The following is a 67774-nucleotide window of genomic DNA, read 5'->3' on the forward strand; positions in this document are numbered from 1 at the left end:
TGTACCACATGGGAGACCAGGAAGAAGCTCTTGGTTCCTGGCTTTGGATAGGCACAGCTCCAGCCATTGCAGCCAGTTGGGGAGTAAACCAGTGGATGGAAGACCTCTCTCTCTCTCTCTCTCTCTCTCTCTCTCTCTCTGCCTCTCCTGTTCTCTCTGTGTAACTCTGACTTTCAAGTAAAATAAATAAATCTTTAAAAAAAAAAAAGGCATGGGCCATCCATCCTGGCTCCAGAGCACATGGCGGGGGTTCAGCTGACTCAAACCACACAGGGCCACCTCTACTGCTGGTCTTTCGCTGCTTGGGGACCACATTCTGCTAGTGACTGGGGACGTCTGTGACACTTGTTTCTCGGCCCTGTGATCTGGGCCTCTGTGGCCAACTCTTGTTTTCTGTCTCCAGCCTGTGTCTGAGGTTGGGTCGGAGGACAGGCTTCATGTAGGAGCAACAGCCATCAGTTCAATGAACACACCCCGGAGCGATCAGTGCACGCCCTGGTCCCCAAGGGGCGCCCTGACACAGCCCCGCGGGGTCTTCTTTCTTCTTTAAGGCTGGCATGTTCCCATGCTCTCTCAGCACCCCTTCTTCATGGGGCCACACTCCCGGCAGCCCGACTCCTTCCTATGCTCCCGCGGTCACCAACCAGAGGGCATGGGGTGACCCTTGGAGCGTCCGTGTCCCCATCCAGAATGTGGGGTGACACGAAGTGCAACTGGAAGTTGGCAAGGTTGTGGGAAGCCACAGGGTGTATGTAGGAGGGGGTGGGGCTTATGAGACTGTTCCAGACCCTAAGGAGCCAGCCTGCCTGTTCCACTGTGCCTGCTTCAAGGCTGCCATGCGCCAGGGGACACTGCAGTGCTGAGGCCCTACTGCCTGGCGGGGGTGGGGTGGCGTGGGGTGGGGGTTAGCCTCCTTACCCTCGGAGTTGGAGCTAAAGGAGAGTGTTGGTGTGAAGGGGTGTGGGGGGTGTGCGTGACTGTGTGTGTGTGTGAGGAACTCTTCGGGGGCTCACGTGTCGGTGGTACGAGAGGATGTGGGCAAGTGCGTGTGTGAGTGAGGCCTCTGTCCACGCTCAAGGGTGCTGGGGCCTTGGCCCTGGCTCTCAGGAATGCCAGATCCCCCAGGGGGCTTTCCCTGGGGGAAGGGCAGGTTGTGGGAGGTCTGACAGGCCCCTAGCCTTGGGCGGGGCACAGCTGCACCTCTGCGAAGAGGCCTTTCGTGAGCGCCCAGCACCCTCTGTGTTTTGCCCGCACGGCTCCTCAGGACACGCCCTTGGCCCCTTCCAGCTGCCTGCGCACCACTCCGTGTTCCTCAGTCATTGCTATGCCTGCAGCACCCAGCTCCGGCCCAGGCCACACGGCACCCTGGGGCTCTCTGTGCCCAAGCGCCTTCTACCTGCCACACACTGCCACCTGCTCCCAGGGGCGACACTCCCCGGGGACTCAACTTGTCACTTCTCTTTGCCCCTTGGCCTGCACCTTGCATGAGGAAAGCCTGGGGCAACACTGGAGTTTCCTTCCACGTCTATGCATCCGCAGGTACAAGCAGGTGTCTGCGCTGGGGTCGGTTGCTGTGTCCTTCTCCACCCGTGTCCATGGCTAGGAGCCCCCAGGAGTCCGTCTCTAGGTGTCCACCTGTGTGCAGTCTGCACACCGGTGTACCTGTGATCACCACCGAGAGACATGCACTTGGAGCCTCTGTTGCAAATGCCAGCTGCCCCGTGGGAAAATGCGCTGGGTTGTGTGTGGCCCTGCAGTGGGCAGCTGGACGCTTCAGCAGACCACCAGCCCTCGGAGGCCACCTGAAGGGCGGTGCATTATAGTGGCAGCCAGCTGGCCCCTCCCACACCCCCCACCTTGCCCCCGCCATGCTCCCCTAGTTTCCAGTGTCCTTGTGGAACAATACCAAGTCAGAAAGGCACCCTCCAGTGTCCTGAGGACAGCAGTGGGCGCACCAGGCACGCGGAATCCTGAGGCCCCTGTGCGGTGCACCATTCCTCCTCCCACCCACCCCCACCGTGCCTGTGACCCCCTCCCTCCCTTTTCTTCTTCTTCGTCTTAGTCTTCTTCTTTTTCATCTTCTTCTTCTTCTTCTTCCTCCTCCTCCTCCTCCTCCTCCTCCTCCTCCAGCTCCCTCCCCTCCCCCTTCCCCTCCCTCCCTCCCTCCCTCCTTCCCTCCCTCCGCGCTCAGAGCTGCGGCTGGAGCTGAGCGCACCGCGTCGCCCGCCGCCGGTGCGGAGCGTGGGGAGCACTCGGCCGCAGCCCTCGCCAGCCGCGGAGGGTCGCGCCCCGCGCCGCCGGCCAGTCCGCCCCGTGTCTGGGCCTTTCCGTCCTTGGAACGGATCGTTGCCCGCCGGGCGCCTGCCCGCAGCGACAGCGCCCGCCGAAGCCAAGGCCGCGGTGGCGGCCGTGCCCATGCCCGGGTAAGTGGTGCCCGGGGCGCACAGGCGCCAACCGGGTGGGCGCGGGCGCGGGCGCGGGCGGGGGCGGGGCGGGAGGGCTGCCCAGCAGGTGGCGCGGCGGCAGGTGGGGGGACACGGGTCCCCGCCCCAGGCACCTGCGCCCCGCGCCCGGCCTGCGTGTCCTTGCGGCACCGCGGCCGCGAGGCACCCCAGGACCCCTGGCCGGCTGGCAGCGCCCCGCACCCCGCACCCTGCGCCCCGCATCTCGCGCGCACGCGCATCTGTGTCTGAAGAACAAGGCTGCTGGGGGCTGCGGGTGGGGGCTCCGCGGGCACAGCTGGGGGCGCCAGGCCAGGGAGCCCGGCCGGTGCGCACGCACCTTCCAGGAGTCTCGCGGCACCCCCTCCCCCTGCACCCTCGCACTGTGTCATCCTCCCCCTCTCACGTTCCCACACTGTCCCCCGCACGCACGCCCACACAGCCGCCCAGGCGACCCTGTGCAGGCCTGGACCGTGCCAACAGCACGCAGCCCCGGCCACACTTGGGTAACTCCCGCATCCCTTCGGGAAAGCTGTCCTCCCCCTCCCCACCTGTGTGACCTTGGCCAGAGGGCTTCTCCTGTCACGGGGGGGAATTTTATCCTATTTTCTCGAGGGTGAAAGCTCCAGCTTTGGGGTCCTGGAATTCAGAGTGGCTGGCACGGCATTTCGCAGAGCCTGGGACTGTCCACTCGTCTGTCCCTCGGATCCCGGCTCCCTCCATCCCTCCGCCCGGTGCAGGGCGCGGTGGCCAGGCCGGCTGAGGAAGGGAGGAAGGCAGGGGAGGGGGGAGCCTGGAGAACGGGAGGGATGGAGGGAATCTTGGAGCGTCCGGGGCTGAGGGCTTGGTGAGGGGTCCCTCCTGGGACTTGGGTGCCAACCTAGCAGGCAGCCCCCTGCACCTATTTCCCATCTGTGCCCACCAGCTGTCACCCTTCACTGGTCTGTAAGCTTTTACGGCAAGAACTGACTTTTAATCTGCACAGGCTGCTCCAGTGCCCAGCACAGGCCTGGCACAAAGTGGGCACTTGCTTTCTGTGTGTCCCATTCATGACCTTGACCTCGCTGAATCTGCAGACTCACCCAACGACAGAGACACGGGCTGGATTTTTTTGTCCCCATTTTTCAGATGGGATCGTTGAGGCCACAAGAAGGGAAGGAACTTGGCATTGCAAGGGTGGAGGCCCCTTCCTCCAAGAGCAGATGACTGTGGACCTGGGGGTGGGGGAAGGGGTGACCTAATAACCAGAGGCCACCGCTCTCTCTGAGTGCCTCCTGTGTCCAGGGTTGGTCCTGGATCCCTCTCCCATCCGAGTCTCACTGCAACTCCACGTATGAGCCATTGTTTTCATTGCCCCTTTTCACAGATGAGGAAACCAAGGCCATGCGCTCCCCAGGAGGGAGCTGGAGGCTGTGCAGCCTCTGCAGGATTCAGATGAGGCCTGGCAGAGGGTCCAAGGGTGAAGCTCCTCCCTGGAGCCTGCCCCTGCAGAGAGAGCGGTTGGAAGGGCCTGGACAATTGTGGTACCCAGGCATCGATTGTGCCTGCCATTGGCCTCGAGGTGGGGGAGGGCCAAGGACACCACGCTGCCAGGTGCCTTGACTGAAGGGGCATACGAGGGGGAATGCAGGCAGATGGAAGTGGGGTGGGAGTGGGAGGGGGCTCTGCACCCAGCGAGAAGGAGAGCCAGCGCCTTGGGAAAGAAGCCCCCCAAGGCAGAGCGTGCTGAAGAGAGAGCGCCACCTACAGGCCGCAGCGGTGCTGCCCGGGGCCCTTGGAGGTCCCGGAAGGGGCACAGGGGCCTTGCGAGAAGGCAGCTGGAGCTCTAGCGATAGGAGCTCCTGGGGCTGGTGCCAGCTCAGTGCCTCATGGTGTTTGTGAGCTTGGCCGAGTCTGGTGCCTGCTCCGGATCCGGCAAGGGGCGGGGTGGGCCGCGGAGGGCTCTCGGCACTGACATTTGAGGGTGCAAGCCGGAGAGGCCAGGGTGTGAGTCGGTGAGTGCTCTGCAGCCCGGAACATCTGCTCCCGGCCCAGAGAGCGTGCTGCGGCCAGCCCCCCAGGCCTCACTCAGCATGGCTTTCGGATGGGGCAAGCGTGGCCAGGCCCCTAGGGCTCCTTGCAGCCCGCAGAGCCAGGTAGGGCCAGCTTGCTGCAGCCATGTGCACCTCCGTCTCCACCTTCGGGAGCAAGTTGTCAGCAGACATGTACTCCCTTCTGGTTGTAGTGTATTTTCTTTCATAGATTTATTTATTGATTTGAAAGAGTGACAGAGAAGAGACAGAGAGAGAGAGAGAGAGAGAATGCTTCCATCCGCTGATTCACTCCACAAATGGCCACAACAGTTGGGGCTGGGGCTGGGGCTGGGCCAGGCTGAAGCCAGGAGCCTGGAACCCCATCCAGGTCTCCCACGAGGGTGGCAGGGGCCCCGGGACTTGGACCATCAGCTGCTGCTTTCCCAGGCACATTAGCAGGAATGCTGGATAGGAAGTGGAGCTGCCGGGACTCGAACCAGGTCCAATACGAAAAGCCTGTGTCTCAAGTGGCTTTAAGTCAGTGCACCATCACACTGGCGCCCCCTTCTGATTTTAAATTTACAGATTATATATTTCACTGATGGCTACTGTCCCCATCAGCGGTTGCTAGCACATCATGTCCGTAATGACAGTATTAACAGCAGTCACCCTGTGCCAGGCACCATCGCGTTGCTCAATTGAAACAGCCAAATGAAGCGAGTGTTGTTATTCGCCCCATTTTGCAGATGGTGTGGCTGAAGCCCAGAGATGTTAGGTAATTTGCCAAAGGTCACACAGGCACGAGATGGTAAAACCAGAACAGGCAGGCCGGCCGTCAGGCTCGCACCCTGTCTCTGTTGTCTCTAGAGCTGTGCGCGGAACTCCGCAGGATGGAGCCTGGACTGTGAGCTGAGGGTGCGGGGCTGAAGCCGAGACCTCCTTGTCCCCTCATCTGCCCACTGACACAAAAGGGGGGAAGGTGCCCGAGCCATGCAGCAGGGGCAGCCTTGGTGTGTGAGAGTGGCTGCCGTGGCCCTGAAGGCAGACACTCTCACCTAAATCCCCAGAAGCCTCCCCAGCGGCCACCACCTCAGAGATGGACCCAGGCCCGGGTGGAGGGGAGGGGGCGCTGGCTGTGACCTGGAGCACACGGATGGCTCCTTGCCGTCCCCTGTCATCTCTCAGCTCCTCGCCGGGCCTCTGCGAAGCTGGCAGAAGCCAGGCCAAGTGGTGCCTGGCTGGAAGCCCTCCCCTGCCTGGGCACCTTCTGTTGGGTGGGCGGTGCTGGCAGCAGGCCCGGGGTTGGCCTAGGCAGAAAGGGCCGAGGGAAGGAGACTCGCAGACCTGGGGGAACTTGGGCACCTTGGACTGCCTGCCCAAGGTTGGGCCAGGGATGAGTCCAAGGTCACACGGCCGAGTAGGTGGCAGAACCTGAAGCAGAGCTACAGGGCGTGGGTGGAAAGGTCTAGGTCGCGGCAGCTTGGGAGTGGTCCAAGAGGTCTCTGCACACGTGCATCCCGGCGGAAGACATGCAGAAGGGGGTCCTGTGCCGGCCCTGCAAAGACCCTCAATTGAACAGGTCCTGACCTTGCTGCGTCGTGGGCCACAGCTGTTTTCAAATGTCTTTTTGCCAGAGGTCTTGGCCTTGAGGTCCTTTCTAGAGCTTCGATGACCCGTGGGGCAGCCCAAGGCAGAGCAGCGATTTAATTAGAATTAAGTCCAATTACAGATTGCGTTCCTCAGGCGCACTGGGAACATTTCAAGTGCTCAGTAGCCATCTGTGGCCAGTGGCCACCGTATCCCGGAATGAAGACCCACTGCCTCCCTTGGAGCCTGAAACCACCCGCACCACTTCTCCCACCCCCCAGCACACAGCCACTGACACTGATGGGCCAGGCTCTGGTCTGAGCACTTGACAGCCTGGGCCAGAAGGTGCGGGCTGGGCTTGGATGGGTTACCTGTCAGAAGGCAGGTCGCCATGGTCAGAATGTGGCCAGCTGTGCCGGGGGCCACATCGTCTTGGGTCTTGGGGATACAGCAGAGTGAACATGTTTTGCTAAGTGTCCATCAGAGGATCTGCAGCCACAGCAGTAGACATACATGCAAAGGGCTGTGAGGCCAGGGAGTATCTAGTGGGCTCAGCCCCCTGCACCTGCCAGCCCCACCCTGCTTGACCCAAACCAGGACTCAGCAGTACCGCCCTGAGTCCTGCCCCTCAGTAGCCGCCCAGGGCAGCTGTCTGCTCCGCCCAACAGTGTGGTAGACACCATCCCTGAGGCTCCAGGGGCCCTGACGCTGTCCCCAAAACCACACCCTGTGGCTCCTTGAAAGGCAGTGGGTGGCACAGATGTGGGCACTTCTGAGAAGAGGCTGGGAGCCTTTGCCATGGAGGGCCAGTGCTTGGGCTGCTAGCTCTCCAAGGGGTGGCCCAGGTCCCCAGGCCAGTGAACCTGACATGCCCAGCAAGGGGTAAAACCCAGATCTGCCCGATGCTTGGTCCTCATCTGGCCTGGCACCCACAGCCCACTGCAGGGCCAGAGGCAGGGTTGGGGGGCAGCAGCAGTAGGGACCCAGGCAGCTCTCCACTGATGGGCATGGCCTAATTGTTTTTTTTTTAATAACATTGATACTTCTTACTATCTAAAAATAATACTTTTCGAATGCATGCTCTTTATAGAAAACTCATAAAACACCAAGAAGTCAAAAACATAGCTTATTTATTTTCATATTACTGTAATTATAGCATGGACTAAATTGTACAATCTATTTTTTACTTTACATAAGCATTTTCTTTATTAATATAATCCCTTCCTAAATGGACATTTTTCCCAAAAAGGATATAGTTTAATTTTTTTAAGATTATGAAGGCAGTAAATGCTTATTGCAAAAATAATGAACTTGAACCGTGCAAATGAACTTGAAACTCCAAATGATTCGCTCACTTGACAGTTATTTATCAAGTTCCCAGGATGTATCAGGGCGGTCCTCAGTAATTACAATTTTTAATGGCTGAATAGTATTCTCTCAAGAGATTGTAATTCGCTTAATTATTTGGCTATTTTTGGAAATGCAGGCGGCCAGATTTGTTTCGCTCTTACGCGTGAGGCTCTGTCCCAAGCAGAGCACCCGACTGAGTCCTAGAATCAAACAACTCACGTTGGGTGTTTGCCTCACTCTCTCTTTTTTTTTCTTTTAAGATTTATTTATTTATTTGAAAGGCAGAGTTACAGAGAGGCAGAGGCAGAGAGAGAGGTCTTCCATCCATTGGTTCACTCCCCAGTTGGCTGCAATGGCTGGAGCTGCGCCGATCCGAAGCCAGGAGCCAGGAGCTTCCTCCGGGTCTCCCATGAGGTTGCAGGGGCCCAAGGACTTGGACCATCCTCCAGTGCTTTCCCAGGCCACAGCAGAGAGCTGGATCGGAAGTGAGACTCAAACTGGTACCCATGTGGGATGCCGGCACTGCAGGTGGCGGCTTCACCCACTACGCCACAGCGCCAGCTCCCATGTGTGTCTCTTTAATTTCTGATAAGGGTCAACATTTTCATATGGGTTTTAGAAACTGTATCTTTTTTTTCTTTAGTGAGTTATCTACTGCTATACTTTATTTCAGATCTTAGCGTTTGTCATTGGGTCGTAATAATCACGATTTAACATATCTGCTGCAAATAATTTAGCTTTTTTTTCATGCAAAAAGTAAACAGTTTTCACCTCACGATTTTTCATGTGATTTTTTTCCCTTTTGCTTCTTGGCTTATGGCCTTCCTTCTGGGCAGTTGAGAACGGTCCAGCACTGGGTGCCCCGTGTGTCTCGGTGTCTCCGTTCGAACGTAGTCCCCTCCTGCCTAAAGCAGTCCGCACACATCCTTTGCAGTGGCACCACGTGTGTGATCATCAAGGTAGTTGTTGCAGGCCGGTTTCTGCTGCCTTGCCGTAGCGTGGCCTCCTTCTGGTCTGTGCAGGGACCACCTGTGTGCCGCTGAGTCAGTGACAAACTTGTCCTTCTTGTACCTGCTATTCTTCAATACCTCGGTCTCTAGAGTGCAAGACAGGACCCCTTCATCCCGCTGGCGCCGGCGCGCCGGCCCCCTGAGAAGCATTCAGGAGCAGGCGCTGGGTGAGACCGTGAGTTTCGGAGCAGCGGCTGCGTCCCCGCGGGTGGGCGGGTGGGCGGCAAGGCTGGATGGTGAGCAGTGGCCCAGGGACAGCAGAGTCTGCTAATTAAGAAGCAGCAAAACAGATCTGGCCGCGAGCAAGAGACGAGAGATGGGGAAGCTGGTGGCCGCCGCTTGACCTTGGCTTTGCCGTTTCGGCCTCTCTCTCAGAAGTCACCTGTCTGGCGTGTCCCAAAGGAAAGTATATGAGAAAGGGCCACCCGATGCCTCGAGGGACTTTGTGAGTCCCTGACCTGTACCGCCACTCTCACTCGCTGGCACTGCATGTCCACCTGCCGCGCCACGCATGGGGACCAACACCCCGCTTCTGAGTTTGCATTTACAGGCCCGGGAGGAGTGGCCACGACCCGGGGGCGGCTGGTCTGGGCTTCCCTGGCCCTGGGGTCTGCAAGCTCCTCCCTGTGCTTGGTGCAGAAGAGGAGAGGGGTGTGCAAGGGCGGGGCTTCACTCTGGGAAAGCTCAGTCCTGGGGAGCGAAGCAAGAGTGCCCTTCCCCCTTGCAATTCATCCATAGGGGTCAAGAATAAGAGTGGGCTACTCTGGGGGTCCCCATCCAGGGTCCTGGCCCTGGCAGTTCCCCAGAGAGGCCCATGGTGGCGAGTGGGCGGTTCCCAGCAGCTCAGGGCTCCCGGGCCCCTGCCCCTCCCTGAACGAGGAAGCAGCGGTAAGGCAGAGCCATGGGAGGTGGGACCAGGGTCCCCTTGTCTGTGGTCAGGGTCAGGGTTGCAGAAATTGGGGTCCGTGGGCAGAAATCCCTTTGGGTCCTGGTCCCCGGCCACCCCTCCCCGGTGATCCCCAGAGCATACAGGGGCAGGAGGGTCGCTAGGGCACGCTGCAGGGGACACGTAGACCTGCACCCCCTGCAGGCAGTGCCGGCCCCCGTGGAAGCTTGGTGGTGCAAAGCTCTGTGCATGTGATCCGGAAGCCGCCAGGCTCTTGGCGACCTTCAGGTTCTGTGGTCGCAGCTGCTCAGGTTTGGAGGAGGCAGGAGCAGTGCCCGGCTGCAGCTTCCCAGGCGTCCTCTCTCGGGCACCGCTGGCCATTGCTTCTTCCTCCAGGGCTGTGCTGGGAGAAAGGGCGCCAGGGCAGATGTGACTGCCCCCTTGAGTCTGAACTCCCCTTTCTGTCCCCTCCAACACCCTTCCTGGGGTCTTTACGAAGGGCTGGGGCAGGTGAGTTCCACACCCACACCCCTGCATGCCTGCAGTCCCCATATAGTGATGGTCCCCATCAGTTCTCGGGGGCTTAGCGCGCCTCCAGCACCCCCTGTCTGGAGCACCACCTTCCTGATCCTTTTTAGGAACCCCTGACCTGGACTCCAGTGAATCCCGCTAAGCCTGTCCTCCCAAGAAACCAGTACCCCCCCCCATGGGGCCACTTCCCGAGGACAACACGTGTGTCCCTGCTCTCTCTTCGCGGAGTCACTGCGCCTCGTGGCAGGTGGAACGAGCCCTCTGGCCCCGGAGCCGCACAGCCTCCAGCTGTCTGTAATTTCCTTGATTACCTGGTTAGGCCCTGGCTGCTTCCGGTCCTTGGAGCCAGCTCTGGGATTGAAGGCTGGCAGGGGTGGACCAGGCAGTGCCAAGCAGGGAGCCTCAGAGCCTCGGATTTCTGCCCCTTTCCCAGCTGGGGTCTTGCACGGAGCTGTGTTGTGAGGCTATGGGGTCCGCCCAAGGCCCTCGTGGAAGGTGGCGGTGCGGGGCTGGCTCGGGCTCCTGCTGCATTGCGGGCTCCGCGCAGCTCCCGTAATTGGATAATTAGCGGCACTACGCCTCCTGCCCGTGGGCTCCTCGCTCCTGCTCGCTGCTTGAGCTTGGAGTCCTCGTGCCCGGGCAGGAGATAAATGCTACTCCTCCCTCCCCCCCCCCCCCACGGCACCTTCGGAGTGAGCCCTCGTAAGTGGGGACACGGTTCTTGGCTAAGTGAGCTTCAGGACAGGCAGAAGTCACACAGGGCCCGAGTGAGGTGACCCAGGAGGGTGGCCAATAGGGACCGCGCCTCAGTGTAGGGGCCAGGGCATGGTTTGCACAGCAGCCTGGATCAGAAGAATAAGGACCATTTCACAGGTTCAAAAGTGAAGGCTTGGAGTTGGCTTGCACAGCCAGGCATCTCTGAGTGAGGTTCTGAGACAGATTTCCTGCCTGGTCGCCTTGCTGAGCTCCTTTTAATGGTTCTAATCACATTTGTTGTTTTTCTGGGGTTTTCTGGGCAGTCACATGAGGAAGGAGCGACAAAGACCCCTATGGATCCAGACCACCTGAGTTCGCATTGGCCTCTGCTCCTGGCTGGCTGTGTGACCTTGAGTGAGCTCCTTAACTCCTCTGTGCTTCATGGTGCAGGGAGCCAGCCCAGGCTGCAGAGACCGGGAGTGCAAGCACAGGTGCAATGGCTTCAGCTGGAACATGCGGGGGGCGGGGGGAGCTGAGGCCTGCCCTCAAGCTGAGTGCATTCTTTTTACACGGATGACTTTAGGAGATACAATGAGCCCACCCCCACGGGGCTCTGCTGCTGCCCCAGGCACATCGGAATGACTCAGGCTGTGGCTTTATCCTTGATTAACAGAGACGCAGCGGTCCCAGCGATAGATAGGGAGGGCTGCTGTGACAGCTCCTTGGTTCCTGGGGTCTCGGCTCCCATGAATGTGCTGCAAATGGATCCCATCTACAAGATGGGTGTGATACAGTGGCTGCAGCTCCTGCCTTCACATCAGCATTCCAGGCAGCAGGAAGAAGGAGAAGGGCAGAGGAGAACTTATCCCTGCCCTTTAAGGACATAACCCTGAAGTTGCCCCTGTCACTTTCGCTGACATCCAATTGGCCAGAACGTCATCATGCGCTCAGAAGCACAGCACCACGTGGAAAGTGGGCTCAGAGCTAGGAAGTCTCTGCCATAACTTTGTGGGGGCTCATTAGCATCTCCTAACATCATCGGGGGGGGCATAGAGTACAAGTGTGTTCCAGCTACGAGGAGAGACACACGAGTGTGGCAATGGCCAGGCAGCCTGGCCCCTCTCAGCTGCTCCGTTCTTGTGCCCCCGTAGAGCACCCACCCAACCTAGGCAGGGCGTGGCAGGTGTTGGATGACATGGAGGCTGGAGGTGGCGATAGGACAGTGGAGAAGGCTCTGCTTAGGTTCCCACTTCCACGAGGGGATTTTCCTAAAAGTGAGAACCCATATGGGCAGAACTGTCGGCTCATTGGGCCAGGCAGCGCCGCTCAGGGGCGCCACGGGTTGCCATTGCACACCCAGCATCCATCACCCTGCGCACAGCACGCCGAGAAGAACAGCTGCTGGGCCTTGCCGGCCTGGGAGCATGGGGACGCAGGCTGGCATCAGTGAACACACATTGCAGGGCGTCCCTCACTCGCCGCCGTCTGTCTCCAGAACACAGTTTTCTCCTCCCAGCTGAAACTCTGCCCGCAGCACCAGCTCGCAGGCCCTGGCCCCGGCTTGCTGCTGTGTGTCTCTGTGAGCGCCACTCCTCTAGGTGGATCCCGACATGACTTGTCCCGCTGTGCCTGCCTAGTCTCACTGAGCAGCCTGTCCTAGAGGGTGACACTTGTCTCTGAGTCCCTGCTTTCTAGTCCAGAGGGAGATTGCCAGCCCCTGAGCTGTGCTCGTTCGCATTCTATAGTGGGGCTTTTAAAAAACATTATCGATTTGTTTATCAGAGAAACAGAGAGCAAGAGAGAGAGACATATCTCACATCTCTCATCTGCCGGTTCATTCTCCAAATGCCTGCAATGGCCGGGGCTAGGCCAGCTGAAGCCAAGAGCCAAGAATTCAATCCGGGTCCCCCATGTGGGTGGCAGGGGCCCAAGCACTTGAGTCATCCCCGACGCCTCCCAGGGTGCATATTAGGAGGAGGCTGGAATCTCTAGCCAGAGGCAGGTAGTGGAACCGGGGCATGGGATGAGGGTGGGAAGCTCTGGACCTAGGACTCTGCATTCCTGCCATTCCCCGGGCACAGAGGGACCCACCCAGGTCTGCGGGCAGCTGCTCTGGGTTAGGCCGGAGCTCCTGGCTATCAGCTCGCCCACCCAAAGGCAGTGTCTTAGGTCCCAGCCGCCCCTAGGAATCTACACTTGGGTTTCTCTGGCTTCCAGGCTCCTCCCTGGCAGGCACCAGCACCGCACCTGCCTTTCTGCCAGACCGGGCACTGGGCGGGCAGGACGCCCTTGGAGTGCTCCCCAGGCCCCCAGGGCAGATCTTGGGGCTGGTGGGTGCTGCGGGACTGGGGAGTGGGGAGGGGCGCAGTGGCTGCGGGTTGGCCGTTGTCTGTTGTTATTGTTCTTGCCCAAAGCTGTTCCACTGAGAGCCACTTGGCGTGCGCACAGATTGTACCAGGAACAGGGGGAGGCAGGAGCGAGCACTGGGGGGCGGGGGGTGGGGGGCGCCTGTCCCTTTAAATCTGTTTTCTCGGGTTTTGTTTCCTTCTCTTTTCCCATCCTCCTCCCTCCACCGGCACAAGTGGTGGAGCTGTGAGGGCCCAGGAGCTGCAGTGACGGCGCCTCTGAAATATTAATGAGGCTGTTCTCGGCCTGGCTCTCTCCCTCCCCCTTCCTGGGCTGCATGCACGCCTCGTCCTTGGAACCCTCCTTTCCCCTCCCCGGTGGTCGCCAAGGTGCGTCAAGCAGGCGGGAGGGAGCAGGGCGGGCAGGAGGGAGCCTCGGGGAGTCGAGGGTTCCAGGGTCTCCCAGGTGGCCACCGTCTCTACCCGCTGGGATGGCCCAGGAGAGGATGGGGGCTACGGCCAGGGTGCCCTCCGCCCACGCCCCCAGCTGCTCCTAAGCACTGCTGGGCTGCAGGTGTGCGGCAGAGCCACCTCCCCCACAGCAGGGGCAAAGCCTGTCTCCCTTCTGTGGGGCCCGGAGCCGAGGTCCTTGGAGGAGGCAGGCCCTCGCCCGCTGTCTCTGCAGGAGGGCTCCTGGCAGAAGGCATGCATGCGGGTAGGCCCTCAGGCCCCCATCTTTTGCCCTCTGACCCTGGATTCTGCTTCTTCCTTGCCTCGGGGCCATGGTGTCCTTGGCTTGCTTCTGGCACGCAGTGGTCAGGAGCCTGGGGGTGGCCATGCAGGGGAATGCTGTGATCACGGGGCCCGGGACTTCCTGGATCCATGGCACCTGCCGCGGGGCTCTTTCCAGAGTGGAGCACGGGCCGAGCTCTAACGTATCTCGGAGCCCCGAGCTGGGGGCTGTGGTGGGAATTCATCCTCCAGTCGTCAGCCCCCTCCGTCAGACAAGGCTGGGCGACTGGGGAAGCTTCCCTGGGGTGTCGTCAGGTGCCCTGATGTGGGTGGCCATGACTCATGAGGGGTCACGTGGAAGTCAGGGCCAAGGGGCCAGGGCAAAAGCAGGGGCCTCATGTCTGGCATTGCTGACCCCTTATGCGGCTCAGTTTGCCCTCTGTGAAATGGGGTGGAGGGGGGTGTTGGTGAGGAGGCTAGCAGGTGCCGCAGGCATTGGCAATGCCGTGTGCACCAGCAGTTCCAAACTTAGCGTTGCGAGCAAAGACCCGAGAGAGAGGGCAGGGGAGAGCCCAGGAAGGCCCTAGCTTCTTGAAGCCTGGCATGCTGCCCAGGGCCAGAGCGGACCAGGGGTGATGGAGTTGGATGCAGGACCCCCGGGGTTTCTGGTCGCTGGAGTGGCCGGTGCTGTTTGGGCCTAGTGCGGAGGCACGGGTGCCTGCGCCCCGCTGGAGGGAAGGGTGCAGAAGGCAGGCAGGTGATGCAGCCTTGACAGCTACGCGTGCAGGGGGAAGTGGGAGGTGGGCCAGCTCCTGCTCTCTCCAGCCCGCAATCCCGGCCAGCTTGGGCCAGGATGGAGCAGGCGCCGGAAGCTCCGAGCGCCCCTCTGTAGAGGTTCTTAATTCAATTAAGCCAATTAAGAGCTGAGAGAGGAAAGAGCGGAGAAATGGTATGCGGCCTGCCCTCTTGGTGTCTACGGGCTGCTCTCGGCAGCCAGCCCAGGGCCGGAAACGCTCTGCTGGGGCCCGCAGACCCCACGGGCCTGGCCGCGGCTGTCCTTGACCATTCGGGTGAGGGCTGCTGTCCTGGTTGAGTCTGTGCCACCTGGTCTCTCAGCAGCCTGCAGTCACTCCAAGTGGGCCCTGCTTGAACTCGCTGCCACCTCCTGCCTGCCCTATGGCCCGTGCAGTTGGTGACTTCAAAGCAGCCCCACCCTACCCTGCCCGCATGCTATTCAGGACAGTGAATCTGCCTCCCGGGGCTCTGAGCTCTTCCCCAGGAGCCAAGCCCGCTCGTCCCCATTCCTGTAGGCCCTGATCTCCACCCAGAACCACCCCCTACCTCAGTAACCGATAACCCCGATAACCGCACGCACTTGTCTTAAGAAGCTAGAGAGCCAACCGGTAGGAGACAGAGACTCAGAGACCACTGCCGTGGGATCAGAGGCTCAGCGACCATCGGTCGGGGCTGGGGACTTGGTCGAGACCTTTGGAGGACACTCCGCTGAGATTGCAACTCGAAGAATTCACAGAAGGCTACCAGGTGGAGATGGGACAGAAGGGTGTGCACGGGGCTCAGAGCTGGCCAGGCTGTGTGGTTGCGGCAGAGTGGGCTGCGGCTGGGGAGCTGGGAGGGCGGGCGGTGTGGGGCACAGCTGGGCGGCCAGAGGCAGGAGGGGAACTGCAAGGTGCTTTGAGGGAACTGGCCTTTTGCTTGGTGGTGTTGGAGCAGGGCTAAAATGGAGGTTCTGGGTGACTATGCCACTGGCACATACACCACCCAAGAGCCCACCCAACAGACCCTCCTCCTGCCCTATCCCCCCAGGAGCCCTCAGGCGCCGTGTGGGAGGAGAGGCCAGAAAGATGAAAGTGTTCCAACGGAACAAAATGCTTCACTTGGCTTCCCACTGCTACTGTGGCCCTAGGTGGCTCCGTGGGGGACATCCAGGTTCCCTGCTGGCTCCTGGGCCCTGGGGCTGCACACACAGGATGATGTCAGCGCCGGGGGCAGTTAACGGGTGCCACTCTACAGGCTGGTAGGGGCAGCAGGGGACCCCGTGGAATGTCAGGCACTCCCCTACACCCACCCCCACACACACACATACATGCACGCACCCATGCACACATCCGCACGCCCCGCTGATTGCACCTCTTGCAGTAGCCCTGCCTGCCCGGGGCCTGGGAAGCCGACTTGCAGAGGGTTTGTGGCGGTGGATGCAGCTCTCAAGACAAAGCAGACTCAGCTGTGCCCTCCAGCTGCCGCTACGCATGGGGACTGCACCGCGCAGCTGGTGCCCAGGGTCAGAGAGAAGAGGGAAGAAGGCACTTCCAGCAGGCAGGGGCCAAGGTCCTGGGGTGTGGCCCACAGGGGGCTTTCTGCAGAGGAAGAGGAGTGCAGGTGGCATCCAAAGCCGCCCTCTGGCCCTGCCACTTCCCTGGCCGAGTTTCCTGTGATGGAGCAAGGGAGAGGGAGTCACACTGCCGCCACCGCCACCGCCACCGCCACCGCCACCGCCACGACCTGGGTGACTGCACTGCATCCATAGGAGGCGCCTGCCCTCAGCTCCGCCCAGTGCTCTGTGGTGGCCCGTGTCACTCAGAGGTCCCCTCCGCCCCACTCTCCCTCTTCTTGTAGCCGGGTCACTCTGCTCATCACCTGTCCCCCAGCTAGACAGAAGGAATGAGCTCTGTTTTGTCACCCCGTGTCCCTGGCGCACAAAGCCACGCCAAGGCACGTAGTAGCTGCTCCGTGAGCATTTGGCAGATGCCCAAGTGGGAGAGCAGGTGGGAGAGTGTGGGCGGCGTGTTCGCGTATCTGCCACTTTCTCCCCACACCCAGAAGCCAAGGCTGCTGTGAGTGGTGTCTAGGGGCTGAGCACCAAGCCGCCCAAACCTTTAGGGTGTGGGTTACTTGCACACACCTGCTCTGAGTGCCTCCTCTGTCCCCCAGACCTCCCAGGCATGGACCACAAACCTCTTCTTGACAGCTAAGGCTGGGGGCCCTCTTGATGGCCAAGGCCTTGCACTTGGCCATCTCCATGTGGGCTTCCAAGGGGCCTCTTTGCCTTTCCTGGGAGGCTCTGGGTCATGGTGCTAGAGGTGGCTCCAGCTTGCAAAGCTGTGTCTGCGGCTAAGCTCTGCTTGTGAGAGACTCCTCCCAAGCTAGGAGCTTCCCCAACACAGGGCTCAGGGCCTGGCTTAGCCACGTTGCCAGGAGGGTTCTCGGCTGAGGTGAAGGCCGGGGCCACGTGCACTGAGACAGCTTCAGTTCCAGGAAGATGCAGGCAGCTTAGTCCTTGGCCTTGGGGGCTGTGCCCAGAAAGGACTGTGGGGAAAGAGAAGCTGGGGAGGACTGTGGTCCAGCCGAGGAGGGGGCCAGCGCCCTGCCAGTGTCACCAGTGACCTGTGGCTGCTCCCGGCTTTCTCCTGTGTGCCCTCTGCTGGGGCCCTGCCCTCTCTGCTCTCCCTCTTTTCCCTCCTTCCCGCTCACCCCCTCCTCTGCCCTCCTTCCCCCCTCTCCTCTCCTCTGCTCTCCTCTGCTCTCCTCTGCTCTCCTCTCCTCTCCTCCCCTCCCCTCCCCTCCCCTCCCCTCCCCTCTCCTCTCCTCTCCTCTCCTCTCCTCTCCTCTCCTCTCCTCTCCTCTCCGCTCTCCTCGCTCTTTCTCGTGCTCCTGCCCTCTGAGCTGCCCCTCTCCTGCCCCTGGCCTCCAGGTACCCTCAGGGCCCGAGAAACAGCCTGCACCCGAGGCCGTGCCCCAGAGCCCAGCGGGCCCTGCCCATGGCTCAGCCTGCCGCTCCCTGGAGTCCTGCGCAGCCCTGGGCCTGAGACCGTGAGCTGCAGCGGCGGCCGCAGCAGAAGATCGCCAGGGACCCGTAGCATGCCAGGCGTGCAGGGCGAGTCCTGATCAGGCAAGAGCAGGGGGAAGCTGCGGGCCGGGCGCGGGCGCGGGCGCGGGCGCGGAGAAATGGTGGCCAGTGGCGGCGGGGCGGGGTGGGGCAGGACCGGGCGGGGTAGGGGGAATGCTTGTCACAGGAGGCCCTGATGCTTCCTCCTCCCCCAGGTGAGCCCTCCCAGCTCTTGGGGCCCACGGTGCTCAGGCCTGGGGGACTATGGGGTGAATTTGGCGCTCAGTGAGCCGTGAGTGGCAGACACCGTTCTGGAAGACTGGACTTCTGCATTGCCTCCTTCTCCCCAGGTGTCCACGCTTAGCCACTGCTCCCTGCACCACCCCTTGCCTGGGCCCTCGGACTGCAGGTGGCTGCCTGTCCCTAGCTGCAGTGACACACACGGAGCCTGCGCCTTCCCGAAGGCTCCACGGGCAGAATGGGCGACATGGCCAACAGCTCCATTGAGTGCCACCCCAAGCCCCAGCCACAGCGGGAGGCCCCGCATGCAGGTGGCTTTGGGTGCACGCTGGCTGAGCTCCGCACCCTCATGGAGCTCCGCGGGGCCGAGGCGCTGCAGAAGATCCAGGAAGCCTACGGGGACGTCAGTGGGCTCTGCAGGAGGTTGAAGACCTCGCCCACCGAGGGTGAGTCCTTCCCGGAGCACCATGGGAGTGCCTGCGGCTCCAGGCCTGCCTTTCCTCCTGTGCAGCGCAGGTGCTGCTGAACTTGGCTGTGCCCTCCTCTGAGCCACAGCCCTTGAGTGGCAGGTGCTTGGGACGGAGAGGACTCTGTATCCAGAAAGGGACGGGGAGGGAGGACACGGCAGCCACAGAAGACCCGTGCAAGCGGAGCGCCCCAAACTGAAACCCCAGAATTCCATGCTTAAAGGGGGCCAGAAGAGGGGGACGAACGGGCTGCAGGGGACTCAGGTTACAGAGCGCCTCTCTCTCTGGAAAGGCAGGGGATAGCCCAAGGTGGCCCAGGAGCCTCTGGGGCTTGTGGAAGGGGTGGTTGAGGCTAGGGCAAGGGGGCCCCGAGTGTAGATCAGAGGTGGCCCTGGCAGCAAGTAGTCCCAAGTAGGGTCGCAGTGTCTGGGCTGCTCTGCCCCAGCCTGCTGCAGCCACAGCTGCGGGGGTCCACTGTGAGGCAGAGACCACCCGGGAGCCAGCCGAGCCCTGGATTCCAGGAGCTGGAGTGCTTTCTGGCCCAGCTGGCACTTGCCTGGCAGGGCTGCCCGGGCTATCCCAGCCTGATGCCAGGCTTGCGCCCTGGCCAGCGCCGATTGATTTAATCAGCTGCTCAGCTCGGCAGCCGCACCTTGGCCCAGCGAGGGCTGCTAGCCCTGGACGTGGCCCTGGGCTCCTCCTGCTCCCTGCCACCACTCCCCCCGGCACCGTCCCATCCATCACCAGGCCCTGCCTGTTCTGATTTCTAAATCTGTCCCTTGCTCGTATTCACCGCTGCCTGTCTCTGCTGCTCCTGCACCCTCTCCGCTCTGCCTTTGGCCCCACCCGAAATTTCAAGGCCTGAACAGGATCCATTGCTCTGGCCTGAAGGCTCCGGCCGCTGGTAGCACACAGGCCCGCCCGGAAGGCGAGGTGCAGGCAGGCAGGGGGAGGAGGAGGCCCAGGCCCGGAGCTGCGAGGTGGAGGTGGTCTCCCTGGCTCTGCGCTCGCTGGCCGGGCCCTCTGCCCTTTGTTCCCCCTCGCCTGCCCCCTGAGGAGCCAGGGCCGGGCCTCGGAGGAGTCTGCAGTGCAGAGCCATGTGGCCTGTCCCGGATCAAAGGAAGCAGATGGGCTTCAGCTGGCAGCACTTCCCTCTGCCTGCCAGGCCTTGTTAAATATTTAAAATGTCAAGGCCCCTGGGAAGCTGCCCGATTCTGCCATAGAGCCCCGGAGCGCGCCCAGTGCCTACGGAGCGGGCAGACAGGGAGAAGGGCAGGTGCCCAGGTGGGTGGCCCAGCCCCTGCCGGGCTTCCGGGCGCCTGGCTCCCTGGGGCCGGGTGTGACGTGGGGAGATGGAGCGGCCTGAGGGCCAGCCCTCCTCTCTCAGACCTGGCAGGCCTCCAGGCCGTCAGACCATCGGACCTGAGCGGCTGCTGCCGGGAGCGAGGGGACCCTCAGCTCCATAGCCCCTCAGGCAGGCATGGGGGGTCCTCAGCAGGCCTCCGACTCGCCCAGACCCGGGGCTCACTCCTGCAGGTGCCAGGAGGTGGACAGGCCCTCCCCCACATGGCAGGTGCTCTACCGAGGGTGGCATCTTTGGGGACAGGGGCTTTGCCCTCTCGGCCTTCACAGAGATGCGAGAGGATTCCAGAAGAAAGCCACCCCTGTTTGTCAGAGACCTTCAGGCGGTGCTGGGAAGGAGGAGGCAGATTAGCTGGGAGCCGACACGATGTGGTCCTAATCCAATTCCGATGGCATCTGGCCTCTGCTCTGGGCACGCTGCCCATCTGTGTCCATGCCGACCGGCCGGCCCCTGCCCCCAGGCCCTGGCCCCAGGCCGCCTGCGGGCCTGCTGGGCGGCCGCCTGCTCAGAACCAGAGGGGTGGCAGCTGCTTCCACACTCCCCACACAGCATGCGTGCTGCAGTGGCCCACGGGCAAGCCCAGGCTGTGGGGCAAAGGTAGCCGCCCAGTCTCTGGCAAGGAGGGAGAAGAAGCAGGGTGGCCGCAGCCAGGGTGAATCAAAGCCGAGGGCGAGGGGGTGGAGGGGCACTGTGCAACTCTCTGGAGGCTGCAGCCTAGGGGCAGTGCAGACCCCAGGGATCTGGGAGGCTCAGAGCTCAGAGAGGTCCCTGTCCCTGGCACTGCCCCCAACCCCCGAAGCTCCTGCAGTAGGTCCCCGCCCCCCCCCACCCCTCCCCTGCCATCGCAGGAGCTGGGGCCCTGACTTTGTCCCAGCCGCCCAGCGGGGAAGCCTTTGGCCCCAGCAGAAACCCGAGCCGGCCACTGGGCCCAGCGCAATGAGGCCAGGGGGAGAAAGACAGGGACAGCTGCAGCCCTTCCGGGCAGGGAGGACACCGTGTGGCCGTTGCCTAGCCAGGGTGGACGTGCAAGACTGTGACAGCCCCAGCGTTTGCTCTCCGTGCTTCTGTCTCGGACAGAGCCCGTCCTGCCCTCCCTCCCCTTCCTTGTCCTCCAGTCTGCTGTGTTTTCCCAACCCACCAGGAGCTCCCCAGGGGCCAGCCCCCTGGCCCCCAAACTTGCAACAGGTGGCAAGCATAATGCCATCTCCTCAGGACTGGGGGCTGCAAGCTGCCATCTGCCCACTAGGTGGCAGTGTGGGGCAGGGCACTGGGGGCGGGAGGAGCCCAGATCAGCCATGGGTTACCACTGAGCTGAGTGCCTGGGCTGCGGTGGTGCCGTCCCAGCTGCCTGCCTCTGGGGAAGGTGACTGAGTGGGTGTCCGGCCTTGGGGGCCTTGGGGAATCCGGCACCTTCAGGGGTGGGCCTGGGAGACTCATGCTCCAGAGGCAGGGACCCGCTCGGTCCAGGCGGGACACACCAGTCCTCTGTGTGTTGGTGGTGTGCTCTCCACTGAGCAGGCCATTGCTAGCCAGCTTGCTGGCTGACGTGCCCGGACTCGGCCTGCCCAGCAGTTGCACTGGGCCCAGTTTCAAGCTGCCTTATCCTCTTAGCGCTCACAACTGGCTCCCCCGCCTTCCCGTCTTTGTCCCCAGCCAGTTTCCTGTCCTTCCTCCTCGCACGACATCGTTGCAGTCTTTGGGTCTCTGCACCCCAGTACTTGCCTTCGCTACCAGCTCTCACACTGCCTCCTGTGCTCCTGCCCTGGCCTGGGTTCAGGACCAAACAAGTGGCACCAGCCTCTCCGGCTTGCTCTCGTGTCCATGCAGGGCAGCAGCCAGAAGCAGGTGCAGAAAGGCCCGGTTCCCAGTTCCCAGACCCACGCCCGCGCTGCCTGAGGGAGCGTGCGAGCTAGAGGGGAGAGCCCCCCCCCCATGCCGAGGGCAGCCGTCAGCAGGAGGCCGGCGGGCAGGCCCCATCTAACCGTTCTGTGCTTCTGCTGCCCCTGTCCGGCGCTGTGCAGGCCTGGCGGACAACACCAATGACCTGGAGAAGCGCAGGCAGATCTACGGGCAGAACTTCATCCCCCCCAAGCAGCCCAAGACCTTCTTGCAGCTGGTGTGGGAGGCCCTACAGGACGTGACCCTCATCATCCTGGAGGTAGCAGCCATCGTCTCCCTGGGCCTCTCGTTCTACGCCCCGCCTGGAGAGGAGAGTGAAGGTGAGGGCCGGGCTGGAGAGAGGGTCCTCCCAGGACCGTGTGGCCCGGGGGCGGGGCTTGCGGTGGGTGGGGCCCCGGACTCACACACGACTTCCCCTCGCTTCTGTCCTCGGGCACAGCCTGTGGGAATGTGTCCGGTGGAGCTGAAGACGAGGGTGAGGCTGAGGCCGGCTGGATCGAGGGGGCCGCCATCCTGCTGTCGGTCATCTGCGTGGTACTGGTCACGGCCTTCAATGACTGGAGCAAGGAGAAGCAGTTCCGAGGCCTACAGAGCCGCATCGAGCAGGAGCAGAAGTTCACGGTCATCCGGAATGGCCAACTCCTCCAAGTCCCCGTGGCTGCGCTGGTGGTGGGCGACATTGCCCAGGTCAAGTATGGTGAGGAGGCCCACAGCCCCTTTCTGGGGAGGGTAGGCTCAATGACAGGGGCCCCCAGTGCCCACTCTCTCCCCAGGGAGCACAAGTGAGGCTTGGCCTGCCGGAAGCTGCAGCTGGGGGGGAGGCGGAGCAGCCTGGGGCAGGACCCAGAGAGTGTCAGATGCCACGGTGTCCCCGGGAAGCAGGCTGTCCCACGGTCTCTGTGAAGGGTGCTGCAGGGTGCGGGTGTCCCGGCTCCGTGGATACTGAGTGGGTGGAAGAGGCTAGAAGGAGGGGACTCTGAAGTCCGTCCCTGTCACATCGACAGACCATCCCCAGGGTGGGGGTAGGGAGTGCTTGCAGGAGAGGCGGAGGTTCCCGTGGGCCCACAGGCCCTGGCTGTGACCGCTGGCCGCTCTGTAGGAGACCTGCTGCCCGCCGACGGCGTGCTCATCCAGGGCAATGACCTCAAGATCGACGAGAGCTCGCTGACAGGCGAGTCGGACCACGTGCGCAAGTCAGCCGACAAGGACCCCATGCTGCTCTCAGGTGCTGACCAGTGGGGGCGGGGGGCTGAGAGCCACGCCCCCGACAAGGCCAGGGAAATGGGCCCTCCCAGCCAAACAGGGCCCTTGGGGTCCCGAACAGGAAGCCCCAGGGGGAAGGGACTTGCTGGGGGGGGGGGGATCAGCATATTACCACACACCTCCCAGATCCAGCCCCTCAAGGCGATCTGGTGGGAACAGTGGTCCCTTTCCAGAAGGTTCTGCATTACCATAGTGTTTATCCCAGTGGGCACTGCAATGTGCAACTGGACAGAAAGACCGCAGACCCTATGTAGGCTTTGTGAGTGGCTCACCCCATCCCTCTTTTTTAATGATATCTATATATATATATATATTTATTTATTATTTTAAAGGCACAGTTACAGAGAGGGAGAGACACAGAGAGAGAAAAAGAGAGACAGAGACAGAGATCTTCCATCAGCTGCTTCACTCTCCAAATGCCCACGACAGCTGGGGCTGGGCCAGGATGAAGCCAGGAGCCAGGAACTCCACCCAGGACTCCCACATAGCTGGCAGGAGCCCAGGGGCTTGGGCCATCTTCCGCTGCTTTCCCAGATGCATTAGCAGGGAGCTGGATCAGAAGAGGAGCAGCTGGGACTCAAACTGGTGCCCATGTGGGCTGCCGGCATCACAGGCCACAGTGCAGGCTCCCACCTCGTGTCTCTTGACAAAGCTCTCTGCTCCTCCATAGGCCTCCAGGTCCCCTCCAAGCCGGGGGGGGGGGGGCTTCAGTCTAGGCTTGGGGTCAGCACAGACTCTGGCGACCTCCATATTCTGTGTGCACGGAACCTGTCTCCCACCAGGTGGTGCAAATCTCTCTCTCCGTCTCTCTTTGTTGCTGTACCAGGCACCCACGTCATGGAAGGTTCTGGAAGAATGGTGGTGACAGCCGTTGGGGTGAACTCCCAGACAGGCATCATCTTTACCTTGCTTGGGGCTGGAGGAGAGGAGGAGGAGAAGAAAGATAAGAAAGGTAAGGCACCATTGACGTGGGTTTCCAGCCACTGCGAGTGGGAAACCATGCTGGCTCTAACGCTCTTTCCAGGGACCCATCTTGTGGGGTTTTCCTCTGACAGCCAGCAGGTCAGGGGCTCCCCAGTCCCATGTGAGGCTGCTCCCCATGGTGTGAGCCCCCGGTGGGCGGTGCCTGTGTTGGGAGAATGGCGTTAGAGGGTGCTGCGGGGACTCCCACCCTCCCCAGGGAGGGCAGCAGCCAGGCAGGCAGAGCCTGAGGACGTGCAGGGCCAGAAGGGCTGGGGAGCACTGAAGGCAGACAGAGGAAAGCAGTGCCCCAGGGCAGGTGTCTTGTGAGAGCCACCCCCCACCCCACACACACACCCAGAGCACAGCCCGGGGCTCCTGAAGCTATGGAGAGAGAGAGAGGTCTTCCATCTGCTGGTTCACTCACCAGATGGCCACAACAGCTGGAGCTGGGCCGACCTGAAGCCAGGAGCCTGGAGCTTCTTCCTGGTCTCCCACGTGGGCCATCTTCCACTGCTTGCCCAGGCCATAGCACAGAGCTGGATCGGAAGTGGAGCAGCTGGGACTCGAACCCACACCCATATGAGATGCCGGCACAGTGCCAGCCCTGGGGAGCACAATTTCTAGATGCAGATCTCATCTGTGCGAGAAGACACGTGGGGCACCCAGAAGTTCAGACAGCTCCCCCGTGGGGGCCTGGGGCTAGGGAGCTGGGGATGGAGGACAGCCTCTCCCATGGGCTGCGGGAACCTGCACCCCCACCCCACCTCCTGTGGCTCCTTCCTGGGCTCCTGGCCTCCTGCTCTGTCCTTCACGACTTTGAACTTCACCAGCCTCCTTGAGCCCCTCCCCGTCACTCCCCCCCAGCACCTTCAGGCTGTGCATTTAGGAGTCAGATTGGGGGTGCTTCCTGGAGGACAGCAACCTGCAGGGGTCCTGGGAGGACAGCAGCCACACCCCAGCAGCAGCCAAAGCAGGCATCTCCCCCTCGCCCAGCCGGTGGGCATGCTCCAAAGGTGCTTCCCATCTGCCTGCCCCCATGCCCCTTTGGGCCTGTGCATCCCTTCCCCTGTGCCCCCGCCCCTGCCTCCTGCTCCCTCTCCTTGCCAGAAGCCGCCACTGTCACACGTCCTTGCTTTGGGTCCCATGGCCCAGGCACACCCAGCAATCTGCCCCTGTGCTGTGCTGTCATCCACTGTTCTCCCATCCACCCCCCAAGTGCCCTTCCCCTCTGGACTGTACCCCAATCTCCACAGGGGCCCTGGGCAGGGAGGGCTCCTTCCACACCTTCCCAAGGACCCCAGACCCTGAACCCACTGCCTGGGAGCCGCCTGGCACCCTGTCGATGTCCCTGAATGCCAGTGACATGAGCTGTTGGGCAGCAACGGGTGAGTGCACAAGCCCCCCCTGGCCTGGCCAGCTTATCTCGGAGCCGGGCCTGTGCGGATACAGCCCCCTGGAGAGCTCCTCTAACTGCTCCCGGGCACCCATCCCAGGAAGACCCCACCTGCTGTCTACACTCCCTGTCCTGCTGCTGGGCGTCCACACTCAGGCCAGCCGCACCCATGCAGTGGGCCCCACCCTACCCAGCGTGGATTGACAGGTGCCCTGGAGGCCCCAGCAGGTCCTCGGGTGTCACTCGTTTGTCTCTTTAAAGCGCACACAGAGCTAACCTGTGGCAGTGGTCACAGACAGCTCTGAGCGTGGGCTCCTGGGCCTTAGGGAACAGCAAGGCAAACCCAGGAGCCGGCCATGGCTGCCTTGAGAGATTCACTGTAGGACTGGGATTGAGATACACAACGCTCCCCCCCCCCCCGCCCGACCCGAGGAACCTGGCCAAAAGGCCAGAGTGTCCAGTGCACTCCTGTGCTGGGGCGGGGGTGACAGCATGAGCCTGCAGAGCAAGGGACACAGAGAAGGCCCTTCCTCCTGCCCCGCCGGCCGCAGGCCCCAGGGCTGCCCTCTGCATGTGCCAGGCCACGTGGCCTTGTCAAGGCTCCATGTCTGTCATTTCTCTTCCCGTTGTAGGCAAGCAGCAGGATGGGGCCATGGAGAGTAGCCAGACCAAAGGTAACACGTGGGGGCTGGCAGAGGGGACTCAGTGGGGGGAGGGCTGCAGGCCAGGGCCGGGCGCAGCACGAGAGGCCACTGGGAGGGAGCAGCCTTGGTGAGTGACCTTGGGCTGCCGGCTGAGGGGAGGGATGCAGAGGTGACGGCCCATTGGATGGGGGACAGGCTGTGGAGACCCCTAGGCCACCGGGTAGGGTGCCCCCTCCCCGGGCGGGGGGTGACATGGCTGCTCTGGGCAGTGCAGCGGGAGCCTCCAGAGGCTGTGAACGTGTGGGGAGGCAGGTGAGGAAGTGGAGGAGGCAGAGCAGTGGGGACAGGAGGAACCCAGGAAGCAGAGAGGCAGCTGCACTGACACCTGGAGAGGAAGACAGCCCTGGCATTCTGGAACCTTCCTTAGGCCCCATGCCTCTGCTCTCAGGTATTGAGATTTGGGGCATTCCAGGACCAGCCACCCAGTGCTGGAGCCATGCAGACAGGCGTGGAGAGCTTGGTGTTCGGGAGGCTGGAAAAGGGAGGGAGGTTGGCAGGCCGGGCTGCGCTGCACTCGGAAGGCTCCCAGTAGCACCTTGCCCCTGGCGGGACTGTAACCTTGGCTGTGGGGCTCTTCTGTACACAGCTAAGAAGCAGGATGGGGCTGTCGCCATGGAGATGCAGCCCCTGAAGAGCGCAGAGGGCGGGGAGCTGGAGGAGCGCGAGAGGAAGAAAGCCAGTGCGCCCCGGAAGGAGAAGTCGGTCCTCCAGGGCAAGCTCACAAAGCTGGCTGTGCAGATTGGGAAGGCAGGTAGGCGTGGCCAGCTGTGGTGGGCGGGGGCCCGGCTGTGGAGGCGGGGGGCATGGGTGGAGCCACTCCTGAGCCATGGAGTCCTGCTGGCTGGAACCCTGGTTTGTGAGGGTGGTCCTCCCAGCTACAGTGCCCCTCACCTCTTCTCCCACTTCCTGTCCCCCTCCCTCACTCCTCCACCCTCTGTGGCCCCCGCCCCCGCTGGGCAGGGCTGGTGATGTCCGCCATCACCGTCATCATCTTGGTCCTCTACTTCGTGATCGAGACCTTTGTCGTGGACGGCCGGGTGTGGCTGGCGGAGTGCACGCCAGTCTATGTGCAGTACTTCGTGAAGTTCTTCATCATCGGTGTCACTGTGCTAGTCGTGGCTGTCCCTGAGGGCCTGCCTCTTGCTGTCACCATCTCCTTGGCTTACTCTGTCAAGGTAATGACGCCGCCATCGAGACCACCATGCACACTCGGAAACTGGGGTAGGAGGTCCCTGGGCACGGGACGAGCTTTGGGATGGCTCGGGGGAGGGAAGGCAGTGCTGCTGCGCACGGCCCCAGAGGGCACGGAGGCTCTGCTGCTGGGAGGTGGCCTGAGCAAGCCAGCAGCAGCCTAGACCCGGGGTCTCACGTCTGCAGGATGTAGACAGGGGATGACAGAGGAGCCAGGAAGTTGATGGTGCGGGCAGACACAGAAGGGGGAGTAGCAGTGGGTCAGGGATGGGGGAGGGGAGGAGCTAAGAGGGGGCTCTGGACCGTCCAAGCCCCCTGCCAGCTCCCCGCACGATGAGATTCCTGGGGTTGTCCAGACTCCGTTTGACCGTTACGGTAACAAAATCCCTCAGGAAATCATCCAAGCAGTGCCTTCAGGCGACAAGTGGCACTGGGGAGCAGCCTCCCCCGCCAGTGTTTGCTGACTGCCCCCCTTACTTTGCCCTGATGAGCCAACAAGCCGAGTCACGACCCCTGCCCGCCCCCGTGTGACCTTTACAGAAAATGATGAAGGACAATAACCTGGTGCGCCACCTGGACGCCTGCGAGACCATGGGCAACGCCACGGCCATCTGCTCAGACAAGACGGGCACGCTCACCACCAACCGCATGACGGTGGTCCAGTCTTACGTGGGAGACACGCACTACAGAGAGGTCCCCGCCCCTAGTGCCCTGACACCCAAGATCCTCGACCTCCTGGTCCATGCCATCTCCATCAACAGTGCCTACACCACCAAAATACTAGTGAGAAGGGGCCGCTGGGAGGCTGGGCCGGGCAGGGCTGAGGCGAGGGAGCGGGGGCTGGCCCTTCAGCACGAGGTTGCACGTGGCGTTTCTCCTGTCCCTGGCTGCTGGGCTAGCCCCTGCCAAGCCCGGTGCACGATGGGAAGGCTGCGGCCTGTGCACCACTGCCAGCAGCCTGAGCCAGGGGGAGGCCAGGGGTCTTGAAGGACGGCACTCTCACCCTGAATCATGCCGGCTCTTCCCGCCAGCCTCCAGAGAAGGAAGGCGCTCTGCCGCGCCAGGTGGGCAACAAGACCGAGTGTGCCCTGCTGGGCTTCGTGCTGGACCTCAAGCGGGACTTCCAGCCTGTGCGGGAGCAGATCCCGGAAGACAAGCTGTACAAAGTATACACCTTCAACTCGGTCCGCAAGTCCATGAGCACCGTCATCCGCATGCCCGATGGCGCCTTCCGCCTCTTCAGCAAGGGCGCCTCGGAGATCCTGCTCAAAAAGTGAGTGCGTGGCGTGAGTGAGCCACGGAGCCCACAGAGGGGGGCTCTGGTGACTGGTGCGGTCAAAGCGACCTAAGGGAAAGCTGACCGATGGCATGCCTATCAAGGGTGCACTTCTGTGCCCTCTAGGACATCAACAGTGCCACGTGACCATTAGCTCCGTGATATTTCCATCCCCCCAAAACGAAAGCACGGCTCCAGCCCTGGCAGCCAGTCCTCGGCGCTCTGTGCTCAGCGCCTCTGGGAGCCCCGTGCACAAGCTGTTGCGTGTGCTTGCGTGTGTGCTCACTTGTCGGCTGCATGGCCTGAGCGGAACCGCTGCGTGGCACGGGCACTGTCCGCTTACCTTGCTGAGCAGCCACCAAAGTGTCTCCCCCCGCAGCTGCACTTTTGCTGCCTTTGGGTGTTCTTACTCGCCCGAGAGTGGCCCGAGCTGCACAGATGTCTGAGAAGAGTGAGGGCCTCCTCGGCGAGGCGACCCGATGTCCCGAAGTCGGCTGTGCTCACGGCTGCACAGAGCGCCCGTGCGAGCGCCCCGGCTCCCCTCGCCTGCCCCCGATACCTCCACTGGGCCTACGCCTGGGCATGGCCCTCCACTTTGCCCCATTCCACTTGACTCCACTGGGCTCAGCGCTGGTCTTCCCGGCACCGTGGGAGCAGTCCTCAGCCGGACACCCCAGGTTCAGCCCACCCCTCCTCCCTGAGCAGTCGTCCACCCAGTGCAAAGGCTCCCTCCCCGGTGAAGCTGGCCCCGTGCATTGGGAGTGGGCCCTAGACTTGGGGTCCCAGCCCCTTCCCTGTGCTGCTGCTGCTGTTGGTGGCCGTGAACTTGAGCAAGTGACTTCCTGCCCCATGCTTCAGTCTCCCCTTGTTATCTGGAGGTAGCACGAACGCTTATCTTGTGGGAGTGTTTAATGAATTACAGGAGTGGAGCTGGCACTGTAGCATAGTGAGTTAAACTACCGCCTGCAACGCTGGCATCCCATACGGGTGCCGGGTCGTCTCCCAACTCTCCACTTCCCATGCAGCTCCGTGCTAATGCGCCTGAGAAAGCAGCAGAGGATGGCCCACATGCTTGGGCTCCTGCCACCCACGTGGGAGACCCAGAAGAGGCTCCCGGCTGTAGCCTGGCCCAGCCCTGACCACTGTGGCCATTTAGGGAGTGAACCAGCTGATGGAAGATGTCTCTCTCTCTGTAACTCTAACTTTCAAACCTTAAAAGCAGCAGCAGCAGCAGCAGCAGACTGGCAGGAGTGAATACACGGCCACGGTGGTGGGGCTGCTCTGAGAAACAGCCACAGTCGTGGTGACTCGAACCAGCAGCAGTATCCGGAATCCTGGATGCGGGCCAGACTTCACTCCTCTGGGGGCTTTTAGGGAAACAGCCTCCTGCCTCTGCCAGCTCCCGTGGCCCCCGGCACTCCCTGGCTCGTGGCTGCACCACTCCCATCTCGGCGTCCTCCCACAGCTGTCTGTGTGTCTGTGTCCTCTCTTTTTACAAGGACACCCATCGTTGGCACTCCTGCGGCATGACCAGTGCTGTTTCCTCTTATTCTCTCCCTGCCTCGCCCTCCCCCAGGTGCACGCACATCCTAAACAGCAATGGCGAACTCCGGGTCTTCCGTCCTCGGGACCGAGAAGACATGGTGAAGAAGATCATCGAGCCGATGGCTTGCGATGGCCTCCGCACCATCTGCATCGCCTACCGTGACTTTGCTGCAGGCCACGAACCCGACTGGGACAACGAGAACGAGGTGGTGGGCGACCTCACCTGCATAGCCGTCGTGGGCATCGAGGACCCCGTGAGACCTGAGGTAGCCATCCCCTGTCTGTGTGCTGCCAGAGCTGCAGGTGCAACCAAGCCCAGAGTCAGAGAGGCTGAGGGAGATGGGCGGGGCTGGAGGAGGTAGCATGCTTCATGTCAGACCCTTCTCGGTGCACCTGATCCTGCTTGCTGGGCACTCATGCCCTTGACCCACACACACACCCTCTGGATGTGGCCCAGGTTCCTGCTTCTGCTCAGCAAGAGGTTGTGGCAAACAGACTCTGGCATTTGGGAGCCATCAGCCACAAGGGACGGGGAGAGCCAGCTGACACTGAGGCTGTGCTTCCGGAAGCATCTTTATGGGGGGTGATGCAGCCAGCGCAACAGGAGCCAGAGCACAATGAGTCTAGTCCTGGCCTGCATTTAGGGGGACACTGGAGACCTTGAGCTGAACAGCTTCCGCGTGAACGCTGTTTGTCCTCAAGAGGGAGCGAGTGAGGAGGACAGCAGGGCCCTGGCAGGAGCGGGCAAGGCACAGTGGACAGGTACTAGAGACAAGAGACACCCAGTGCGCCAGACAGCGCTTGCGGCATCCAAGCCCCAGCCATGTGTCCTTTGTTGGACCGGAGAGAAACTGAGGCACAGGGCAGCGGACGGCAAAGCCGTGAGAAGGTGGCTCAGGGCAGGGAGAAGACCCTGACGGGCCCAGGGAGCAGTTCACAGCAACGGGGGCAGGTGGCAAGGCCAGGCGGCAGGCCCGCAGGTGGCCCGAGGCCCCAGCAGGAGGCTGTTTTCCGCGGGAAGAAGCGGGTGCCTCAGCTGGCAGATCCCGGGTCCCACGCTCGTTGTGGCCACTTGGTGGCAGCAGAGGGGCGGCGTCCCCGCGCTTTGGAACGAGGAGCTCGCTGGCCTGAAAGGGAGTTCATGAGCTCGCTGAACAGCATGGCAGGGCCCACAGGAGCAGAGCGCATGGCTGGGACTGGAAGGAAGTGTGGGGTGCGAGCTCAGGCACCGTTGGGTCGCTCTGTCGCGGCCCACACTGGGGCCCTTCTCTCACCCCACGCTCTCCCTGGTCTGAGGGACCTCCAGCAATGCACTCTGGGATGCCCGCGTGCACTCTGTCCCACAGCTGTCTCGCTAGGCTTCCTCCCCGCTCCTGAGCCATGGTCACTCCCCCGCACTGCTCTGGGCTCTTGGCTTCCCACTGTCACTTCCCCCTCTTCAGCACTAGGGCAACTTCTTCCTGTCTCCTGGTTTGGGTATCCAAGCCAACATTTGCAGTGTTCCGCTGCAACTCTAACAAAAAAGAAAATGTCTTGGGTTTTGCTTTGTAAAAAGGACAAGACTCATGATCAAGGAGCCCAGAGCTTAGCCCGAAACTAGCTGACAACACACATACCTGCCAGGAAGCCAGGGAGCCAGCAGTGCCGTGAGGGCAGGAGGCCCCTCCCTCTTTCCTCTGGACCTGACCTGTCCAGCATAAACGCTTCTGAAGGCTTCTCTCAGCCTCGCCCAGGCTGTGTGGGCCCAAGTGTGATCTGCCCCTGGGCCCCGGCACTGAGGGAGCCCCTGCCATACTCCAGGCCCCTCCTAGGTCCACCCCTCCACACACACACACACACACACACACACACACAGAGAGAGAGAGACACACACACACTGCCCCCAGCTGCTTCTCCCATCTCTTCCAGGTCCCTGAAGCGATTCGCAAATGCCAGCGTGCCGGCATCACGGTCCGCATGGTAACTGGGGACAACATCAACACAGCCCGGGCCATCGCAGCCAAGTGCGGCATCATCCAGCCTGGGGAGGACTTCCTGTGCCTGGAGGGGAAGGAGTTCAACCGCAGGATCCGCAATGAGAAGGGCGAGGTAGCTCCCCCCAACCCTGACGCCGCCCTCCCCCATTCTGGCTGCTGCTTCTCAGTCCCTCCCCCCACCCCCAACCCTGCACCCCGCCCGCGTGCCCAGCCAAGCTCTGCAGCACCCGTGTGCTTCTCCCCAGATAGAACAGGAGCGGCTGGACAAGGTGTGGCCCAAGCTGAGGGTGCTCGCCCGGTCATCTCCCACCGACAAGCACACGCTAGTCAAAGGTAACGCCAGCGCCCTCATGTGTCCCAAGTGGGTCTCCAGAGCCTGTCTGGGAAGTTAGAGCACTTGGCTCAACACTCCTTGCTTCTGGAGATTGATTTTGTGTCCTGGGGCCAATCCATCGGTAGCACTCCCTGAACCTCAGTGTCCCCATTGGGAAAGTGGGGACAATAATGGAGCCCACCCTTGCAGGCTGCTGTGCCAGCCAGAGCACATGCCCCCAGACGACTCTTGGCTGAACACTGCTTCTCTGAGCGGCAACATGAGCGGGAAATGCCCAAGCAAGAAGGGCTCAGAGGGCTGCCCCCTCGTCATGACAGATGGCGAGCTAGAGCCCGAAGGGGGGAGACGGACCCAAGTCACCATGAGCCCCAAGGGTTTTCAGGGCCAGCCGGCACCTCCAGGACCGCCCACGGCCAGCGCCCTCAGCAGCGCCACCCTGCCTCGTTCTGTGTTGCAGGGATTATCGACAGCACCAGTGGCGAGCAGCGGCAGGTGGTAGCTGTGACTGGGGATGGCACCAACGATGGACCAGCTCTCAAGAAAGCAGATGTGGGCTTTGCCATGGTGAGCAGCCCCAGCAGATGGCCCCAGGTGTCACAGCCATCAGCTTTGCAGCAGAGCTGGGGCGGATAGCAGAGGACCGAAAGCTGCTGTCGGCCACCTCCTGGCCCCTGGGGCCTGCAAGGGCTCTGCCAGTCAAGAGACACGTGTGTGGTTTGTTTGTGGTGTCTGGAGCCCAACCTCACCACCCAGGCCAAGGACAGCAGGTGGCAGGGGACACAGATGGTCCCTGGCTGCTGTCACCCACTGAGTCTGCTCTGGGTAGACTCCTGGCCTCGAGTATGAGCAGCGCTCCTCGAACAAGCTTGGCCTCTCTGCTGTTTTTCTGTAGCTCATCTGAGGCTAGGCCTTCCCATAAAAGCCCTGGCCCCATGCAGCAGGGTGGCCTCATAGGTGCCGCCACCCTTGTTGCCTGCCTGGCTGGTGCTGGGCCTGGTTGCTGGAGGCAGTAACCTGGCAAGCCCCTCTTGCCGCCCACGCCCAGTGCTTCCCAGCCCCTGTGACCAGCAAGCTGAGCCTCCTGGCTTGGCAGAACAAGTGCAACTGTAAGTGCCCACCATGGGGGCTGGGGCACATGTGCCTCGCCCTGACACAGGGCTCCTGGGCCAGGACTCCCAGGGCTCCACAGAGAGCTAAGAGCTGGCAGCAGGCTGGGCCACGTGCTCAGCACCTTGTGTGCTTATGAACAACGCCGCTGACTGCGACATGTGACAACTTGCTGTGTGTAGTACGGGAAGGCATTGCATAAAGAGGAATGCTGGTGCCAGCCAGGAGGGGGCACTTGTTTGGACAGGAAGGGTAGGGAACCAGCCTGGGAAGCTGCGAAGCGACCTCACAGAGTCCCCCCTGTGTGTGTTTCTGTGTGCACGCCACCCCCAGGGCATCGCAGGGACTGACGTGGCCAAGGAGGCCTCCGACATCATCCTGACGGACGACAACTTCACCAGCATCGTCAAGGCCGTGATGTGGGGCCGCAACGTGTACGACAGCATCTCCAAGTTCCTGCAGTTCCAGCTCACGGTCAACGTGGTGGCCGTGATCGTGGCCTTCACGGGCGCCTGCATCACTCAGGTGGGCACCAGGGCTGCCACACCTACACCAGAGTCTGGGACCCCCGTGTGCGAGCAGCGTGTCTGTCTTTGCAACATGTCGCCTTCCTGAGATTCCATTCCTGTACTAAAAATGTCACCACTTGTGGAGGCAAGATAGGGTGTTTAGACTCAGATTTCGGGAGATTGAGAGAGGGTATTCTTTTAAATTTTCCATCAAATCTGCATAGGTTCAAGAGCTTACACATGCACACACACACACACACACACACACACCCCTCCAGTGAATCCAGATTCTTTTTTAAGATTTATCTATTTGAAAGGCAGAATTACAGCCAGAAAGGAGGAGAGAGAGAGAGAGAGAGAGAGAGAGAGGTCTTCCATCTGCTGGTTCACTCCCCAGATGGCTGCAACAGCTGGGACTGGGCTAGGCTGAGGCCAGGAGCCTAGAACTCCATCCACATCTCCCACGTAGATGCAGAGGCCCAAGCACTTGGGTCATCTGCTGCTGCTTCCCCAGGCACATTAGCAGGGAGCTGGATGGGAAGTGGGACAGCCGGGACTCGAACCAGGACCCATATGGGATGCTGGTGTTGCCAGTTTTACCCGCTATGCCACAAAGCCAGCCCCCTGACTCCAGATTTCTCTGAATAAAAACTGAAGTCCTCACACTGGGCTGTCAGCTCCTAGGACAATTCACCGCTTTAGAGTGCACACGTCGGGGGTTTTTAAAAATCTGCTCCGCGTTGCACAAGCATCACCTCTGTCTAGTTCCAGACCTTTTCCAAGCTAAGGAAACCACATGTGCATTCGCAGCCCCACCCCAGCTCCCAGCCCCGGGCCCCCTCACTGCCTCCTCTCACCGTGGACTGACCCGGCGTGGACAGTTCACAGCAATGGCCGCATCCTGTGGGTAGCACTGGGGCCGCATGCCTTGTCCATTCCCTTGGGTCCAGGTTGCGTGGTAAGTGTCCACCATTTGTCTCCCATTAGACAGATCACATTTGTTGTTGATAGGTGGTTAAAATGACTTGCTGATCAACTTGGTCCTTTCAAAGATTTTTTTTTTTTACTGAGATATAATTTATACAATGAACTTCACCATGGTAGCCAGTTTACAGCACGCAGTCCACTTCTGGAAGTTTCCTATCAATGCACTCTTGCCATATGAGGGGACCTCCAAAAGTTCATGGAAAATGGAATTAAAACAACTTTGTTTTGGGACAAAAAAATGTGAAATACAGGCATTTGATGAGATCTTCAGAAAGTTCATGGAAATGTGTAGGATGCAAAATCTATGTAGGAGTAGCATTATTTTTTGCACCCAAATAAACTTCTTTTAATTCCATTTTCCATGAACTTTTTTGAAGTCCCCTCGTCCACGCGTGGGCTTGTGTGCCTGCCTTCTGTGAGGCTGCTGTTGTATTTCTTTATTTATTTGAGACACAGAGCTGCCATTTGCCGGTTCACTCCCCAAATGCCCACAACAACCAGCACTGGGTCAAGGCGAAGCCAGGAGCTCCATCTGGGTCTCCCATGTGGCAGGGACCCAAGCCCTTAGGCCATCACCCATAGGCTTCCGGGGTGCACATTAGCGGGAAGCTGGATAGAAGTGGCAGAGCTGAGACTCAAACCAGGGAGTCTGATTTGGGACACTGGTATTCAACCAGCGCGCAAGGGAAAGGCTAGGGAAAGGGCCGCCACACTTTTGTGGGAATGAAATTCCTCATGGCGTCATCCGCAAGCTGCGTTTCTCCCCCAGAGCTGCCCGATTCCCACCTCCAGGGCTTCCCTGCTCCTCTCCACAGGACTCTCCTCTCAAAGCCGTACAGATGTTGTGGGTGAACTTGATCATGGACACGTTCGCCTCCCTGGCCCTGGCGACGGAGCCGCCCACTGAGTCCCTGCTGCTGCGGAAGCCGTATGGCCGAGACAAGCCCCTCATCTCGCGCACCATGATGAAGAACATCCTGGGCCACGCCGCCTACCAGCTCACCATCATCTTCACCCTGCTCTTTGTCGGTAGGTTGCCCATGGCGGCGGGCCGACGCGCACACCACGTACCTGTGGATCAGGGACCATAGTTGCTGACAGCAGGCGCCCTGGCCTCCACATCAGTCCCTGGGACATCCGGGGGGACACATCTAGCATGGGGCGGCAGGAAGCTGAATGGGGGAAGGAGAGGCAAGCGGAACGCACGGGCCCAGCTTTGCCTACCCTGCAGCCTATGAGCCCCCCAGCCATCCCCGCCGCTGTCCCCGGGGTGGAGGAGGTCAGATGGCAAGAGCACCCACTTCTGCATTCCTGCCCTCAGACTTGCGGTGCTGTCACCCCTCGGGCCAGCCCCTGGCCTGCTGGGGTCTTGGGACTCTGAGCCCCGGGTGTTGGCCGGCTGCCGGTGCCGCCCGGTGCTGCCGAGTGACACGGCCCCCAGCACCCTCTTGCGTGCCTCCTTGCATGCAGGCGAGCTCTTCTTCGACATCGACAGCGGGCGCAACGCGCCGCTGCACTCGCCGCCCTCGGAGCACTACACCATCATCTTCAATACCTTCGTCATGATGCAGCTCTTCAACGAGATCAACGCACGCAAGATCCACGGCGAGCGCAACGTCTTCGACGGCATCTTCAGCAACCCCATCTTCTGCAGCATCGTGCTGGGCACCTTCGCCATCCAGGTGGGGGGGGCGGAGCAGCCGCTGTGCTCCTGACCGCCACCTGGGCCCCGGCTCTGTTCACAGAGCGTCCTGCGCCCCCACTCTGTCCGTGGTTGCCCTGGGATACCATGCATGCTCTCTCTGTGCCCCAGAGCAGGCATTCTGCAACCTGCAAACATGGCGGGGCACAGTGGCAGAGGGCGGGGACGCCATGGCAAGGCCTTCACTGTGGCTTCCTGGGGAGAGAGCCTGCTTTGAGCCATTTCGGCAGCCTTGGGGGCACAGAGACACTCGCTGAAACTGGCACGTGGCCCTGGGTGATGAGTCTTGGTTTATCTGAGACGCGGGCTCCTGGGAGCCACAAGGGAAGCCAAGGGTCACTGAGGCGAAGCAGGGCAATGCACGTGTGGCATACACGTGGCACGCGAGGATGGAGTTAGAGCAGAAACAGGGGAGGTGGCTGCCGCTGCTGAGCCACAGGCAGAGCCTGGTGTTAGTGGGCACCTGCCCCGGACATGGAAGTAGGGCAGCCCATGGGGGGCTACAGGACAAAAGTGGGCGTGGTGGGGGCGGGGCGGGGAGGAGCTGCTAGCAGACACGCCCACCTGTGCCCCTCTTCTGCAGATTGTCATCGTCCAGTTCGGCGGGAAGCCCTTCAGCTGCTCCCCGCTGTCCACGGAACAGTGGCTGTGGTGCCTGTTTGTTGGCGTCGGGGAGCTGGTCTGGGGACAGGTGAGTGTCGCGTGCTCAGCTCTCTCAGCCCCACCCTGTTCAGGCATGCTCCGCAGATGGTGGGTGACATGCCAGGGCCCACGTGGGAGAGAGAGCACAGGGCGGGTTCGGCCGGGGCAGGGGGCGGCAAAGCAGCAAGGGACAGCACGGGCAGACAGAACCCACTGCTCCCCTTTCCAAGATAGAAGCCAAAAATCGCTCGGGCTGCCATAGAAAACACCGTGGCGTGAGCAGCTTCCACCATAGTGGAACCATGTTTACGATCCTACAAGCCCAAAGTGGCAGCACGTGGGTTCCCAGGGAGGCCCCGCTGCTCTGGCACGAATGCCCTGTGCCAGTGGCCTACCCCGATGGCTCCGTTTAATCTCGCTTATTTCCTGACTGCCAGTAGGGCAGCGCGGGATCTGCCCTCCCCAGCTGTCTGTCTCCTGAGCGCCCCTCCCTCCCAGCCCAGCGTCCAGGGCACAGGCCCATTGTCCCCCAGGACTGTCCCTCTCCAAGGGGGACCAGGAATGAGCTTGCGACGGTGCCTGACTCTCCTGCAGGCGATGTGGGGGGCAACAGGGAAGCTCACAGCGCTGTGCTGTCGGCGGGCTGTTCCCTGGGGCTCGGTCACTTGGGCGTGCACTGCACATGGCTGCCCTGGCGCTCGCCCTGCAGCGATTGAGCCGGCACCCTGAGGCCCAAGGCCCTACTGTAAAACATGCTGCCGGCGCAGACCTAGGGCCACTGGGAGGCCCCCAGTGAGCAACACTGCTCCCAGCTGGGGGTCTCAGGGGCTTACAGATCTCCTCCCAGGAGCCAGTCCTTACTGCCCTTTGGCTTATGAGGCTCAGTGGAAGAAGAGGGTGCCCTAGGCACTGGCAGGTGTCAGCCCTGGGCTCCCGAGACACCACCGCTGGCTCTTGGGAGAGAGCCCTCTGGCCCCGGGGAACACGCCGGCCTGTTTGCCGGGGTGTACTGCTCTGCGCTCCACATGACAGACAACAGCCTCGCACCCGGCACACACAGCCTCAGGGCTCCACAAAGGGACACAGAGACCAGGAAGCGGCCCCAGCTGGGTTTGCAGAGAACGGGACACCTCTATGTCTGCCCCCCACCCAGGTCATCGCCACCATTCCCACCAGCCAGCTCAAGTGCCTGAAGGAGGCAGGGCACGGGCCGGGGAAGGACGAGATGGCTGATGAGGAGCTGGCGGAGGGCGAAGAGGAGATTGACCACGCCGAGCGGGAGCTCCGCAGGGGTCAGATCCTGTGGTTCCGGGGCCTCAACCGGATCCAGACGCAGGTACGCCACTGCTGCCCGGCTCCCCTGCCCTTCAGCCGAGCAGGCCAGCCAGGAGCGGACAGCAGGCTGCGCCGCAGGCTCGTGGGCCGCTCGCTGCTCTCCCCGCGCCATCCCCAGGCGGCCCCGCCGGTGGCTGTGGCCTGGGCTCCCGTCTCCCTGACACCTCCCTCGGCGCAGGTGCCAGGGCAGGGTGTGTGCCAGCGCCTCGTGGCTGTCTTCCAGCGCCATCCCCTCACTTGGAGGGAACTTGCATGTGCTGGGCAAGTCAGCTCGTTGGGGAGAGACGCCCGTTCCAAGGAGCCCTTGGCGGCCTTCCTGGAAAGACTTCATTTGTGGGAAGTGGACTTTGTATTCAAGGCCCAGGCCCTCAGCTGGCCAGCTGGCCGCCGCGGCAGCCGGAAGTGGGCACTCCCAAAGGCTTCGCAAGGGCATGTGTGTCAAAGCCAGCCCCGCCGTCTCTTGCCCCTCTCTTCTCCTTGTCACTTCCCTTCTGCCCCATTGTGACCCCGCTGCTGCCTGACCTCTGCCGCCTCCTCCATTGTCGCTGCTCCCAGCCACCCTCCCGACGTGCTGTCGCACCCGCTCTCCCCGGCGGCTTGCTGTCCCCTCTGTGTCTTCACTCGCCTGACACTTACAGCTCTTGCTCGGCCTTAGCAGTGAGGGCGAGGCGCCCCTGCTGGGGGCCCTGCCTGAGCCCCAGCCCCACCACCCCATGGGACCCCCAGTCTAACTGCCCCGCAGTCACCTCTGGGTGACGCTTGGCTTGGCCCCTTCAACACCACCGCTTGCCCTGAGGCCCGTGGAGTCTCTCTCCATTGTGCCCAGGAAGCAGTGCAGGCTCTTGACCATGGCCTTGAAGCTCCCATCTCTAGGCGCTGCCCCAACCTCCCCACTCCACCATCTCTTGCGCTTTCTGCCTGCCCCGGGGTGGGTGCCCTCCTCCCACTCCAGCCTTTTGAAGCCTTCTCAGACTCCACTCCCTCCCGCCATCATGGGCTGCGTGTGCTCCCAGGGGCAACTTTCCCGAGGTTCGGTCCCCAGGCCCACCCCCGGAGACCAGGCTGCTGCGGACAGGCTCTGGGGAAGAGGAGAGGGGCGTGGCCTTCACAGCCAGGTGGCTGGAGGCTCCTCCCCTGAGTGCGGGTGCCCTGCAGTCTCTTCTGGGCCAAAATTAAGAGCAGGGCATCTGTAGGGCAGCAGCACTGGCATCTCCTCTAACGCACTCCCGGGTGCTCAGCCGTGCCTTCCGAGGACTCTGCCTCGGAGCCCTCCAGCCTCGCATACGGGCCCCTGGTGGCCTCCTCCGTGTGCTGTGCCCGGTTCTGCTGCAGAGCCCGTGCTGGGGACACAGCAGGACCTCGCTGCCCCAGCCCGAGGTGTTCTGTGTGTCTTGAGTCTTCCGTGTGCCTGTACAATGCAAGGACAAGTGGGTGGGCAGCTGGGGGTGTGGGGCTCCCAGTGCGCCTGACCGCCGGTGCCCATGTGCTCTACAAAGAAATGGGGCCCCTAGAGCAGGACGGCCCATGGTCATGCCCGTGTCCCCGCTGGCTGGCCCCTAGGAAACCACTCTGGATCCTGCCCGGCCCCTTGATCCGTGGCTGTCCAGTCTGACTTTGTCCCGTTGAGTCCACGGCGCTTCTCAGAGTGCTGAACCACTCGGTTGTCTCAGCTCAACTTTGTAAGAGCCTCAGCTCTCTCTGATTCCAAATCCCTGCTTGAGAAACCCAAATACAGCCTGGGTGCAGCCTCTCCGGTTGTCTGTAGGCCCCTAGCCAAGGCAAACAGTTTCTGGGCAGCTGTCCCAGCTTGGCAGATTTGGCGAAGCACAGAGCGGCTCCCCAGATGTCACAGGCTAAGGGAAGGCATTTCCTAACCTGCTACCTGCTTGCGCCCTCGTCCCATACTAACACGGCAGCGCGCACGCGGGAAGGGCCGGCACTCCGGGGTCAGAGTCCTCGGACCCAGAGCGGGAAGCTTCGTGAGCGCTGCCACTACGCTGCCCAGGAGAGGAGAGGGTGATGACGGCATGGGTTCACTGCTAACAGTTGTCCCATGGGGGCGCCAGATGGAGCCAGGCAGGAAAGACCTATGTCCCATCCCTTGTCGCTTTGGCCACACTGAGTCCTCTCTTGGCAGATACCTGTCTCATAGCCCAGAAACATCTACCTTAGGAGACCCCTCCCCCGCCCACAGACACACACACACACACACACACACAGAGACACAGACATGCCATCCGTCAGCACTCTGCCACTTCTGCCCGACACAAAGCCACCATGTCTGCTCAGCACCGAGGGCCTCAAGTCCTGGCCGTGACGTTCCCCTTGTCAGCAAGCCGGACACGCTGAGCAGCCTCTTCCATGGTACATCCGAGTTCGGCTTCTTCTCAGAAGCCCTGGACCCACTCAGACCCCAGCTGAACCTGCTCGCTGCCCGGCTCAGCTGGGAGCAGGTGGGCAGTATGCTCTGGGCTCCGGAAATGCATGCTGGCTTCGCTGCTCACGGTTGCTGGGACTTCTTTCCAGAAGCCACAGGTTACCCCCGACTGAGGCCATTCCAAAGAGGAGGCCGCCTGGAGTCCAGGGACATTGCTGTCCTGGTGGCGGACCCTTACTGGGGCCATGCAGCTGCCATTCCTCAGGACCCCGCTGCTTGCACCTGCCGCACCCCCAGGGCCCGCGTGATGGACGACAGTCCGCACATCAGTCAGAGGCTCTCCCCTGGGCCTCAGTGCCGCTTCCCTGTCGACTTCCAGGGTGGGGACCAAGCAAAAGTCCCCACAGCATCCGCAGCCTGCCGTAAGTCTCGGCAGGCAAAGCAGGCGCTTCGGAACGACCCCTCCCCCTCTTTCTGAAGCCCTTCTTCTGCCAGGGTTCCCTCGGGCACCTGGAATGAGCCACGGCAGCCAGTGGCTGCCCTCACAGTGAGAAGCCATAGATCCTCCACACTTGCGAGTAACAGAAAGGACAGCCGTGACCCCGCCCCCCATCCCAGACCCCGGCAGACCCCAGGGAGCCTCCTTTCTGATGGGAATGTGTCATATCCCTCAGGTGTGTTGGGGCGGAAAGAAAGGTTGGGAGCTACCGAAGTAGGATAACAAAGTGTTGCAAGATGCAGGTACTGAGCGACAAGTGGCAATATCGTGAATGCAAATGACTCTTTGTGCCATGTGCGCAGTGTGCCCGCTGGGTAACCCGGCCCCGCCCAATGGCGCCACCACTAACCATCTGCTCGTGGCCACAGCCCTGGCCAAAGCACCCTCGGCTCGCAGGGAGTGGGGCTGACCCCGATGGGGCTTTGCTGTCACGAAATGTGCCCAGTGTGGCCCCCCAGCCCTCGCGCAGCCCCGCCCCGCCGCCCGCCGGTGCGCGGACAACAGTGCAAGCCAACCTTTATCTCATTTTCTCTCCCACAGATGGAGGTAGTGAGTACCTTCAAGAGAAGCGGTTCATTTCAGGGTGCTGTGCGCCGGCGGTCTTCGGTCCTCAGCCAGCTCCATGACGTAACCAATCTTTGTACCCCCACTCACGTAATTCTCTCTGCTGCCAACCCCACCAGTGCTGCCGGGAGTGAGTCTTGAGTTCCCTTTTCTCGCATAAATGGCCTCTGTGGGGCAGACCAAGCCTTCCCAGCCCACCTTCTCTTTCTTCTAGTCTTGTCCTGGCGCTCAGCGTGCCTTTTGCGCTCTCTCTTGCCCGCCCCGGCCAGTCCTTGGCACCCAGACGGTGCGTCTCTTGGGAAATGCATTCAACCCGGGCCACGCACCTCCCGATCTTTGCTTGCTTTGGTTTTTTGGTTTGTGTTCAGCGCTCCTTCTTCCATTGGTTGGCCGGTGGCTCTTCACGAACGGGGGCCGCTTCGGCGGCGGCAGGCGGCTTCCGTGCTGAGAGGCAGGGCGGCCGCAGGCCCACAGCCGGGCCTTCCGGGGGCTGCAGCGGGACACAGGTGCCTTTCCGGAGTCTTCTGCAGCCGACCCCCTTGAGGGTAGTTTCCAAGGGATGGTGCTGTCACCTGTCCCCAGGCAGCTTCGGCGGCGGCGACCTCGCGCCTGCGGGCTCCCTAAGTGCTGCCTGCTCCGAGGCCTGAAGCACCAGAACTTAGCAGCGTCCAGAGACCCGGTGCGCGGCTCCCGCCTCGAGCCTGCTCTCTGCTGCGTGTCCATTTGTCCCCGGAGCTCCTTCGCTCTTCCCGAACAGGCCTCACCACTGAAAGGGCTTACCCGATCTGGGGCCTGCGCTCTCTCCTCCTCCTGCGGAGAAGCCGGGAGAAAGCCGTTCCCTCCCACGCATCCCACCGAACAGGTCTCGCCACGCCACGGGGATCACATGTGAGAGAGACCCCAAAGAGAAAGAAAGAGCGCTAGATCGCCGGCCCCGCCCCCCTCCCGGCTCCCCCAGCAGGAAAGAATCAGGGCAGACAGTAACCCTCGGCTGCTCCGTCTCTCCTCTGCTTCCAGTGAGGCCCGCGGCTCCTCTCCGTGAGCACTTAACCACGCCTTTCTCCGTCACAGACTCTTGGAGTTCCTTTTGCTTCATCTCTTTCCTTTTTTTGCTTTTCTTTCTTTTCCTTTCTTTTATTATTATTTTTTTTAGGAACTGGTGAAAGGTCCCCAGTGGGGGCACCCCTCCTCTTGCTTAAGCTCTCATTGGGGCCATTCTGTCCTTTTAAGAGGGGATGAGGAGCGGGCGACCTCACCCCCCAGGGAAGAGCGCACAGACACACGCCTCCTCCAAACCTCAGGCCACACTCACATCCGGCGCGCTCACACGCCCCCTGGGCCGCAAGCACTGGCCGGCACTCCCGGGGCACCCAGACAGGGGTTTCCTTGCCATCTCTGTCCGTGCTTCCTGTCTGTCTGCCCATCTGCACGTCTGTTGAGTGGAGGGGCCTTGGCTCACACGGTCGCACTCGGTCTGTCCTTCCAGCCAACTCCACAGCTCTGGCCATGTCCTGTCCTGGGCCGCGCCCTGTTCCCCTCCCGGGCCAGCCAGGCCTGTGTGACCCTCTTTGCCCTCCCTCCCTTGGGACTCCTCCCCCTCCGCCCCTGGGGGTGGCCTCTCTCTCCTCTCTTCCTCGGCCCCTTCTTGCCACGGCCATCTGTCCCCTCCTTCCCTTCTCCGGAGCCCAGCAGTGGCCGGTAAGTACAGTGGGAGAGACGCCACCCCTGCTGCTGTGGGCTCCATGGGGTGCAGGTGCAGCTGGCCGGGGAGCAGCAGTGCCTCCACCCCTCACGCTGCTGGGCCAGGGGCGGGCGGCAGGGCTCCCCATGTCCCACGTGGCCAGCAGAGTAGCAATCCCACTCCAGACCAAGGGGTAGTACCCGCTTCCAGAAGCCTCCAGCCCAAACCACTTCCTGCCATCCTTACCAAGAACTCCCCAAGGCCAGCACCTTCCTCTTAGAAGTCGGGGCGAGGGCATGGACGGCCTCTCCTTGGGACTTGCTCTGAAGGCAAGCAGGGCAAAGGCCACCCGAGAGCGCCCCTCGAGCAGAGGCAGCGCCGTGCCAGGTGCCCCCATCAGGCTCCAGGTGTCGGTAGCCCAGGAGGTTCTGGGCTCTCTGTTGTGCTCAGCGCTGTCCAGGAGCCGGGGGACCTTTCAGGGTGTTGGGGAGGACACGCGGCACCCGCTCTAGTCCTGTGCTTCCAAGTCCCCCGAGCTGCATGTGCCCACGCACTTCTGCTGCTTGCGGGCCCAGGAGGCCTGACACTGCCCGCACCCTGCACCCTGCACCCTGCACTGTCGGGCCGCGCCAAGTTCCTGCTGTCTCCTCCCTGCTCACAGCCGTTTCTGCTCCGCCTCTCCCCCATCATAGCCATTTCACCCATGATCCTCCTGGCCCCTCACAGCTGCTACCTGCTTTCCCACCTGTGGGCTCCAGCGGCTGAGTCCCTTCCAAGGGGACACACAGACACATCGCAGCCTTCCCCAAGCCGCTCCAGCTTCTCCCTGTCACACCTGTGCTGTGGCCCCGTGAGACGGGCCACAGGCGCCCCCTGGGGGCCTTCCGCTCTGATTAACCGTGCCAGCAAGCGATCAGAGGCATTGCTTTATTGCATCCACTGGGAGGGACCAGGCCTGGTCAGGGGAGCCCCACAGTCAGAGAGGAGCACGGGCCGCAGGCAAAGCCCCGGCATGGAAGGAGCTTGGCAAAGTGGAAATGGTGTTCATTTCTGCAGTCTGCTGCAGCCATTGAGTTGAGGCCCAATCTCCCTGCTGGGGTTTCTGGGAGCGATATGGCAGTTCCCCTGCCCCGAGACAAGCACCTGGGAAGCAGCCTAGGGCAAGGCACAGGCCCGGTGACCCCAGCCTCTCTGCCAGTGCACCCAGGCACACGCACACAAGCCCACGTGTCTAGTGTCTGGCTTTGGGTTCGATGTAGCTTGTGGTGTCATTTCTCCCGGTCCAAGCACGTGACATCCCAGGGTGGGGGAGCCTTCTGCTCACTGTCCCCACCCCTCCCTGACTTGGCTTCTCCTTGATGTGTCGCATCGTAGTCACAGGTTCTTGAGGACACCTTTCTGGGTGGTTTTCAAGTCGTGGGAGCTGAGAGCTCCCAAGGAATGTTCTAGACTAGTAGTTGGTGGCAAGGCAGGGAGGAAGCCCGAGCAGGTGAGACTGAGCTGAGAGGCAGGGGGTGGGGGTGGAAGCGGCACCTGGCGCCGGAGCCTGGCCTCTGACTGCTGTCTCCATTTCCTGTCCCCATTCTTTCTCCGCTGCCCTTTGCTTGCCTCCTGCTTCAGCCTCCCTCCTCCAGCCCCACCCCACTCCACCTGCACCACAGGCCCCAGCACTTGGAGGCCTAGGCAAGGCACAGGGCAGCCATTCCAGCAGCGTCTGTCCCCACCTCTGTGCAAGGACACAGAGGAGAGAGTAATGGGCGTGTGGCGAACATTTCGGGGGCGAAGTGCTGTGAGCGAAGGGAGCCGGGCAGGTGCAGGGATACTGGTGAGACAGGGATACTGGCGCGCTGAGAAGATGGGTGGGCTGGGGGGTGGGGTCAAAGGTGGCAGCAGCGAGGGAAGGGGTGAAGAGGTTGGCGTGGGGTTCAGGGCCTGTTGGGCCTGAGCCCCAGGTGAGATGTCCAACCACGTTCGAGGATGAGGCGCACAAGGCCCTGGGCAGGTGGGAGCCCCACCCCAGCGGGAGGCACTTCTGGGGGCAGCAGTGGTCGGGGACGGTGGGAGGCATCCAAGCAAATGAAGTCACAGAGACGGAGCAGAGAAGCAGGGCGGCGGCTCCCGCAGAGGCCCCACCCTCTCGGTCCTCGAGACATCCTAGCCAGAGCTGTGAGCGCACCTCCCCTCCCTGGACGCCGCTTCCGTGTCTTCAATAGCTCTGCTGGCCCTCCACAGGCAGGCAGCTAGCTGGCACAGGGAGCGGGGGCGCTGGCTACGCATACCCACGCGGATGGGGTGCCAGTGGCGCTGTTGGCGTCCAGGCGGCCTGATGGGCTGGGCATGGCCACGCCGGGCTTGAGGGTGCTGAGGTCCCCTTCGGGAGACGCAGAGGCTGATCCAGAGGGGAGAAGCTGGGGGCTCTGGGGGAAGCCACAGCCCTCCACTCGGCCTCGGTGGCACCCGGCTGGCTTCCCTGGGCGGGAAGACATGGAAAGCCAGGGCCGTGGACGTATCCGTGAGCGCCCTTGGCTCCAGCTCAGCCTCCAGCCGGGCCTGCCCGAGAAGCCTTTGCTGCTGTTCCCTGAATTCCTTGCCCAGGAAGGAAGTGTGCCCTGCAGCACAAGGTACGTGCAGAGGCCCTGGCCCATGGCCTAGGCCAAGAGCCGAGTGCAGGGAACACAGAGCCTGAGCAAGCTGACTCACCAGCAGTGGGGGCGCTCACGGCGCGGGGATGCCAGCCGGGCTCGGGGCCCTGAGCTGCAGCAGCTGGAGCACGGTGGCCGTGCCACCCGCAGGCAGTCCGCTCGTTCACTGGTGCATTCCCCAGGTGTTGGCGGAAGGACTGTTCTGTACCAGGCAGGCTGCACCCGGGCCGAGCACCGGCAGGAGCCCGCGGGGGCCAGCCCAGTGCTGGGGGAGAAGGGCTGGCCCCGTGGCCTTGCCTGCCCTTCACAGGGAATAGCTTTGAAGTTCAGCCAGGTGCAGGGGCCTGGCCTGGCCATTTGGCCCAGATCCAAATGAGGTGACCCAGTCAGCAAGGAGCAGGGTGTGGCCAAGCGAGGCCTAAAGACTGAGGCAACAGAGGCCTTGGCTGACGAAAAGGGAAGCTGGTTGCCTCCCATTAGAAAGGCCAAGTTCACTGTCAGTTTCTGCATCAGAAGGCAGTCTGGGGACAGAGGCCCAAGGGAGACTTTCTGAGCGCTGCACTTGGTCTCGACCCCAAAGGCACCATAAGTAGCACAGAGAATGGTGCGCAAGGCTGTGTGTCCATGAAACTTTATTGAGAGACAGAGGGCCAAAGTTAGTTCTCAGGCCACGGCATGCTGACGGCTTCTAGAAGCAGTATGGAACGCCGGCACCGCGGCTCACTAGGCTAATCCTCCGCCTTGTGGCGCCGGCACACCGGGTTCTAGTCCCGGTCGGGGCGCCGGATTCTGTCCTGGTTGCCCCTCTTCCAGGCCAGCTCTCTGCTGTGGCCAGGGAGTGCAGTGGAGGATGGCCCAAGTGCTTGGGCCCTGCACCCCATGGGAGACCAGGATTAGTACCTGCCTCCTGCCATTGGATCAGCGCGGTGCGCCGGCTGCGGCGGCCATTGGAGGGTGAACCAAGGGCAAAGGAAGACCTTTCTCTCTGTCTCTCTCTCTCACTGTCCACTCTGCCTGTCAAAAAAAAAAAAAAAGAAGAAGAAGAAGCAGTATGGAGCCCAGGCTGGGGGACTGGCAGGGGAGTGGGTGGGGAGCAAAGAGAGGCAGTACTCGGTGTTTTTGTTTTTGTTTTTTTGTTTTTTGCCAGGCAGAGTTAGACAGTGAGAGAGCTATAGACAGTGAGAGAGAGACAGAGAGAAAGGTCTTCCTTCCGTTGGTTCATTCCCTAGTGGCCGCTACGGCTGGCACTGTGCCGATCCGAAGCCAGGAGCCAGGTACTTCCCCCTGGTCTCCCATGGGGTGCAGGGCCCAAGCACTTGGGCCATCCTCCACTGCACTCCTGGGCCAGAGCAGAGAGCTGGCTTGGAAGAGGAGCAGCCGGGACTAGTACCCGGCGCCCCAACTGGGACTAGAACCCAGGGTGCTGGCGCTACAGGCGGAGGATTAGCTTAGTGAGCCACGGCACCGGCCTATACTCGGTGGTTTGTAACCGCGATGAAACTCGGGTGCCTGTCTAAGTGGAGGTGCGGCAGCCATTGGAAGGAGGGGTCATTGCTGCTGTGTCGGACAAGTCCGGGGCTTGGCGGGGAGCTCTTCCTTGTGGGCAGTTTGCTAGCCTGAGGTCTAGAAATGTGATGGAGACGGCCAATGTAAAAAACCCTGGGCCCAGCGAGAATATGGCAAACCCCATGGACGTGCGCTTGCAGGAGAGGGCTGGCTGAAGGAGGCCGAGGACTCAGGTGGGGCACGGGAGCAGAAAGAAGACCACAGGGCACCGGCATGGGACAGTCTCAGCAGATGCCAGCTGTGGCGGTTTTCAGGAGCATTTTCAGTGTCGGCCTCCAGGGGGCACTGTGCCACCGGTCAGTGCCCTGGCCAAGGCAGAAAGGTCCGGACAGAGAGGAGAGGAAGAAGCCAGGCAGGAGATGGGAGCAGAGCAGGAAGACCAGCAACGCGTCTCTCTTTCCCAAAGGTTCTTCACTGTGGCTGTCCAGCAAGGAAAAGTAGCAGGCCCACTCCCCAGTGCTCTCCCTTTTCCAAACTGTCTTTCTTTTAGACCAGAATGGGAGGCGGGCTGAGTCGTGACCCCAGGGAGCACATAAGGCGGCCCTGCCCCCAGAGCGAGGAGCAGGGAGGCAGCCGCCCAGAGTCTAGGGCGGCACCTCTTGGGTTCCAGATTTCCTGCCTGGGGGCGGGGGTGTCAGCAGACAAGTCCAAGGCCAGGCAGAGCCACCCTGTGCCCCACGACCCGGCAGTGGAGTATTTATCACGTGAGGACCCGGGCCATTGACGTGGGCAGACCCGCCAGCAGCAGCCAGCCACTGATCACGTCTCCTCTCCTCTTGTCCCCCCTTCCCCCTCCACTGCCCTCCTCTCCTCTCCTGTCCCCCCTCCTGCTCCCACCTCGGGCCCCTGTCCCTCCACCTCCTACTGCAGATCCGGGTGGTGAAAGCATTCCGTAGCTCGCTCTATGAAGGCCTGGAGAAACCGGAATCCAAGAGCTCCATCCATAATTTCATGGCAACGCCCGAGTTTCTGATCAACGACTACACCCACAACATCCCACTCATCGATGACACGGATGTGGATGAGAACGAGGAGCGCCTGCGGGCCCCGCCGCCCCTGTCCCCGAACCAGAACAACAACGCCATCGACAGCGGCATCTACCTGACCACGCATGTCACCAAGTCAGCTACCTCTTCAGCATTCTCTTCCAGCCCCGGGAGCCCGCTCCACAGCGTGGAGACGTCCCTCTAACCGGAACTGTCGTCGGCACACGCACACGCACACACTTGGACTCACGGAGTCACGCGCGCACACGCACGCACGCGCACACACACATGGGAGCCCGCACACCTGCGGAGAGGTGGCTGAGCCACGTCCATTCGAGAAGGGTGCAGCCTGCCACAGGCCTCTGCTTGGGACCGAGGAAGAGGAGGGGGAGGCTCTTCATCCAAGGCAGAATGAGGAAAAGAAAGGCAGGGAGTGGAATAGGTGCGTCCGCCACCTTTCTTTCTACCGATGCTTCTTTTTTAACGAAAACTACAATTCTACCATGTGTTCGCCACATGGGCTGTGCAGGCAGCGGGAGGGCTGCTGCGGGTTTTCGGGGAAGCAATGCGATCAAACATTTTCCTCCCCGCGAAAGGCAGGTGCTCCGGGCTAGAGAGCGCCCTCTACCCCGCCCTGGGGGAGCTGCAGTCGGCAAGGGTGCGCGTGTGTGCATCTGTGTGTGTGTGTATGACATGATGCATATTTACAGAATAAGGAACTATTTAGTGGCATGATCTTTCCATTCCTCTTCGCAGGCGTTTTCACTTTGAAATGTCATTACTGAATGTAGGGCGCTTGTTCAGGGAAGCAGTCTGTGTGTCCCGATTCCTTGTGCCCCTCAGAAGCCCTCATCCATTGCCAGTCCCAAGGAGACCCCTGCCTGTAGAGGACACAACCCTTTTGATGGAATTTTTTTAATTTAAAAGGAAAATACCAAAGCACTGGTGAGAATGGTCCCCTTCAGGAGGTGGCAGGGTGCATTTTCGTCTCAGCTTCCTTCGCTTTTCCACTGCAAGCCCTCCCCCCTGCCTGGTGCCTCTCTTTGTCCGCAAGAGCATGAAGCGCTGTGTGCAAGGTGCGGATGCGGTGGGCAGACCTGGCAGAGCGCGGAGCCAGGCGGCCCCAGTGCCAGGCGCGAAGGGCAACGCGGTGGCCACGGGTGCCGCAGAAAGCGGCCGAGGGGCAGGGCCCGTGCATCCTCCATCAGCCCCGGCGCCTCCGACTGCACTCCCACCCTGTGCTGCGCCACCTCAGTGTCGTCCGTGGCACAGGCAAAGGACGAGGCACGGATCTGTGTCCGCCGCCACTTTCCGACGCCATCGGGGAATCCAGTGCGGAAGCTCAGTGCCCTGGAGCACTCTGTCGCGGGCACACTTAGGACTCCTGCTCCTGGCACCGTGGGCACCCAGCGCAACAAGCCAGTTCACCCTGCATGAACGATGCCCTGGGAGGGAAATGAAGAGAAGGCCAGCCTTCCTCGCGCCCCGGAGTTCCAAGGATGGACGCCCATAGTGACGCCGGTGAGACGGGCAGTGCAGCTTCCATCTATCCCCGGGGCCTAGGGCTCAGCTGCCAGGAGGCGCTAGCCGGGGGACATAGGATGGGAATGGGGCAGGGCAGATGGGCGCCCTTAGCAGCTGAGCCCACCCCAGCCGCACCTGAGCCAGTGGCATCCACACGAGCGCCCACCGCTATCACGGACGCCTTGTCCCCCCTCCCCGCCCCCCCTGAGCAGGCCCAGCCAGATCTCCGGCCAAGGAATTTCGGTGAGAAACGAAAATCCCACTTTCCAGATGCCAGCTACAGATCACTTAAAAGCCATCCCTTTTTTTCTAAAGGGCACATTGAGAATGTTACCCATTTGTAAATCGTTCCCAGACGTCCTTGTGTCAACAACAGCAAAAAGGGCAACTCAATGTGTCGAGGGTCTCTGGCCGCATGGGAAGGGAATGTGACGAGCTGTGCGCGCTCCACTACCGGCTGCTTTTCCACGCTCTGCCGCACACGTACCGACAGAGCCCACGGCCGATGCATCCCGCACAGCAAACCCGCACTGCTGCTGTACAAACTTGCCTACTGTACGTGTCGATTGTTTTGTCCCTAGGTTGCCTTTGTGCTGGGGTGTGGGGTTCAGCAAAGGGGCGCTGTGGACTCGGATCTTTTGCTCTGGTTTTGGTACTGTCTTCAGGCCGAGGGACCTGCCTCGCGGGGAAGCCCCTCTCTCTACCGCGTTCTATTACACGGAATGGCTTGGCCAACTGTGTTCAGTTAATAAATATGTTTTACATTTTTATCTGCCTGTTAGAAAGATGAACAAAAACGATCTTCATGACGAAGACCGCCGATGCATAATAATTTTAAGTCTGTAGTTGAATTTCCTAAGCTAAAGAATAGACCCAAATTTCTGTGTATAAAAAAAAAAAAGAAAAGAAAAGAAAAGAAAGGCTCCTGCACTCCTGGCCTGGATCACGTGTGTGATTTATTCCTGGCTGAATTCTCGTCGGAACCAAACAGAGGTGTCTTTGGGTCATCTCCGCCAGGGGCCCGCAGCGGCCCTGCCAGGGGAAGGGCTGTGAGGACCAGCCACGCGCATGCTCACGTGAGCCAGGGAGGGGGTCCTGCCCTTCCTCAGCCCAACAGCGCAGAGGCATTCGGCAGTCACGCCCATGGGCGCTGTCTGTCTCCAGAACGCGGTTTCTCCTCCCAAGTGAAAGTCTGCCTGCCCACAGCACCAGCTCGCAGCCCCTGGCCCCAGCTTGCTGCTGTGTGTCTCTGTGAGCGCCACTCCTCTAGGAACCCCTGGGAGTGGACTCCCATGTGACTTGTCCCGCTGTGCCTGGCTGGTCTCATTGTGCCACTGTCCGCAGAGCGCCCCCTGCCGTGCACTCCTTGCTGGAGGGCTGCGTGGTCCACCTCCACCTTGTGGCTGATAGGAACCATGATGCTAGGAACACGCGTTCCAATCACAGCCTTCCTCTTTCCCACAAGCCCCCGGTCCCCTCCACTTTCCGCACATGCCCCATTCTCCTCCTGCTGACCCCTAGTGTGTGGCCATCAGCAATCTGCTGCCGCCAGCTCTGGCCAGGAGGGGGCGGCAAGCTGGTTCTGGGCACGAGACTTGCCACGGAGCCCCAGAGCGGCTTGCTGGGAAACCCACGCCCCATTTCGTCACATTTCTATCACTCTGCCACACGGCAGCAGAGGGCCCAGTTTCCAGGGAAGCTGCCAAGAAAGGAAAAAAGTGGCTTCGAAGTTCCCTCCAACCACCACAGTCCATACTCCTAAAAGCAGGCAAAAAAAAAAAAAAAAAAAAAAAAAAGGCAAAACACCAGCAGGCACATGGACACATAGCAGAGCACCCAGCTTATGGGTGCACGAGGACACCATGAACCATGGAGTTAAGGAAGCACAGGCCAAGTTCCTTGTGGAGACAGCTGGCACCTTAGAGGGAGGGCTCACAGGTCCCCCACAGGCAGGGTGAACTGGTGTCTCGCTTCTTTCTCCCAGCACACACACGGGTTCCCAAGGGGCGGTGGGGTCACTCCCTGTGGCTTCGCTCTCAGCTCTACCGGCAAGGCCTGCCACCAAGGCGTGGCCAGGGCCGCAGTCCCCTGGAGGCTCTAGGGCAGAACCTTCGCTCTGAGCTGGTTGGCGGCTGCACGGCTCCACTCGCCGCCTCCATGCTCATGTGGCTGTCTCCCGTGTCTGGCTTCTTGGGGTGTTCTCCCTCTCTGGCCCTTTTCCTCTAAGCATACCCATGATCAGATTAGGGCCCACCCCAATGAGCTCATGTCACCGGGACTCCATCTGCAAAGGACCCTGTTTCCAAACACGCTCACGTTCATGGGTTCCGGGGGAGGACGTGGCCCTCCTCTTCCTTCCACCACGTCCGTAGGGCAAGCAAGGCTCGGCCGCTTACCATGTTCCAGTAATTACCACGGGCTCTGGACACGAAGCTCCTAAGAAGCTTCAGGCTGGAGAAAAGTTTATCTCAATCTCTCCCCACTGACCTTTTATCCCAGAAGTAAAGGAGCCAATGGAATAGGAAGCGCACACCCAGAAGCCACCGCAGAGAGGCCCCAAGGCACTGGCAAAGCGGTGATGCCGCAGAGGCCAGGGAATAAACGTGGAGCAAAAGCCCGAGTCCCCGCCAGTGTGGCAGGCAGATGGAAGGGCGCTAGTACAGCACTGGCTCAACATGCTGTTTACACAGTGGGAAACTGAGGCCCAGGGACAGAGAGGAACTTGCCTGATCTTCAGTCATCCTAAAAGGAGACGTTCTGGGGCCTGGGGGCGGGACTTGGCAGGGGAACAGGGAGCAGACCGCGACAGCACCCCCACTGTCATCCCTGCCTCCCCAAGGTGCAGGGCTCTACTTCCTGCCAGCTCGCTGCCTTTTGCACAAACTCACATCAAGCGTGCACCATGGAGGCTGAGGCCAGAGGAGACCCAAAGGAATTGTTGGGGAGCGAAGACAGAGAATCCCAAAGTCCCACTCATGTCTGCAAGCAGCCAGGCCAATGGCAGAGCTCCCTCATTGCCAAGATGAGGCATGGGGGCAGAAACCGCAGGCTGGAGAGCGCCGCGGCCCTTGCAGGCTGCTGCCTGGCCTCGCCCTGCAATGGGGCTGCCAGGGCTGCCCTCCAAGGTGCCCACTGAGCTGGTGGACACATGCAGAAAGAACACAGTGGAAAGCTGGGACTCCGGGAGCAGGGGGCCCGGAAAAGAGGTGCCGTGAGCCCAGTCTGGAGCCACCTCTCATCCAAGTGCAAAGAACAGGAACAACACGTGCACACAGAGCTCAGCGGCCTGGGGGTGATGGCAGGGAGAAGCAGAGACCCAGACGCCGCCCACGGTGAGTGGGGCCTGGGACAAGCAGCTCGCACGCCAGGCCCCAGGCACAACCCCAGCGGGTGGGGAGCCACGGACGCTGGCGGAGTTTCTCTGTGCTGCCCGTCGGCGCTGCTTCCCTGTAGCTGAACGTCCTGGCTTCGTGCTTCCAGCTGCAAGGTGCTCCGTTCCAGCCAAGGGCCATATCCTCCCCAGAGTGCACGTTCACCCCGCCCCCACGCAAGCTGGCCGCCTCGCCCCACTGGTGCTCGCGGGCTGCCCTGGGAACGCCTTTCCAGGGCAATCACGTGTCTGACCATAGCCCGCGGGCTGCACAGCAAGGACAAGGGGTTCCCACGGATTTGCATCACCTTTTATTACACAAAATAAAACGCCATCTCCGGTGCCCGTTCACGCTTTCTCTAAAAAACCCCGGGAAGAGCAGTCCTGTCTGTTCGTTCAGTTCCTGTGGCGCATGTCATGCCTCAACGGCAGCTGGAGTCCTCGCTGAGGACAGAAGCAGGCGCGGCCACTCGCGCCCGCCACACACTGTGGCTCCCGGCCTGCCCGCTGGAGGAAGGGCTCGCGTCATCACCTGGGCCGCGGCTGCTGGGGACAGAGCGGGGGCAGCAGCCCCTCTGCAGCAGCACGGCCAGTCATCCCAGCTGGTCCCCTGGGGCCTGGCCGTCCCCGCGACGTGGTGGCACCGCCCCAGCCAGCCAGCCATCCTGGGCTTCTCTTTGGGCAGGCCTGGGCCAGGGCCTTAGGGGATCTCTGTGTCCATGGAATAAATCTGAATGAGATCAGACACAATGTGATCAATGATTGGCTTGGTAAGGTCGTCACTAAACACCTAGAAAGCAGAAGGAAAACAAGCTGCGATTAGACTCCCTCCGGCTGAGCACGCTCGGCACTTCCTGGGGTGGGGACCCGAGGACACAGCTCGCAGGGGTGGTGGCTCCTGTGCAGAGCCAAAAACCTGCCACACGGAAGAGGCCAGGGTGACCAGCTGACCCAGACAGGAGCGGGTCACCCAGGGGGTCGGTGGCAGCTGGGCCCAGAGCAGGCAGGCGTCTCACCTGCAGAGGGAGGCTGGGCAGCCTGCACCTGGGCAGCTGAGACCAGGAGCACAGGAACACTCAGCAGGCCGCCAGGCAGACCTGCGGGAGCACCGTGCGGTGCACTTCACGTGACGGCAATGTCACCATGATCTTAAAAAAGCAATCAGTCCACGACGCGTGACAACCCTGGGCCACCAGCAACAGAAGGGACACACTCCCCAGAGGAGACGCCGTCAGCCTCTGGGAACAAGAGAGCCGAGCGGCTCGACCCCGCCCGTCTGGGGACACGAATCCCTGTGCACAGGTGGGGCATCTTGAGGGACAGACGGGAGCAGTGGCTGCAAGTCAGCAAGAGGCCCAGCGAGCGCCGGGTGCGGCATCGCGAACCCTGCGGCTGTCCCCCACTCGGCCCTGAGAGTCAGGGCCTCGCCCAGGGGGCTGGCACACAGCCTCAGCGCGGCCACCCTCAGGCACCAGCGGCTCCGCACAAGGAAGTGCCTGGAGCTCTAGGGCTGAGCCCAGGGCACGCGAGGGGCAGCAAGGCCAGTGACCGGCAGGAGCGGGCTGCACTCTGCACTCCACAGGGGCCACCAGCTGTGCTCCCTGACGCCCGCCAGGGGTCCAGGCATGCCCAGTGCTAGCAGCTCCGAGCCGCCAGAGGGCTGCTCCTGGCGCAGAGGTGGGGCTGGCCAGCAGGACAGTCTACGAGGAGGCAAAGGAAGAAAGCGGTGCAGGAGAGTCACCGCCGGCCAGCAGCGACAAGGGGTGACTCGGTGGGTGCAAGCCGTCCAAGGGACCGGGAGTCCGCAGAGAGCAGCCCCTCATCTGGAAGTGCCGCAGAAGCCCGAGCGCGGCCCGATGCTTCCTGTCCACAGATGCCCTGGCAGCCCCGGGCCAACGCTGCGGCTGCCCCCGGCCTGCCGAGGGGCGTCTGCTGCGTCTGTCGGAAGACCTGTGTGTTCTTCCTACACGCCAGCTCTGGGCGCCTCCGGCCCTGCGGTGGGAGGGCGCGGAGTGGAGACGCACGACAGAAGTCAGCACCAGCACCGCCTGTGGCCTCCAGTGGCACGCACGCACGCACGCACGGCAGGGCAGGGCAGGGCCACAGCACCCGCCACCCGCGTACCTCTTGCAAGGGACAGATTTAAGGCGCAGCCTACAAACGGCGCTTCCGCTCAGTCAGGCTGAGTGAGGCAGGCAATCCACCCGTCATCTACCACGCAGGGCAGGCCCCGGCCCAGCGCATCCAGCGCTACGGTGGCAGGCTTGTGCAGCATCACCAGTCCCAGGGCACCCTCAGCTTTGTTCACGGGGAACGGATAAAAAGAAAGTGGTGAGCAGCCAGGGCCAGACGCCAGCCAGGACCGGGGCCACAGGGCGGCGCGGCGGACAGCCCCCTCACCTGCCACCACGGCTTCTCGGCCTCCGCCTCGGCGGGCACCTCCACGCCATAGATGTGCAGGGCCAGGTAGAGCACGGCCACGGCCAGGTGCTGCGCCGGGAAGCGGAGGCACAGCCCTCCGTGGTAGCTGTCCCGCAGCAGGGCCCAGGCCGTGACGGAGACGGGAGTCCGCTGCCAGCTGTAGCGGTTCAGCCAGTTCTTGAGGGAGAGCAGGTAGTGCAGCAGGTACTGCAAAGACACAGCTTCAGTCAGGACACGCACAGGGCCCTAGCAGCCGCGCTCCCGGCACCCGACGGCTCCCATGCCACTTAGGAGAGCGTCAGAAGGCCCCCTACGGGCCAGCGGCCCTGCCTCTCCTCCAGCCTTGTCTCCCGTGGGCCCCGCCACGCTGGAACGTGGAAGGTGCACTCCACTCGGGGCCTCTGCGTTCACCACCGCCCGCTGCCTGAAAGCGCCTCCCTCCGCCCCGCTGCACCCTCCGCAGGCCGTGCCCAGCCACCAGGGCAGAGCGCTCAGGGCCCGCCGTTCCACACAGCAGTGCCCCCTGGAGGACGAGTGGCTTCTCCCACTCAGCGCCCAGAGCCCAGAGCAGTGGCGTCCTCGGCTACAGCACCTGAAGCTTCCGGGAACCCCCGGGGAGCACCTGCCCCGGCACGCACGCACACGCGCCTCACCGCAGCACGCCCCGGCCGGCAGACCCTTCTGTTCCTTGCACCCCGTCCTTCAACCAGGAGACACGGATCACCCCCCACCAAGGCCTGCACACTGGGCTCTCCCGAGAGTCCAGGAGGCGCAGCCCAGGGACTCTGACACGGCATGTGGGCACGCAAGGGGCACCTCTTACACTTAATTAACTGCCCACCGCTTGACTGAAGTTTTCACCCAGAGAACTGCTGTCGATTCAGATGCATGTGGGAGGGCTAGTTCCAGCTGCCTGCAGGCCCTGGGAGGCGGCTGCACAGACCGCCCGCAGCCAAGCCGGCAGAGAGGGGAAGCGGGAATGAGACTAGCCGGGGACTCGAAGGGGTGCACTTCCGGGACAGGGCGCGCGCAGCAGGCGCACGGCGTCCGCACACTGTCGCCGGCGCCCACTCCTACCTTGTGCGGGTGCTGGAAGGAGACCTGGAAGCGCAGGATCCTCAGCATGAGAAGCTCGCACTGCACGATGCTGTCTCGGAGCTCCCAGAAGCGGGAGTCCAGCTCCAAGGGCTCGCTGCCCGGGTTAAAGTACCTGTGCGGGAGGCACAGGGCGGCGCTGACGGCACCCTGGAAGCTGCCCCTGCCACAGGGCGCCTGGAAGCAGCCAGGCCTTCGAGGGGCGTGATGTCCACACACAAACCAGCGGCCTGCAGGCGGCCGCTACCGGGTCACTGTGTCTGCTGCTGTCACGAGGGAGACAGTGACCAGCGGGGCATGGAAGGGACCAATAAGATGTCAAAGGCAAAGACCAGGTGGCTGCCATGGCGCCAGAGGCAACTTCCGGTTACAGGCTGGGGTGTTCTCCACCCTGGGTGCAAGAACGTCCCACTGCAAGCTGTATTCCCGGCGGTGCATGGCTCACACTCTCCTACTCCCTAGATGGCCTCTCCTTCTTCCAGATCTTTCCATCCTATTCATACTGGGCCCAGGCACAACACTCCCACCTGTGCAAGAACCCCAAGACGCATGGGAAGAGAATTCGTACTCGGGCAGTCACAACTCGCCGCCCGCTGCTGACTCATCCCTCCGAGCTGCTCCTCCATCTCCAATTTCCCCGCAGACCCCCACCCGCCCCACCCCACCCCACCCCACCCTGTGCGCCTAATTAGGGCTCCGCACAATTTCCCCTCTGGCTGCTCCTCCCTGCTGGGGCGCAGGCAATTACAGGCAGACTCCAGCCGCCTCCCTCGCCCCCCCCCCGCACGGTTGTCTGCTAGCCTGGCCCCGGACACCGTGAACCTGTTAGGCATGGGGGGGGGGGGCAGGGCTTTTTTTGTTACCTGTTTATTTAAAAAGCAGCAGAACAAAATAGCTTTCTTCCTAATGATTAGTTCCTGGAAGGCCTCTGACGCACAGCTAGTTAGTAACTTTCCATCCACTGCACAGCTCTCTCCTGCCCACCCCACCCCCACCCCAGGCCTCCGCAATGCCCACCTGACGGGCTGGGTCCCTACAGGGCCCAGCTGTGCTGCCCATGGCCCACACGTGCTCACAGGCCCACGGCAGGGCGAGAGACTCCTGGGTGCCCAGGACTCAGTTTCCTGGCCCGCTGGGGCTGTGACCTCCTCATGCTTGGCACACAGCCTGACGGGTCCCATGACCCCACTGCAAGAGGTGCCTTCCTGTGTCTCAGCCATCCCTGCTTGCTCGGCCCTGTCCAAGACTCCGAGTCTTCCAACAGACCTCTCCACGTTCCTCTGCCTGGCCAAGCTTCTCCCCAGACTCCCCCGGGGCTCCCAACACTGGACTTCCTCCCTTGCTATCGGTGCTTCTGGCCCTGGGTCAAGGCCATCCAGGTGCCTCCGTCTAAGCTGGCCTGCTGGCACCGGGAGGGCAGGGCAACCTGCCCACTTGGGTGCACAGCAGGAGAGCCTCCCAAATGCCTCAGTCCCACAGCCATTACCTGGTGGACACGTTGATGATGTCACGGGTACGCAGGTGTTGCTCCTCCACTTTGCCAGCCAAATAAATGGATGTCATGGCGACCAGGTAAGGGTCATAGGCACCCAGGTCGATCTCGCCAAAGAACTTATGGTAGATGGTGCAAGCAGTGGCAACGGGAACGGACCGCATCCCTAGCTTGACACCTAGAGAGAGAGCAGGCGAATCATGCAGTGTGGTCCCTGTTCGCTCACGCTCAAACAAGGGAGGCCGCTGGCTGGGGCCCGGAGGGCTCACACCCCGCTCCCTGCTCTCACAAAGAACTCCACAGGCTTTAGGTCTGGGGTCTGAGAAGCCCCAGGCCACGTGCGTGCCACGGGTCTGCACGCCACACTCTGAGAAGCAAGAGTTTGACTAAAGCTCATTTCCCAAGTGGCACAAGATCCTGGAAAGCACCACACGCCGTTGCGTGCTGTCTGCACCCGAGCAAGCTCGTACCTGGATGTCGTCTGCCCCGCCCTGGCTCACCCAATGCAAACCCTACTGAGAGGGGATTTGGGCCTCCGAGCCATCAAATGGATGCGCAAGTCCCCATGTTACACTGAGAGCACACTCAGCACAGACTAGACAAGGCAAGAAAAGCAAGCAGGCAACCACAGCAGAGCAGGGGAAAACAGCAACATTTATGGCCCAGGAAGGAGGCCGACACACTGAGAAGAGAAGAGAGCTGGAAAAGCAGCGCGCAGTGGGCGCGGACTCCAACTTACTCACGGGTTAAAGCCCAGCCCTACCTGCGAACGAAATCAATGCACTGGGCCACAGCGCGAAACAGGTTCACGATGACCCGGGCTAACAAGAGAAGGTGAAATGACCTCCCCTGGGCTGACCGTAGGAGGCGGAGAGCAAGCGACAATTAAAGAGTATGTTTAGCATCCTCTGCTAAGAAGTCGGATCCGCTTCCTAGGGCCGCTAGAACAAATCATCACAAAGCCTGTGGCTTAAAACAACCCGCCTTCGTAATCTTCCAAGTCTGCAGAAGGGAAGTCTGGAGGCAGCATCGGGGCAGGTTCCCTTTGGGAAGCCCCGAGGGAGAGCCCATTGCCTTGCCTCTTCCGGCTCCCGGCCCCTTCTTCCCGCACGTTACAAACCAGCAGCACTGCATCTTCGACCTGCTTCTCCATCACGCGGCCCTCTCCCCGCGTGTGACCGCTCCCGCCTCTCTCACAACGATGGCCGTGCGTGGGGACAGGCACTCAGTATAGCACTTAAGACGCTGCTTGGGACACTCCCACCCCATACTGGAGTGCCTGGGTTTGCATCCCAGCTCCTCTTCCAATCGCAGCTTCCTGCTGACCTAGACCCTGAGAGCCAGCAGCTGCTGGCTCATGCACCTGAGTCTCTGTCACCCATGTGGTAGACCCAGATGGAGCTCTGGGCTCCTGGCTTTGGACTGGCCCAGCCCTGGCTGCTGTGGGCATCTGAGGTGTGAACCAGTGAGTCTAATATCTCTCTTTAGGAAAAAAAAAACCTACTTTTTTAAAAAGATGAGTGCAGTCACATTCGTGCCTGCCCCAGTAATCTGAAATCATCTTCCTATCTCAATCATACGTGCACAGTCCCTTGTGGTATGGAGATGACATTCAGAGGTTCCAGGGACTAGGACAGGGACACCTTAGCGGGAACCAGCATTTGCCCACCTACAAAAGCAGGTGGCACATTTTACGACGAAGTTCCTGCAAGGCAGCACCTGAAGAGCTGGAGGCATGTCAGGATCACAACTGCACAGGCCCATCATTTCAGGAGAGGCCACGTAAGCTAGCGCTGCTGAAATGACCTCCAGGCCTTGTCTGCCACAGAGAAGCCTGGTTTACAGGGACCTCGGAGCTGACGGGGCAGCAAATGGGGGACACTGCTGTCGTTAACTGGCATAGTTTGCCCGTCTTCTTGGAAGGTGAAGGAAATGTATAAGCGCTTAGCAGCGATTCCTTTCACCCTTTCTCTCCGGAAGGTCCGTGAGAAAACAACTGTTCCCAGCAGACATAAACCGAGCTTCGCAAGCTGATAGGAGAAAGAACTACTTTTTTAAAAAAAAGTTTTTATTTTGTCCAAAGCTCGGTAAATTTGTTAGGCAGCAATTCCTCAAAACTGTGTTTTTTTGTAAATTCCAAAGGACATTCATCGTTTCCAACCATATTTTGATCATTATGGGTCTTCCTCCTTTTTATACTGGGTCAGTGGTCCAGCAGCCCCCAGCCTTGTCCATGGAGGCTATGTTCTGAGAGCCCTGTGGGGGCTGGCACTGTGGCGCAGCGGGTTAAAGCCCCGGCCTGTAGCACCGGAATTCCATATGGGCACCAGTTTGAGCCCTGGCTGCTCCACTTCTGATCCAGCTCTCTGCTATGGCCTGGGAAAGCAGTGGAAGATGGCCCAAGTCCTTGGGCCCCTGCACCCACATGGGAGACCCAGAAGAGGCTCCTGACTCCTGGCTTCGGATCGGCGCAGCTCCGACCATTGCGGCCAACTGGGGAGTGAGACAGCAGGTGGAAGACCTCTCTCTGCCTCTGCCTCTCTGTAACCCTGCCTTTCAAATAAATAAATACATCTTAAAAAAAAGAAAAGCCCTGTGGATGCTGAAACTGTGGATAGCTGCAAAACCTATACTTGCTATTTTTTCTATATATATATGTGCGTGTGATAAACATTAGTAAATTAGGCATGATAAAATATTAAAAACTAATAACAAAATAAAACAATTTTAATTTAAAAACTGGAAGTGATGCTCGCCAGCTATAGCAATCACAGTGGCCTCCTTGCCTGGCCTTGGAAGCAAGGTCCCCAACAGTATTGTGGACTTCCTGGCAGGGCACCCTGGGATCTCCCCAACAGTACACTCCAGAAGGCTCTGCACCTGCAAGTGCCACATACAGGTGGGGCAGAGGGCGCGAGGGACGGGAACAGATGGGCGGGCGCCCCGGGGTCGGGAACCCCTCTCTGGAGGCCTGTCCCGTACCACGTCCTCTTTTGGCCTTCGCGTTGGTCTGGGCAATGGGGATATCGGCGTGTATTTCGAAGATCAAGGCGTAGTACACCGAGCGTGGCTAAAAGGCAGAAGCCCTCAGCCCTGAGCCGGGCCTCTCAGCCTCCGCTCAGAGTCACACCGGAAAAGCCCGGCCTCTTCCCCGCCAAGCGGGTCCCTGCACCGCCGGCTTCGGCTCGCTCGGCGCTAAGACTGTGTCCGCGGCCCCCGGCCTCCACGTCCTGTCTGCGCGGGACTGCCCTCTCCCTGGCCGTGGTTACCTGCCTCCATGATGAATCTCGTCACTCGGAAGTGTACCCTCGCCTCGGACACCGGCCGCCCCTCGGCCCCCAGCGCCCCAGCCCCTCCTCCGTAGCTCTCTCGGCCAACGGCCTCCATGAAGCCCCGCCCCGCAGCCCTACGACGCACCCCCCCACCGGAAGGAGAAGCGCTCTCCCCAAGTCTAGGCCGCCTCCCGGGGGTCCTCGCGGCGGGACCGGCCGCCCCGCCCTGCCGCGCCCGGCCCCGCCCCGCAGGCCCCGCCCTCCCGGTGAGTGCGACTGCGCAAGAGACCGCGGCCTCGCCGAGTGCGCAGGCGCAGCGCAGGCGCAGAGGTAGACACCGCCTGGCGGCCTGTGTGCGCCGGTCGTCCTCCTGACGTAATAGCCCCGCCCCAAGAAACACAGGGCCGTTCCTAGTAGGCTCATGCCCCGCCTCCGGGAGACACAAGCCTTGCCCCCAGACGCCACAAGCCCGCCCCAGGAACTGACGCTCCGCCCCTGGGAGATTCAGGCCCCGCCCCTGGGATCGGAACCCGCGGAGCTGCTCCGCGAGGGCACAGCGAGGTCACAGGCTCAGGGACTGGGTCTCCGCCGTCTGGCTAAGGTGGTGCTGCGGGGTGTTGGTCCATCGTGTCTTAGGATGCGGAGACCTGGCCGCAGCAGCCAAGCCCTGGGCAAACGGCATTTAAAGGGAGTTCCCGTTGGGGCCAAGGTGTTTTTGTATGACCCAAATGCAGATTTGCAGGAATGTCGGAAATGCAGCTGAGAACTGAAGGAAGCGCTGTACACAAAAGTGAGTCGGGCTTCTCGTCGTGGAGACATTAAGGGTGTTTCGGTGTGGATTTCCCAGCTGTTCCGCATCTGTTAGGAATCTGGTTTCTGCTCATCTTTCAAGCCTGGCACACACATAAGTGTTGAATGAGTATGAACTATGAAACACATATTTACATCTCGTCATCCATTCATGTCTTCCACAGGCAGGAACCCATTCATCAGGCATTGGGAACATAGGTCACCAAAGGCACTCCCACGCTAGTGGTAGTCGCTTGGGTCATTCTAACATATTTGCATAATTGCTGTCATTCAACACACCTGAGGGAGTGCAGAGGCAAAAGCCACCACACTCTAATCCTCTACTCAGGTGATGTCATCATGATGATGGCAGCTCCCCACCACCTCCTTCCACCCTGTCCAGCCACACTCTCCTTCCTGAGCCGCCCCGAGTCTCTGCCTCTGTCTGCCTGGTCTGTGTCTTCTCCTCCGGCTCTGACAAGGACACCTGTCGTTGGATTTAGTGCCCTCCCAGACCACCCATGCTCATCCCATGTCACGTTCAGAGGTTCTGGGGAATTAGGGTGCAGACACATCTCTGTGTGCCCTGCCTGCTATTCAGCCAGAACACCAGCCATCAGAGTGCGCTTCCTCAGCTAGGAGGCTGAACGGAGCCCGCCCCGGCATGCGGCACCCCGCAGAGCCCCTTCACTTCCCCAGGCAGTGGCCTTGGGCAGCTGCTCCGGAACGGACGACCCCCCAGCGCCGCGTTTCTGCACATGCTCTGCCGGACAACAGGGTTCCTGCCCCCACCTCCTTCTACCCAGCTTGCTCTGGTCCATATGTGCCTAGCTGTGCACGTGTGTGAGGGGGCTCAGGGCCCCCAGCTCCCTGTGCTGCTGGCGCCTGTCACGCCTTGAGCACTCTGTCCCTGGTCTCCAAGCTGAGGATGAAACCTGGGAAACTCCCAGAGTGCTCACATTCCCTCACCCTGTGAGTCAAGGCCAGCTCCTGCTACATCTGACAGGGTCAAGTGCACACTCCCTAAAGGGGAGCCCACGGGGAATCAACCTACTGCCCCTTAGCTTCCCACATCTGGGCACACTACCCACGCACCCCTCATGGACACACACACATGTACATTGTGTGTTCCCTGCACAGCACACATGCATCTGTGTGTGCGCATGCGCACACAATCCAACTCATACCTCCCTGGGCCTGCCCCTCCACCCCTGCCTGACAGCCCATGCATCCCCTCTGCGCCTGCCGCCGCACTGGGTTTGCAAGTTAAACAGCGCAGCTTGAACTCCTCATCGTCCCCGGGGCCTTTTGTGGTGTGCAGAGTCTGCACTCAGCAAGTAATAGGTGCCCGTGAATGTGAGTCAAGGGAATGACTCAATGAGCACATTAATTTTTAAAGCCCTGGGTCACAGGGCACTCTCCTGGCAGGCAGCCTTGCGGAGCGCTTGATAAATGAATAATTCACAGCGCCAATCGGAGCCAGCAGCACCTCCTCTCCCACGGGCAGGCCACACCCACAGCAGCCCTCACTTCCCTGCACCTGTCACCACCGTCACAGACGCACCACGCCCGGGCTCAGAGAGTAAGCTCTTTGAGGGCGCAGCAGGATTATGCCGTGTTTGCCAGCCTTTCCTTATCTAACCCTGACCAGCGCCTTGACAATCATTAAGATACAGTGTTCTGCTCACAGTGAAGCTATTATCAGACAAGAGGGTGACTCACGTCAAGGAGTAAAACTCTTAAGTTAAGGCTCAAAGGCTGAAGCGGAGAAAGGGGAGCGACCCCCGGAGTGCAGAGGGAAGCTTGGGTGATCCTTCTTGTTTTAATATTTCTTTATTTGAAGGGCAGAGCAACAGAAAAACAAGGGAGGAAATAAAAAGAGCGAGAGCGAGAAAGCGAGAGCGAGAGTAAAAGTGAGTTGATCTTGCATCGACTGGTTCACTCCCCAAACGGCCCCAACAGCTGGGGCTGGGCCAGACTGAAGCCCGGAACCAGGAACTTCATCCTGGTGTCTCACACAGGTGCCGGGGCTCAAATAGTTGGGCCATTTTCCAGGAAGCGGGATTGGAAGCAGAACAGCGGGGACACGAAGCAGCGCTCAGATACAGGATCCGGCATTGCAGGAGCAGCTTCACCCGCCGCACCAGCAGCGCCCCTGCCTTCCCTCCTTGCTACAGCCTTTCCAGAGGAGCACACGCTTGAAGAGCAGCTTCTGTGAAATCCCATCCTCCCATTTGTCCTTGGAACCCCCTAGGGTCTTGCTACAACCACTCCCCCGGTCCCTTGCTCCAGACAGAACAAAGTCTGTAAAAGCAGAGTGGCCACGGCCCTCCCCACCGCGGCTGCAGGCGGCTCGGTTTCCTGAGCAGGTCACAGTTTGGTTCTGTCGACAAAGGCAGGTATTGGCATCCACGCGGGCACACTGGTTAGACTGGCACTTCCGGGTCACTCTCCTGCATGCAATTGTGTTCTTTTGCCAAGATTCAAAAAAAAAAAAAGAACTGAGCAGAGAGACTAATAGAGGCAGCCTGGGGGCACCAGAAGCTCTTGGCCAAAGATAATGCTAAGAGTTGGACAGCCCGGCAACAGGACCCAAGGACTCTGCAGGGGCAGGCCTTCCTTGGGGGCGGGGTGGAGACTCTGACGATAACGGACAGTTGCACAACTCTAGGCACGGGTGCCTTTTATGGCATGTGCATTCTATGGCAATAAAACTGTTATTTAAAAAAAAAAAAAAACTACCACGCACAATAAGGCCTGTGACTTCTGGGAAGGACTGTGGTTCTTTGTGGCTACCCCAGGGAGAAGCCACAGGTGGGTCAGCCACGGGAGGCTTAGTGACACAGCGCCACAGCCACATAGGGGCTCTCGGCTAGGGGGAGCACAGTGTGAAACAAAGCTAATGGCCTCGACTCTGGGTAGGGCCCTGGGGACAAGAGGGGTTGGGTGGATCATTGGAGATGGGAGGAGGCCGCTGGGGCGTTCTGCCGGAGTCCGCCCGCCCTGAGCCCATCCCGGGATGCCGTCCCCAGAAAGCCTCCCGCGAATGGTTTGCCATTCCATCCTGATGAACAGAGATCTCCAAAAGCTTCCACCGGAACGGGCAGCAACATTCCACCTCTGCTCTCCCCTGACCTGCACCCCGCGGGGGAACTTCAGCTTTCGGGATCCATGCCGCCATTCTCTGCCCCCAGATCTCGCGTCCCCCAGGGCATCACACAGGCCCACTGTATCCCCAGCAGCGTGCGGACAGGACCTGGGGAGCAGGAAATCAAAGATGCTAGAACAGCTCCGTGGGCTGGACAGGGAGAAAGTGCGATCAGTGAAGGGAGGCTCATGAACTTGACCCTCAGAGGGGCTGCACTTGTTGGCAATGTTGAGCTCAAAGACAGCCCCTGGGAACGCATGGCTGAAGGGAGGTGGAAGTCAGGAGGAGAGGAAGGAGTGTGCGCCCTAAACGGGTCTCCCTCACGCAGGCAGGTATGCAAGTACGACTGCGTTGATTTCCGTGTGTTTTCTGAGGGCTGCTGTAAAGTTGTTCCCTCACCCTCACAGGGTCCTTCCTGCCTCTGCCAGCTTCAGGGGGCTCCACGTGCTCCTTGGCTCGCGGCTACATCACTGCTGTCTCTGCCTCCATCTTCATGCAGCCTTTTCCTCTGTGCTGTGTCTTCTCCTCCCGTAAGGACGCTTGTCACTGGATTCAGGGCCCTAATCCAGCGTCCTCTCATCTTGACACCCTTAACTGACTACGTGTATCAGCAACTTTTTAGGAAGAAGCTCACCTTCAAAGGCTAGCATATCCTCGGGGGCTTGTTCTTCTACCTCCCACAGTCGTCTCACCTGGAGTCGGCACAGCTCCAGCCAGAGGGCAGGCAGAAAAATCACTCTCCTGGGAGTCAGTGTTGTGGCACAGCTGGTTAAGCCACCGCATGTGACTCTGACATCCCATATGGGTGTGGGTTCAGGTCCTGGCTGCTCCACTTCTGATCCAGCTCCCCGCTAATGCTCTGGGGAAGCAGCAGAGGGGGGCCCAAGTGCTTGAGCCCAGGATGCAGTGCCTGGCTCCTGGCTTCGACCTAGCCCAGCCCTGGCTGTGAGCCAGGGAGGTTCCTGAGGGAGGGTGAATAAGGAGGAAAGTGCCAGGGACACTCCAAGGGCACAGTGGGTCAGCTTATTGCTTCAAAGTGTGGCACTGTGTGCACTGCCCTCCCCATACACATAGAAAGAGACGTGGGGGAAAGGATGGGTGGGGCCAGTGGCAGATTTTTCCCTGCTCTTTCTCCACTGGGCAAAGAAGCCAAACCCTCGGTTCTCTTGGCAGACAATCAACAGAAAAGCTATAAATTGATGGCTGGAGAAATAGCTGCAGAAACCAGTTGTCCAGTGATGTATAGCAACTATCAGAAGAGTTACACTATTAGAGTGGAGGCAAGAAAAATGGGATAATAACACATTGCGTCCAGATTAGAAGGGAGAAATAAAACCCCTCTCTTTGCAGATGACATTACCTTGAATAAAGAAAAACCCAAGGAATGCACACCCACACCAGTCTAGTAGAAATAACAGACAAGTTCAGCCAACTTGCAAGATACAAGACCCATATATAAAAACCAATCCATTTCCACATTCTACCAATGAACAACCCAAAATGAAATTAAGAAAACATGGAGCCAGCACAGTGGAGTAGCAGTAAAGCCACCGCCAGTGCCAGCCACCACATGGGCGCCAGTTCAAGACCCGGCTGCTCCACTTCCAATCCAGCTCTCTGCTATGGCCTGGGAAAGCAGTAGAAGATGACCCAAGTCCTTGGGCCCCCGCACCCATGTGGGAGACCCAGAAAAAGCTCCTGGCTCCTGGCTTCGGATCAGTGCAGCTCCAGCCAGTGTGGCCAATTGGGGAGTGAACCAGCGGATGGAAGACCTCTCTCTCTCTCTCTCTCTCTCTGCCTCTCCTTCTCTCTGTGTAACTCTGACTTTGAAATAAATAGATCAATCTTTTTTAAAAAAAAACAGTAGCATTTACAATGACATCAAAGAGAATAAAATACTTAGGAATAAGTTTTGGAAAGAAAAGCAAATCTTATAGAGCAATATATTCTTGAAAGACATTAAAGCAGGTCTAAACAAAGAGGAAGATGTCTGTATTATTCAGCTGTTTGTTACTTCA

At 60.9% G+C, this 67774-nt stretch overlaps 2 protein-coding genes across 8 annotated transcripts; one reads left to right on the forward strand and one right to left on the reverse strand.

The window, feature by feature from the left end:
- The first annotated feature begins 2231 nt into the window (after positions 1-2231).
- ATP2B3 (ATPase plasma membrane Ca2+ transporting 3) lies at positions 2232-51112 on the forward strand. 5 transcript variants are annotated; one of them, XM_070066752.1, is made up of 23 exons: positions 2288-2423; positions 17300-17497; positions 17785-18120; positions 21526-21723; positions 21843-22100; positions 22503-22628; positions 23493-23618; positions 25655-25696; positions 26313-26477; positions 26687-26901; positions 27458-27700; positions 27949-28190; positions 29770-30004; positions 31647-31826; positions 31960-32047; positions 32506-32612; positions 33489-33680; positions 35467-35680; positions 36122-36333; positions 36937-37044; positions 38149-38331; positions 41747-41900; positions 48530-50937. In XM_070066752.1, the coding sequence occupies exons 3-23, from the start codon at positions 17913-17915 to the stop codon at positions 48553-48555; spliced, it is 3522 nt and encodes a 1173-aa protein (XP_069922853.1). In that variant the 5' UTR covers positions 2288-2423; positions 17300-17497; positions 17785-17912; the 3' UTR covers positions 48556-50937. The 5 variants fall into 5 exon arrangements, with proteins under 5 accessions (XP_069922850.1, XP_069922853.1, XP_069922855.1 ...); XM_070066754.1 differs by having other exon boundaries at positions 41747-41860; XM_070066749.1 differs by lacking the exon at positions 41747-41900 and having other exon boundaries at positions 2232-2423; positions 48530-51112.
- Positions 51113-53837: 2725 nt separating this feature from the next.
- On the reverse strand, positions 53838-62080 carry CCNQ (cyclin Q). 3 transcript variants are annotated; one of them, XM_051837465.2, is made up of 5 exons: positions 61965-62080; positions 58542-58725; positions 57038-57170; positions 55940-56167; positions 53838-54329 (listed from the first exon to the last, which is right to left on the reverse strand). In XM_051837465.2, exons 2-5 carry the CDS (start codon positions 58709-58711, stop codon positions 54240-54242), a joined length of 621 nt encoding a protein of 206 aa, XP_051693425.1. In that variant the 5' UTR covers positions 58712-58725; positions 61965-62080; the 3' UTR covers positions 53838-54239. The 3 variants fall into 3 exon arrangements, with proteins under 3 accessions (XP_051693425.1, XP_002722677.1, XP_069922856.1); XM_002722631.5 differs by having other exon boundaries at positions 61817-62070; XM_070066755.1 differs by lacking the exon at positions 61965-62080 and adding an exon at positions 61817-61954 and having other exon boundaries at positions 53838-54269.
- Between the last annotated feature and the right edge of the window lie 5694 nt (positions 62081-67774).

The sequence above is a fragment of the Oryctolagus cuniculus genome, chromosome X (genome assembly GCF_964237555.1).
Source record: "Oryctolagus cuniculus chromosome X, mOryCun1.1, whole genome shotgun sequence".
Taxonomy (NCBI): domain Eukaryota; kingdom Metazoa; phylum Chordata; class Mammalia; order Lagomorpha; family Leporidae; genus Oryctolagus; species Oryctolagus cuniculus.

Bases quoted from the DNA above. Each gene is read 5' to 3' on its own strand.
- ATP2B3 (XM_070066754.1), top strand. From the start codon at position 17,913: ATGGGCGACATGGCCAACAGCTCCATTGAGTGCCACCCCAAGCCCCAG. The intron at 21,724-21,842 runs GTGAGGGCCGGG...CCTCGGGCACAG, and splicing joins GCCTGGAGAGGAGAGTGAAG to CCTGTGGGAATGTGTCCGGT. The intron at 37,045-38,148 runs GTGAGTGTCGCG...CCCCCCACCCAG, and splicing joins GGGAGCTGGTCTGGGGACAG to GTCATCGCCACCATTCCCAC.
- CCNQ (XM_002722631.5), bottom strand. From the start codon at position 61,934: ATGGAGGCCGTTGGCCGAGAGAGCTACGGAGGAGGGGCTGGGGCGCTG. The intron at 56,168-57,037 runs GTAGGAGTGGGC...GTGTCTTTGCAG, and splicing joins CCTTCCAGCACCCGCACAAG to TACCTGCTGCACTACCTGCT. The intron at 54,330-55,939 runs GTGAGGGGGCTG...TCTGCTTTCTAG, and splicing joins CCGAGAAGCCGTGGTGGCAG to GTGTTTAGTGACGACCTTAC.